This window comes from Podarcis muralis, chromosome 16 (genome assembly GCF_964188315.1).
Source record: "Podarcis muralis chromosome 16, rPodMur119.hap1.1, whole genome shotgun sequence".
Lineage (NCBI taxonomy): Eukaryota > Metazoa > Chordata > Lepidosauria > Squamata > Lacertidae > Podarcis > Podarcis muralis.
This window is the reverse complement of record NC_135670.1, coordinates 154693-223359: the sequence shown is the minus strand read 5'-3', so window position 1 is coordinate 223359 and position 68667 is coordinate 154693. Positions and strand designations below refer to the sequence as shown.

The 68667-nt window shown below is 54.6% G+C and overlaps 2 protein-coding genes across 2 annotated transcripts; one reads left to right on the top strand and one right to left on the bottom strand.

Moving 5' to 3' along the window:
* Positions 1-30514: 30514 nt before the first annotated feature.
* Positions 30515-42756, top strand: CRABP2 (cellular retinoic acid binding protein 2). Its single transcript, XM_028711219.2, has 4 exons — positions 30515-30945; positions 37787-37965; positions 41127-41243; positions 41771-42756. The coding sequence occupies exons 1-4, from the start codon at positions 30522-30524 to the stop codon at positions 41819-41821; spliced, it is 771 nt and encodes a 256-aa protein (XP_028567052.2). The 5' UTR covers positions 30515-30521; the 3' UTR covers positions 41822-42756.
* Positions 42757-47022: 4266 nt separating this feature from the next.
* Positions 47023-64997, bottom strand: LOC114587200 (dnaJ homolog subfamily A member 1-like). The gene is made up of 8 exons (XM_028711213.2): positions 64888-64997; positions 56343-56554; positions 56050-56233; positions 52940-53044; positions 52173-52400; positions 50183-50413; positions 49045-49145; positions 47023-48658 (listed from the first exon to the last, which is right to left on the bottom strand). The coding sequence occupies exons 2-8, from the start codon at positions 56472-56474 to the stop codon at positions 48443-48445; spliced, it is 1197 nt and encodes a 398-aa protein (XP_028567046.2). The 5' UTR covers positions 56475-56554; positions 64888-64997; the 3' UTR covers positions 47023-48442.
* Positions 64998-68667: the final 3670 nt, after the last annotated feature.

The following is a 68667-nucleotide window of genomic DNA, read 5'->3' as shown; positions in this document are numbered from 1 at the left end:
ACCCTCTTCTAAAGTTGGGGGCCATCACTGCCTCCTGTGGCAGGGAGTTCCACAGTTTGTGGGAAGAAGTCCTTTCTTTTCTCTGTCCTGAATCTTCACAAGGTTCAGTGTGAGGAGAGAGGGAGGGAAACCTTTCTCCCTGCATTCTCCATGTCGTCCTTACACGGCCCCATACCGCCTGAAGGATTGCTACACAAAGCATCATTGTTTTATTGAATGTTGGTTCCTTGGTTTTCCGCTTCCTCAGCTCTTGGGAGGCCCTGAGGAGGTTGGGTGGGTGGCAGCCTCTGTGGGACCCTCTCCCTGGACACCCAAGCTCCTGCCATTCCAAGCCCAAGCAACTCCTTATGTATCTCATGCAACAGACCTGCATCTTGAACCATCCAGTCCCAAGGCGCCCCAGGACAGCTAGTGATGCAGGTGGTAGCCATGACAAGAGCCGAGTTGCTTTTGCCTGCATGTCCCTCCACGGCTGGGCCCCTGATCCTTCTGGCCAGAGGAGTGAAAATCTCCCTGGAGAGATTGAACCTGCTCAGCCAGAGGGACCAGCTTCCCTGAAGTGCAGAGGCAAAAGGGAAAGGCTCTTTGCAGGGCCTCTGGCCACCCACCTCCCTGCATTTCCACTCCCCCTTTTATCCAGAACCACAAGGACTAGAAGGCTGCTTTGTTTTTGGCAGAGGAGCTGTCGCCCTGCTCGGCCAGCAGTGGCTGTGGCTCTTGCACCCGGAGGGGTCTGCGTTGTGGCTCTGGCGGTTGGCGCAGACCTGGTGCCTTCTTTGCCACCAGGGGAAGCTGCAGGACCAGCCTTCGTTGCATCGTTCTGCAGGCCAAGCGGGGATCCTCCAAGGCAGGGCTGGTTGCTTGTGGCCTCCACGGGCGAGAAAGGGTGTGTGTGAAAGAGACGCATGCACAGCTTCCAAGTGAGCTTGGAGCTGGGGCCGACTTCAAAACAAAGCCCACCTCTCCATTCAGTTGGGGAAGGGGAGGAATGTGCTGTGGCCCACCAGGGCTGGGAGAGACGAAAGCTTTTAAAGGTGAAATATGGCCTCTGTCTTGGGATTGAGGGTGAGAGCCCAGCCAGCGGGCCTCTTGTGATGGATCTGTCGCTCGGGGCTCCTTCGGATTTGCTCTTTGTGTGGCCTCCAGACCTCCTCTCTCTTTCTTTTTCTTCCTTCCTTTAAAAATGCTTCTCGCCTGTCTTAATGCAAATCAGAGAAGGAGGAGCCAGTTTCTAAGAACATCAGCAGAACCTGGCTGCTGGATCAGGCCAGTGTCAGCATCCTGCCCTCACAGGGGCCAGATGCCCCAAAGAACCTCAGAGTCGAGATAGACTGCCTCTGGATCTGGAGGTTCTCTAGGAACCTGAGAAAAGCCTGCCTGTTGGGTCGGCCGAAAGGCCCATCAGCCCAGCATCCTCCTCTCACAGTGGCCAGCCCGATGCCTGTGGGACTTGAGCGCCAAGGCAACTCTCCCCTCCTGTGGTTTTCAGCAACTTAATTCAGGAACACTGCCGCCTCCCACCGTGCAGGCTCTTCACCTTCGATGGCCCTCTCTGTGAATTCTTCCTAATCCACTTTGGTCCCGAAATGTCAGTTTCCTCATCCTTTTAAATCCGGGGGTGTCTTTTGCTGCTCTTGCCCCCGTGTGGAGTGTTTATACCATCTCGCTATTTATAACTTTGTCATAACATGAAGCTCTCCCCTCTGTTTGCTTTTGCTCGGCTCTCTGCGTTTCGATAATTAAGGAATGGCCGTCGGAGGAATGGGCCCGGGTGTTTTTTCTTCCACTGCCTCCCTTTACACATAAATAACTTGTCAGTTCTGACAGGGCTGCTCTGGCCCAGAGACCCGCCGCAACCCCCACCCTCTCGCTCCCAGGCTCGCCAAGGCGGGCCCAGATTCGGAAGGAGCCCGGGGCAAACTTCGAGAGAGGAGGGTCGAGCAATGCTATCTGTCTGTCTGTCTACCTACCTATCTATCTGGCTTGACCGCACAGGGAAGCCTGTTGTCTTTGTTCACTGGGGGAAAGACCAAAGCTCAGTGGTAGAGCACCTGCTTGGCCTGTAGAAGGTCTCGGGTTCAATCCAGAGCGGGGGAAGAGCCCTGCTATCTGAAGCAGCAAAGAGCCAAGGCCAAGGAGTGTGGACAGTACCAAGCTAGATGGTTTGAGCTGCAGTGAGCAGCTCCCCACTCCTGCCTTTTATTCAGAACCAAGAGGACTAGCACCCTGCTTTATTTTCAGTGGCAGAACATCTGCTTTTCATGCAAAGGGAGGTCGTAGGGTCAGTCCCTGCTGGCACTTCCAGGTAATGGCGGCCACGTCGCCTTTTCTGAACCCCTGGAGAGTCGGCGTGGGCAATGTGCAGGGCCTGGCTCTCCATGGGGCACCTTCCGACATCCCTGCCAGTCTGGATGTGCACGACGGCCCCGGTTTCTCATGCAGGTTCCCATGGTGGGGCCTCATCCCTAAGCTCCTCCACCTGGGGTGGCGACCAAGGGTTGGCCTTCCCGGATTCCAGTGGCCCCCCAGAATGGTCGGGGGCAAGAGGCCAGGGCCTCGCCACAATTCTGGCACCCAAACCTTGTGACACGTCACATGAATTTGGGAGAGATTGGGCTGCAGGCCTCACACCTCTGATGTGTCATTTCCCACACTGCTCCAGGGACGGCATGATGATGATGATGATAATTTATTATTTATACCCCGCCCATCTGGCTGGGCTTCCCCAGCCACTCTGGGCAGCTTCCCACAAAATATTAAAATACCGTAATACATCAAACATTAAAAGCTTCCCTAAACAGGGCTGCCTTCAGAAGTCTGGTAGTAGTTGTTCTCTTTGACATCTGCTGGGAGGGCGTTCCACAGGGCGGGCGCCACCACCGAGAAGACCCTCTGCCTGGTTCCCTGTAGCCTCACTTCTTGCAATGAGGGAACCGCCAGAAGGCCCTCGGATCTGGACCTCAGTGTCCGGGCAGAACGATGGGGGTGGAGACGCTCCTTCAGGTACACTGGACAAGGCCATTTAGGGCTTTCAAGGTCAACACCAACACTTTGAATTGTGCTCGGAAACGTACTGGGAGCCAGTGTAGGTCTTTCAAGACTGGTGTTATGTGGTCTTGGCGGCCACTCCCAGTCACCAGTCTGGCTGCCGCATTCTGGATTAGTTGTAGTTTCCGGGTCACCTTCAAAGGTATGTGACGTGGAGAATCTTGGAGCCTCCGAAGAGCCCTCTGGATCAGGCCAGGGGCCCATGTAGCCCACCTTCCAAGGAGCCAACCCGGTGCCCCCGAGGGAAACCCTGGAGCAGGATCAGAGCCCAAGAGCGACACGCTCCTCCTCTCCTGCAGTTTCCAGCAAGGGGGATGCAGAAGCACCATTGCTGCCTCCAGCCGCTTCTCCGTGGATTTGTTGCAGCGAGGCCCCCCTGCAGTGGAGCCGGACCCTCCTCCCCCAAGGAAGGACAGAGGTTTGGGGCAGGGAGTCCCGTAGGCCACAGCTCCCTGTGACTGGGGGCCTCATTATTTTCTGGTTCTCCTTCCTCTCTGGGCTGTGGGATTTTTGCATTGACAGCAGCAAGGCTGTCCCTTTGCTTTGAAAGCCACATCTGCAGGCTGCAGCCTCTGGCCCTGGGCTTAAGGGCCCCCAATTCTCTCCCTCTCTCTCACGCCCTGGGATGGTTGAGGGGGGGGGGGAGTACTCTTTTTTTTTCTTTTTTTTTTGAAAAAAGAGACATGTTTTAAGAATTTCCTGGCAGGGCTCTTTGCTGACTCAGGGCTTCCTCATCAGCACCTCATTTGTTCCAGAGCAATAATGGGATGACACGGCTGAACCCTGGTACCTAATAAATACGCGGAGCAGGGACTGCTTGGGGGGGATGAGGAAGGGGATGGAGAGACACCCCCCCCCCTTGTGCAGTGTTTGGAGGAAAGGAGAGGGAGGGGAGGTAGGATGGAAGTTTGCAAAATGGTGCACTGCATGGATAAAGAAATGATATCCCGCCCCGCCTTCCATAAGACAAGAACTGGTGTTGGAAGGATTAGGACGAATAAAAGGAAGGACTTCTTCCTGCAGCATGGAGTTAACCTGTGGAACTCCCTGCCACAGGAGTACACCAACTTGGATGGCTTCCAAAGAGCATGAGCTGTGCTGGGAGCTGCAGGTCAGCCTTGCCCAGAGGGGGCCGTGTTGGCTGTAGAGCCACTGTCTGGGGAAGGCCCTGCTTTGCAAACCGAAGGGCCCAGGTGCAGCCCCCGCCAGCAGCCCCTGCAGGTAGGGCTGGGAGAGAGAGCCCAAGAGGGCTGCTGCCAGTCAGCGCAGGCAATACAAAGCTGGGTGGACCAATGATCCGACTCGGTACGAGGCAGCATCCTGGCGCGGAGTCTGGATCAAACAGTCACCAAGAAAAGACCACAAGCCTTGAGAGGAAGGGAAACGCACAACATCTGGAGTTGGTTCTTTTGCTGTGTATCCTTCATTGCAGGAGGTTGGACTAGATCAGGCACCCCCAAACTCGGCCCTCCAGATGTTTTGGGACTACAACTCCCATCATCCCTAGCTAACAGAACTAGTGGTCAGGGATGATGGGAATTGTAGTCCCAAAACCTGGAGGGTCGAGTTTGGGGATGCCTGGACTAGATGACCCTACAGTTTCAGGATAATGATAATACGCTAAGTGATCAAGCCCTCCTGGCAGCAGGGGAAAGGCTGTGAGAAGAGTTGGTTGCCGTTCTGTAGCCCCTTGTTAAGCTTTCTGGTGTGATTCAAAAGGTTTTTTCCTGCCGTCTCCCAAGTCAGCACACAATCCTGCCTTCCCATTAGGGCAAAATGCCATCTTTGCTGAAGCCATTCATTTGAGCTGTTAGGGGTTTAAGAAGAGCGCCATGTCGCCATGCTTAATATTTTTGTGTCTGTCAGCAAGTCCTGCACTAAATCTGTGTGCTGAGCACAGAGCAGCCTGCAAGTTGCCCAGAAATCTGTGCCTGGTGGGTTTAAATGCCCAGGGAAGCTTCTTGCGTTCTGATTTCAAACGTTCCTTCGTAACCTTGAGGACTAGAATCTTACTTGCTTAGGTGGCTCAAGGGAACAGGGCCTGCTTGGCATGCAGAAGGTCCCAGCATCTCCCGGCTGGGCTGGGAATGCTCCCTGCCTGAATCGCTGGAGAGCCCTTGCTGCCAGTCAGTGCGGACAGGGCTGGCCTGGCAGCTGCAGAGGCCGCCTTTCGCCTTCGCTCCCCGTGAGCCTCCCAGGCCCCTTTGCCAAAGGGATCCGTCTCGCCCTCTTTTGTGTGTTCGTTGGGGGCGGTTAAAGGCAAAGAAGAAACGAGAGTAACGACTTCCTCCCTCGTTACTGAAACGGGAAGTCATTAAAACAACTGAAGAAATACTCCAGAGCATAAAAATGATGTATGGGCGTACCATGGCCAGGCACAAATCTCTCTCGTTCTCGCTCTCTCCTGCCTGCACCCCCCCCCCCCGGGCCCAATCCTGCTTTTTGCCATGGCTGCGAATCCAGAGCAAGGCATGCATGGCCCATCCAGGGGACCCTCCTCTTTTCACAGTGACCAAATACCCCAGATAGACTGCCTCTGGACCTGAAGGTTCCACCAGAACAGGAGTGCTTGCTGGATCAGGCCAAAGGGGGCCCTTCGAGTCCTGCATCCTGCTCTTACTACGGCCACCCAGATGCCTCTGTTGGGAAGCCCCCCCCCCAGCCGGATCCGAACCCAAGAGCCACTCTCCCCCCACCGCAGCTTCCAGCACCTGCTCTTCAGAAGCGTTTCCTATCGTCCAATAGCTCCACAAAGTCGGCAAGCCTTGGGTTTGTTAACATTCTGTGGCCTTTAAAATGTTGGGGGGGGGGTATTGGTTTTGCTTTATTAGTTATTTTGTGTTCCCATTTTGCATTTCTGTGTTGTGAACCATTCTGCAATCTTTGAATGAAGGGCAGGATACACATTGAAGAAGTAAATAACACACGTCCTCGTTTGTGCTTGTTCCCCCAGCATCTGATAGGCTGCCCCTGGGGCTGGAGGCTCCACTGAGTGGTCAAGCCCATTTTCCTGCCCACGCCATGTGGAAGGTGGCCAGTGGGGCCTCTCTTGAACACCCCTTCCATTTCCACCCCCGGGAATTGTCTTGAGGGCGCCCGGTGGAGTCTGTGGCAGCCGAGAGCCAGGCAGACTTAGCTCCATGCCCGTTCCTTCCTGGGCTGGGTCAGCAGCAGGTCAGAACCGGCCAGCAGGCAGCTTATCGGCCAGAGGAGCCCCTGGGGAGCTGGCAGGGCTGGGTGCTCAGTGAAGGAAGCTCCCCTCCCCAAGTTGGCTGCTGCCCCACAGGCTGTACTTTGGATGGGCTTGGAAACCCGGGGGGGGGGGACTTTCCTTGGGGGCACCTGGGTGGCACTGTGGGAACAAGAGGCTGGGGTAGATGCCACCCCTTTGGCCTTCTTTATATCTTCTCATAGAACCTCCAGGTCCAGAGGCAGTCTATCTGATTCCTGAGCCACAGGAGGGGAGAGGCGTCGTGCTTGCCGGTTTCGCATTGGGGCATCTGTGAGAACAGGACTGGATGGGTCCCCTTTGGCAAGCTCCCCTGCACCTGAGGTGCTCAGGCCTGCCTGCCTGCCTGTGGGAACTTGCCCCCTTCTGCAAGGACCACACAGAGCACCGTGCCTTGACTCTGCCGGCCAGACGGTGCAAAGGAGGCCCTGTAATTATGCCCCCCCTCTCTCCCCCCTGTTTACAGAGATAAGTGGAAAGAGACTGATGGCGTAAATGAATACCAGCTGCAAACCTCACAGCTCAGCTCTTCCTCTCCCTCCCGTAGCCTCCACCCCACCAACCCCCCCATTTTTGGAAGCCTTCCCCGCTTTCCCCTTATTTATTTGCAGGGCCGGGGGGGGGGGCTCTCACCCCACCCTCCCTCCCTCCCTCCCTGCGGTGGCTGAGACAATAGGCAGGGAAGCCAAGAACAACGGAGGCAGGCGGCATTTTTCACATCTCAATGTTTGCCTGGCTTAGGCTGTCCTGGAAACCTCAGGACTCTCCCTGCGCATCCCATAATATCTCTGCCTGGCTGGAAAGGTGTCCTTGAGCCTCTTGCCTGCTTGGAGGGAAGGCAGCGGTTGTGCATAGAAACCGGGTAATGCTACACAGGTGAACTTTGCATCTGGCCCCACCAGAATTGCCCGGGATGTGGGCTGCATGTGTGAACATGGAGCAAACACGGATTGGTTTATTACAGTTACAAACCACCTGTTCCTCCAAGGAGCTCGGGGGGGGGGGTGAGGTAGGAGACTCTCAGAGAGGCAGCAACCAGCCGCCACACACAGCCAACTTTGTGATTGAGCCACAACACAGCACTATCTTCCAGGCCTGCATACATGCCAGACATTGAAAAAGCGGGGGGGGGGGGGGCGCCTAACAAGGATGCTTTAGCTGTGATCCCTGCGGGTTGGACTAGATGACCCCCCAGGGTTCCTCCCAACTTAGAGTTACCAGACGTCCCCGTTTCCCAGGTACAGTCCCCGGATTTGCAAATAAGTCCCCGGACAAATTCCGTCCCCGGATTTCATCTAATGTCCCCGGGAAACGCAGCAGCAGCGGCAGTCTCAGCAGCCCGGAGCAGGTGGCTCTGGCTGGCTTCAGGAGCTGCTCAGAAGTCCCCGTATGGTGGTGATGCAGGGGCTCTAAGACGCAGCTTCCGGGCTGCCTCCACCTTCCCAGACCCCAGCAACTCAGCTGGGAAGGGAGGCTTCATGTTGCCTATCGGAGCAGCCGCCCAGCTCCTACTTGCGTGCAAGCAGGAGGGAGCAGGGATCTCTTAGTTAGGCAACGGGAAGCCTCCCTCCCCAGCTGATGGATCCCCGCCCCCTCCTGCTTGCACACAAGTAGGAATGGGATTGGGGCTGCTCTGATGGGCAGGGAGGCATCACGCTGCACGAGCCTCAGCCCTCCTTCTCCACCTTCCATGCCTGATGCTTCACCACCACTGAAGGACCAACAACTCAGAGGCTGCCCAGGCTCATGGAGAAAGAGATAGAAGCCGTGGAGGAAGGCGAAACATGGCGGTTGAGGTCAAGGCAGCGGCTGCACCTCTGCCACCACCATCGCTGCAGCGTCAACATCCCTGAGCATGTAGTAATTAATTAAAGTGTCCCCGGATTCGTTGAAAAAAATCTGGTAACCTTATTAAGCTTCTCTGGTGAGTAAGACTGTCTTCCATAAACACTGTGGATAAAAAAAGCTCCAGAGATCCAGCCCTTAGCTGACACTCATGATGCACAGAGTTTCTTTAAAGCCACCAAGACCATCTTCTATGGGCCAATGAATCGTGGCACATGCCTCCCAACCCTGGTTCTATGAGCACACCCCGTTCCTGGCGCTATAGTTTGCAGCGCCCTTAAGCTAGAGTTCCCGGGTTCTTCTTTGGTGCAGGCTTTAATCCTGCTCTAAGCACCTGGGGCAGGTGAGTGCTGAGCCACACTGCATCCAGCCAAGGGAGAGCATTTTTTATTCTTTTTTTTACCGGGGGGGGGGGGGGTGTCTTCCTGTTTGCCTAACGTGAAGCAGGTGCCCTCTGCTCTGGGGGTCTGAAGACGGGCTGCTGGGGGGGGGGGGCGGGACGAGGCTCCGTCCTTTGTGTAACTTAAGACCTTTCTGCCTTGCGAGAGCATCCCGCCTTCCCTGGAAGTACAAAGAGGAGGAATGTCTTGCGAGGAGGAGGAGGCGATGGGGGGAGGACCCCTTTCCTGAGATTTAGGAAGCCATTAAATCTGAAGGGACAAAGGTGGGAGGGGGGGGTCAGCTTTTGTGTCTGGCCCAGATTTGGAGGCAATTAAACCTCAGGCTTTGCGGTCCTGGTTATATAAATGGCCAGTCGTTAAATCTGTGTTTTTTTCTAAATGCCTCTGGAAATTGGAACCAGGAGCCCCTTTCTAATGAGGCTCAGGGATGGGGGGGGGGGGAGGCTGCCCCCCATGACCCTTGCCTTTCTTCTTCTCCAGAATCACCCAGAGCTGGGCGGGGAGGGGGCTTCCATGGGGGACCAAACGTGTGTCCAGGCTCCCAGTCCTCCCATTTTTTAAAAATGACCGTCATGCTTGGAAGAGAACAGTTTAAACTGTGGAACTCCCTTCCCCAGGAACCCCTTTAAGAGAGGAGGAGGGCTTTCCAGGGCTAGCAGCCTCAATGGCTCAGCTCTGCCTCCACAGTCGGAGGCAGCCGTGCTTCTGAATGCTGGAAACCACGGGACGGGAGGTGGCTCTTGGGTTCGAATTCTGCCCTCAGGTTTTCCCTTGGGATCATCGGGTGTGCCACTGTGAGAACAGGAGGCTGGGCCAGGTGGGTCCAGCCAGACTTTCCTCATGTCCTTATGGAACCTCCAGGTCTAGAAGCAGTCTATATCGATTCCTAGGATCTTTGGGGCATTTGGCCCCTGTGAGAAGATGCTGGGTCCCCTTTGGCCAGATCCAGCACAGGGGCTCTTCTTAAGTTTTTTCATGCTTAAGCACCGCCATCTGGGAATACAGGAAGCGGCCTTACAGTGAGCCAGACGATTGGTCCCCCTAGCTCGGTACTGCCTGCACTGACCGGCAGCAACATTGACAGCCATCCCCTGGCTCAGAAGAAGGCAGCTCTCTCCATCCCTGCTTAAACCGCATCTTTTTTCCTTTTAGAACAAGAACCCTGCTTTAGCTTTTGGGGAAGCCCGTATCTCAGCCCAGAAGGCCCTGGACTCGGTCCCCGCTGGCAGCATCTCCAGGCAGGGCTGGGAGAGGCCCTGGGGAGCCGCTGCCGGTTGGTGTCAGCAGCACTGAGCTCTGTGTGGGAATAAGGCAGCTTCTCACGTGGCTCTGCTTTGCTGACTGTGCTGGACGCAGCCCAGCTTGGAGGAGTGGGGAGGCCATTCCCCTGCCCCACTGCTCTGCTCTTGCCCTAGACAGGCCCCCTTCTAGCCCGCCTGCTGTGATCTCTGCCCATCTGCGCCTCATTTCCCTTCCTGGAGCAAAGAGCTCAGAGCAGACCAGCCGCCACTTGGTGGCCATCCAGGAAAACGTGATGCGGCAGCCGAGGGACAGGCTATGGGGCTGCGCAGGCACACCCCTCGCTTCCTGGCCCCCTCTTGGCTGGGACACTTGCCTTGAATGCTGAAGGTCCTGCCCCCGCAGCCAGAACCACGAGGACTCCAGTCTTACTTCAGGGGCAGGGTGTATGTTTTGTATGTAGCAGGTCCCAGGTTCGGATGCTGGCATCTCCAGGTACCGCTGGCAGAGACTCCCCCTCGGAGACGCTGGGGAGTCGCTGCCTGTCCGTGTCCTTATTCCTGAGCTCTGCTTAGGGCAGCCTCCTGCACTCCTCTGCCTCCAGGCAGACTGGGCCAAGCACAGGGAATTCTTGGGTTGCGATTCCTGCATTGCAGGGGGTCGGTCTGGATGACCCTCGGGTCCCTTTCAATTCTTCAAACTTACGATTCTGCCCCAGATGTGGAGCTACGTTATGCTGCCAGCTGTCCGGACTGAGTTCTCATTTTAAAAATAAAATAGAATCCGTTCTTCCTGGCAAGTCTAAGCCAAGTCCAAGGGGCGCATCACAGAGCTTGGCTGTGGCAAACTCCAGGCAGGGCTGCCTTGGGCAACTGGAGGAGTCCTCTTCCTTCCAGGGCTTTACCCTCCTGGCTCTGTTTCTCTCTGCAGCTGCTGGGTTGGCTGCCCAAGGGTCCCATCTGGTCCAGCATCCTCACAGTGGCCCAATGCCCCAAAGGGCCTAGGAATCGAGATAGACTGCCTTTGGAGCTGGAGGCTCCATCAGAACATAAGAAGAGCCCGGCTGCAGCTGGGTCAGGCCAAGGGGGCCACATCTAGCCTGGTGTCCTCTTCTCACAGCAGCTGACCAGATGCCCCAACGGAAAACCAGCCAGCAGGATCCGAAGACGAGAGCCAGCTCCCTTCCTGTGTTTCCAGCAAGTAATACGCAGAAGCCATGGACGGAGAGAATATAGCAGTCATGGCTGCTGGTCAATGGCAGCCCTTTCCTACTCCAGGAATTAGCCCAATCCTCTTTTTAAGCCATGTCTGTGGCCACCCCTGGTGCCTGTGGCAGTGAGTTCCACAGTTTGTGCCACATGAAGGAGGGCTTTAAAAAAGAAAAAATTATCTACCCTGAATCTTCCAGCCTCCTCCTTCCGTGGAAGGTCACAAGTTCTAGCATCAGGAGAGAGGGAGGAAAGAATTATCTGCCCGCTGTCTTCATGACACGCCTGATTTTATAAACTTTTGTGAAGGCCCCCTGTGAGACAGGGAAGATGGAGCAAACTTGTTTTCTGCCCCGGGGGGGAGCGCCCAAATTCATGGATTCAGACGACAAGGAAGGAGATTCCGACTGAACCCTAGGAAGAGCGTTCTGACGGGCAGAGCTGCTCGACTGAGGAAGGGGCTCCCTGGGAAAGGGGCGGCCTCTCCGTCCCGGGAGGTTTTTAAGCAGGTTGGCTGGCCCCCTGTTAGGGGTGATTTAGCTGTTAGCCCTGCATCGCAGGGGGTCAGACTAGATGGTCCCTGGTGGCGCCTTTCAGCTCTACAATTCTAGGATTCCAAGCTACAAAGCCCCAAGTCTGGCTGGAGAGAGGAGGACTGTGAAGTTTCTTTCCCTGGGATTTAATTTGCAGCGCGTGGTGTGAGCCGGTTCACACGGGCGCCCAGCCACCGCAGCCCCTCAGAAAGGGGACCTGGCGTTAACTCGGGGGCACAGAGAGCCCCCCCTCCCCGCCCCTCGCGTCTCCTCCTTCCTTTTCCGAAGCGCAGCTCCGGCTAATTGAAATAATCTGTTGCTGTTGCCGCCTTGTCAGGCAGACCCTGAGAAAAGGGCCTGGAGCTATTTTAATAATCGCATGAAGATGTGAAAGCTCACCCACCTCCGAGGGGCCGGGAGGCGTCCGGCCTCCTCCTTGCGCTGCCCTCCCGTTCCCTTCGGGGTCCCCTCCACCTTTCCCAGGGCGGCTCTTGATCTGATTAGGGCAGATGTTTGCCGGCCAGCAAGACACCCCCCCCCTCCAAGGGTGCAGGAGCCATGGCTCTGCGACGTTAATTAATTTAGTTCTGCCTGCAAAGATATCGGGTTTGTTTGCGCAGACATTGGAAGGTTCCCTGGTCTGGAGTCTCCTGCCGTCTCTGAGCCATTTCGGTCCAGGCAAGGAACAAAGCGTTGCAAACAGGGGGCAACGTGGACCATCCGGCGTCAACTCGGTGCCCTCCGCGTCCCCAAAGCACATCAGGAGAGCCGAACTGCTCAGCCAGGCCAAAAGGGACCTTCTCATCCAGCCCCCTATTCTCATGCCAGGAGGACTCTAGATAGACTGCCTCTGGACCTGGAGGCTTCATAAGAACACCAAGCCAGTGGGAGATCTGCTGCATCAGGCCAAAGGGGGCCCACCTAGTCCATTATATTTTTTTCTGGTCCGCTATGGGTTTGTCTCATTAGGGCAGGGGCTGCAGCTGAGTCCTAGAGCACCTGCTGGGCGTGCAGAAGGTCCCAGGTTCAAGTCCTGGCATCTCCTGGCACGGCAAGCAATATTCCCTGCAGGTCAGTGTGGACAATACTGAACCAGATTGACCAAGTCTCTGGCTTGGGAGAAGGCGCCTCCCCTTGCCGCTGCACTTCGATGGCTGACTTTCCTCTGAACCCGTTTGCCACCGGACATCCTGCGATGCCTGCAAGCCAGCTGTCAGCACTGCAGCTATCCCGCGGACTCAGACAAAGAGCTCCCTGCTGGGGCACCCTCCGCATGCAGCCAGGCGGCACTCCCTCTGCTCACTAGAGAGTGAGAAATCACACCAGCCCTGCTTGCCTGTGGGGCTGAGGGTGCAAGAGCCCAGAAGACGTGGCCTCTGCCCTTCTCAGACATGGCCTCCGCTGTGAGCGAGAGGGCAGGAGGCGGGTTTGCTCCATCTGCAGAGCCGCTCACATGCCCAGATGTGGGCTAGACCAGATGTGCCCAAGCTTCCTCAAAGAACAGCCGATGACTAAGCCCCATTGTAAGGGGTTGGACCAGATGACAAAAGAGGAGCCTCCTGGATGAGGCCAATGGCCCATCTAGTCCAGCCTCCTGTTCCAACAGTGGCCAAATACCCCATAGAACCTAGGAATCCAGATAGACTGCTTCTGGGCCTGGTGGTTCCACCAGGACGTCAGAAAAGCCCCCAAAGGGGCCCATTTAGTCTGGCATCCTGTTCTCACAGTGACCAAGCACCCAGCGGCTCAGTGAGAACAGCAAACAGGATTTGAGCACACAAGAGCCGTCTCCCCTCCTGCAAGTGCTAGTTTGGAGCACTGCTGCCTCCAACTGTGGGCTGCCTGGTCCCAATTCAGAGGTCCTGCGTTCCTGACTCTCTGGGCTGGAAGTGGGAAGGTGCGCAGGAGGAGAATCCAGAAGCAAAGTGCCCATCTGCCCAGACCCAGGTCCCGCCCCCCCCCCAAGCCCAAAGCAGCTGTTTCCGGAGTGGTGGAAAATAGCTGATCTGAACCAGCTTGGGACCAGATGAAATGCCTTTCCCGCTCTCAGCCATGTGCCCTGCGGAAAGACCTCTGCTCTCTCTTTCCATCAGGGCAAGGCTTCGTGGCATCTGAAGATCAGCGCCAGGAATGCTCCGCTCTGGGATCAGGGGGCGGGTGGCTCTCCTAAGGCCCACTGACACTGCCACCACCCCCAAAAAAAACTTCCAGGGGAGTTGAATGAGATGCAGAGCCATGGGGAGGGTGGGAAAATGAGGGAAGAAAGGAAAGAATTTGCAATTTTGCAAAAAGCAACTCTTGGACCCAAACAAAGGAAAGAGAGAATTTTTTCCATATGTGTCTGGATGTTCCCTCCCCTCGTGGTGGGACACCCCCCCCCCTTGTCTCTCTGTCCCATTCTCTGAGCAGGGCAGGAAGAAGGGGGAGAGCCAAGGCAGGCGGGTCAAGAGAGGGACTCTGAGGGCCAAAAGCCAGCCAGCCAGGCCATCTCAACTGGGACTGGGCCAGGAGGAAGTGGCAGCCTCTCCAGAGCCAGGAAAATGGGCACCCGGGGGCATAGAATAGGAGAACTGAAAGGCTCCCCCAAAGGCCATGTAGTCCAGCCCTCTGCAATGCAGGAACCACCACGAAAGAAGCCCTGAGAGGGGGCCACCGGAGTCAGGAAGGAGAGTCCATCACCTCCCAAGGGAGTCCCTTCCGCTGCCACACAACTCTCGGCACCAGAAAGCTCTTCCTGGCGTCTCCTCAGAATCGCCTTTCTGGATGTATGAATGCAATGGTTCAGATCCACCGGCTCCATCTTCCAGAGCAGCAGAAGACAAACCGGCTCCATCTTCCAGAGGCACTTGTTCTGTCCCGTCCCCCCCCCCCCCGGTGAAAAGGCTGGCCCTGCCCCAGGCACAGCCCCACCAAGGCGGAGGGCTCTGTTTTCAAGAACTGGCAGACCCCCTTGTGCAGGAGGTATGCCCCAATGGGGGGCAGTAGTTAGGTCCCCACTGGGACCTGGGGGGTTGAAAGGAATGTGGGTGCTTGGGGGACACGACTGCCCACCTGCGGCCGCTGCCCACCTCTCCTTCTGCACCCATCCTGTCGCAGTGCATTCCTCTGGCTGCATCCCGGCTTAGCGCTGGCCTAATGCAGCCTGCATCTGTTACGGGGGAGCCCGAGGGCAAGGACCCCCCTCCCAGCTTGCCATGCCCAAGAACTGCCATTTAGTGGCATCTTGGCAGTGGAGGGGGAACAGGGCCTCAGGAGCAGAAACTGAGCCCGGCAGCAAGGGGCCACCTAGCCCAACTTCTTGTCCTCACAGGGGCCAAATGCCCCAAAGAACCTAGTAGTCGAGATAGACTGCCTCTGGACCTGGAGGTTCTGCAAGAACGTAAGTGAAGCCTGGGCTGCTGGACCAGACCACCAGCCCATGTCGCCCAGTGTCCTCACTGGCCAAGCAGGGGCCCCTGACGGAAACTTGCCATCAGGACTTGAGCACGACAGCAGCTCTCCCCCCCCCCCCCGGATTCAGGAGCAGCGCTGCCTCCCACCTTTGCAGGTATTTATTAGTTGATTTACTGCCTTTATAGCTCACTTTTCCCTCCAAGGTGGCTGGCACAGTTCTCCCATTTTATCCTCACATCAGCCCTGTGGGGTAGGCCAGGCTGAGTGAAGGAAGTGACTGGTCCAAGGGCCAAGCAGGGATTTGAACCCTGGTCTCTGCACTCTAACCATTAGGCCGCACTGGCCACATGACTCGGCCGCCATGGCTGGAAACCCTTGTGCACAGAATTGGGGGAGCAGAGCCGGCAGCAAAAGCTCTCGGCACGTACAGTGGCCCCCTCGCTCTTCCTTCCCTGTGGATAAAGGTCTTGCCGCCGCCCCCCCCCCCATCTTCCTCCCCCTGTTGCCCCTGCCCTCCTCTCCCATGCCCCCCCCCTTTAACAGTGCCTGCTCCTCCCCCCCCCCCCCCCCAGCCAAGAGACCCTTCAAGGCCAGCTTCCCCAACTGGAATCGATTAGGGTGATGAAGTCAGTTTGTACACACACATAATTGTTTGCACATTGAAGGTCTGGAGCGCTTAATGTGCAGGCTAACACACACACACACACACACACACACACACACACACACACACACAGCAATTTTGGCTGTTCCATGAGGATGGATGCTCTGACACCTCCATGGCAGATTTCAGGAGGAACCTCCTTGAGATCGGGCATGCTGGAAAGTCCCCTGTGTCCTACTTGCCCAGGCGTGTGGGAGGAGGGCAGGGCAGGGCCCTCTGCACATGCTCTGGGGTGCTGCTTCTTGTGACTCCATGAGCCCTGCCTGCCGTGGATGAAAAGGCCTGGCTGCAGCTGGATCCGGCCAAGGCCAGTCCAGCCTCCTGTCCTCACAGTGGACGAATACCCTAAGAATGTAGGAATCGAGGTAGACTGCCTCTGGCTCTGGAGGCTCCATAAGAACAGAAGAGCCTGGCTGCAGCTGGATCTGGCCAGAGGGAGCCTATCCAGCCCTGCATCCTCTTCTCGCAATGCCCAGCCAGATGCCCCAAAGGGAGGACCACAAGCAGAGCTCCCAGGGCATTATCGCTCTCCCCTCCTGTGGTCTCCTGCCACTGGTGTTATTCAGAGGCAATTGCTGTCTCTGATGGTGGAGGCAGGATGCAGCCCTTGTGGCTAATGGGCCCAGACAGCCTTCTCCTTCCCCGCGAATTTGCCTAAGCCCCTTCAAAGCCACCCAAGTGGTGGTCCTTCTGCCTCTTGTGGGAGCAGAGTCCGGAGTTCAGCTCTGCACCGAGTGAAGAAGGACTTCTCAGTAATTGCTGGGACCGCACTGGTGAGGGCAAGTGGAGCCTGGTGCGCGCTCTCTCTCTTTCTCTCTGTTTGTCTCCCTCTCTGTCTCCTTCTCTCTCTCTCCCTCTCTCCCCCCAACCACCCATCTCTGGGTTTTCTTCCTGAGCTGTCAGCTTCCATTAATTAAAAGGAGAGAGTTTTCTGCAGCTGTTGCGGGACGGAGGAATCCCTGGCGCAGGAAGCGTGCTGGAGCGTGCAGCTGTCGGAGAGTGACGGGGAAGGGAGCCACCTGGTCACAGCGACTGCAGGATTGGGGCCAAGGGAGGCTGAGGCAGCTGAGGGCAGGGTCAGGCCCCAGGGTCCAGAGGAGCCCACCCGCCTCTTCTGCTTAGGAAGAGGCTGCATGAGAGAAGTTTACAAAATGATGTGCGTCAAGGAGAAAGCGGACGGAAAAAAGCTTTCCTCCCTCTCCCCTAAGAACTCCTTGGCACCAATGAAGCTGAAAGTTGGAAGATTCAGGACAGAAAGTCCTTCTTCATGAAATGCAAGTTAAACTGGGGAACTCCCTGCCACAGGAGGCGGTGGTGCCCACCAACCTGGATGGCTTTAAAGGAGGGTGGGGCAATTTCATGGAGGAGGAGAGGGCCATGGGGGGGGCGCATCTAGCCAGGATGGCAATGCTCTGCCCTCTAGAGTGGGCTGGACTAGATGACCCACAGGGTCCCTTCCACGGTGTCAAATCTCTGCTTTGGCCATGGAGATCCCTGAGGGTGGCCTTGGGCCTGTCGCTCCCTCTCAGCCTCGCAGGGTTGTGGTGAGGCTGATATGGAGAGGCAGAGCCCCAGTCAGGCCACACTGAGCTGGTGGATCATACATATAATATTTTGCGGCAGGCGAAGACTACTTCTTGCATGGAAAGCCCAAACTCCCTGCAAGCAGAAATCTAGCACATAAAAGAGAAATTGCTGCACTCCTTGGTGTCCTATCTCTTTTGCCTTTTGGAGCTCCCATAAAGTTTTTGCAGTGTTTTATAGTAATATTTATAGGAGGTTGCATCCAGTGGTGGCATAGCGGTCCGGGGGTCAGGCCAGGACCTGGGGAGTTCACAGGGGATGCCAGTAATATGAGCTCCCCCCCCACCGCCACACGTGACCCCTCCCCGCCTGCCCCCTGCCCCCCCCCCCCCCCCGCAGACATCCATCCATCCTCTGCTTTCTGCAGCTATGAGTGAGCAGGCAGTGCTGTAGGTAAGGTCATGTCAGCACCGTTCTAGTATAAATCCCTTTCCTCGGGGAATCAGGATTTGAGTGTGTGTGTGTGTGTGTGTGTGTGTGTGTGTAAAATCTCCACTCCAGGCCAAAAAAGAACCGACTTCCAAATATCTCAGCCCAGAAAGCCTGGGGAGAGGGGATTGCAGAGCTGAGCAGAGGGGAGGGGAGAAGGAATAAATGTGGAAAGAGAAATTAACCTTTAGTCCCTCCCAAAGCATTATTAAAAACTGCAAAGGCCTGCAAGAAGCAGCCTGGAGTTGAAGGAATTCTTCAGAGTCGACAAATAATGGCTTTTATTGTCATTATTAAAGGCGCTCCCAGACTCTGGGGCTCCAGCAGACGTAAATGGTGACGGTCCCACCCCCACCCCAAAGCTCCTCCTGGATTTCTTTATCATTTTTTATCTTTGTGCCCCCCCTTAAATTAAACCCCATAAATAGTTATTAGGTAGTGTGAAGATGCAAACTCCAGATCTGCAGAAGGCCCTTCTTTCTGCCCATGGATCGTGAGATGGTCTGAGCAATGCTTTGGGGGGCTCACGGGTCCCATAGTGGCCAGCCTCTAGGGTGGTGGATCTCAGTGCCCCCCCCCAAGGCCAGCATGCTCAAAAGGCAGAGCACCTGCCTTGCATGCAGAAGGCCCCCAGTTCAGTCCTCCAGCCAGGGAACATCTCAGGAAAGTGTCGTCTGGTGCATGCCCCACAGGGAATGTGCTCTCTCTCTCTCTCTCTCTCTCTCTCTCTCTCTCTCTCTCTCTCTCTCCCTCTTTCTCTCTGAGACCTGGAGAGCCCCTGCCAGTCAGTGTTGAGAAAATGGAGCTAAACGGACTGGCGAGACTGGCTTTTGTTTGTTTTGTGACATTTCTACATCATTTGATCATTTGAAAAGAGCAACTCAAAGCAGTTTGCAGGGGAAACAAGAAAATAAGGGGGAAATTGCAATACTTTAAAATGCACAAAAAGTTAAGATACCAAACACTAAAATGCAAATCGATTTTCTATGCATCTGGATAGGCCTGTCTTAACAATGTTTTGAGTGAAGATGCTGCCACACTAAATGACTGGCTTCTTGCAAATGCAGAAGGAGTCTTACATGGCACCTGCAGGAGTGATGGAAGCTGTCAGGTGGGGCAAGGTGAGTAGAAGGCCTATGATCAGCGGTGCCCAAACTTTTTTCAAAGAGGGCCAGATTTGATGCAGTGAACATGCGTGGGGGCCGACCAAAGTTGTTGACCTTTCTTTAGGATTGAAATTGTTGAGCTTTTTAAAGGATTTTACCCCAGGAGATAGACTGCCACAGGGGCCGGATTAAGCCCCCGAAACGGACTTTGGACATGCCTGGCCTGGCCTATGTTCTTGGGGAAAGGAAGTAAATGTAAGGTTTGGAGGAGATCTGGATTTAGACTGTTGCTTGGACTTGGGGTCTTGTTCCAGTGGGATGACTCTCTTTCCCGAATGCCCTTTGTTATGGCTTCCACAGCCAAGGGGGTTCCTCCACTCCTGGCTGGGTATTCCACTCGTAGGAAAAGAGGCCTGTAATTTATCTTGCAGGTAGGCCAGGAAATCTCCAGACTCCGGGAGGATTGAGGTCTGTCTAGACCCGGGATTTAAGGTGTGCTGTTGAAGGTGCCATGCCAAGTCTCAGCAGAGTCGCCCTCTTTAATGCAAGCTCAGCTCCTGGAGCCAAAGAGGAAGAGCCCCCAAGCAAGGAGGGGAAGAATGGGGCACAGAGAGGAGTGCAGGGGACCCTGGGGCTCAAGGCTGGATGGCGCTCTGGAGGCCAGAGCAGGGAAATCCCAGTGAGGATCCCACAGGAGGAGGAAAGGAGGAGCCAGAGGGCTGCAGCAGCTCCCCCAAGTGCACTGGGGTTACTTGGACAGCACTTGAGTCTCATGAAGTGCATTGCATGATTTAAGGAGGTAAGGGAAAGGAGTATATTGTCTCCCTGCTTATTTAACTTATATGCAGAATTCATCATGCGAAAGGCTGGGCTAGATGAATCCCTAGCCGGAATTAAGATTGCCAGAAGAAATATCAACAACCTCAGATATGCAGATGACCCAACTTTGGTGGCAGAAAGTGAGGAGGAATTAAAGAACTCTTAATGAGGGTGAAAGATGAGAGCACAAAATATGGTCTGAAGCTCAACATCAAAAAAACGAAGATCGTGGCCACTGGTCCCATCACCTCCTGGCAAATAGAAGGGAAAGAAATGGAGGCAGTGAGAGATTTTACTTTCTTGGGCTCCATGATCACTGCAGATGGTGACAGCAGCCACAAAATTAAAAGACGCCTGCTCCTTGGGAGAAAGGCGATGGCAAACCTAGACAGCATCTTAAAAAGCAGAGACATCACCTTGCCAACAAAGGTCCATATAGTAAAAGCTATGGTTTTCCCAGTCGTGATGTATGGAAGTGAGAGCTGGACCATCAAGAAGGCTGCTCGCTGAAGAATGGATGCTTTTGAATTCTGGTGCTGGAGGAGACTCTTGAGAGTCCCATGGACTGCAAGAAGATCAAACCTCTCCATTCTGAAGGAAATCAGCCCTGAGTGCTCACTGGAAGGACTGATCCTGAAGCTGAGGCTCCAAGACTTTGGCCACCTCATGAGAAGAGAAGACTCCCTGGAGAAGACCCTGATGTTGGGAAGGATGGAGGGCGCAAGGAGAAGGGGACGACAAAGGACGAGATGGTGGGACAGTGTTCTCAAAGCCACCAGCATGAGGGAGGCAGTGGAAGACAGGAGGGCCTGGCGTGCTCTGGTCCAGGGGGTCATGAAGAGGCAGACATGACTAAACAACAACAAGGAGGAATGCTCCATTGGAGGTTTTTTAACTGATGTTGGATGGACACCTGTCAGGGATGCTTTAATTGATTCCTTCATTGCAGGGATTGGACTAGATGATCCCTGAGGTCATTTTCAACTCTGCAATTTTCCAGTTTTATGCAAGGCAGCCACAGAGAGGGAGAAGGGTGTCTTTGAAAGAAGTGGGTGGAGTCCTCGCAAGGAGTGTTGTTTATTGGGGAGACAGGGGGTTCAGCTGCTCTGCGCAGGCCAGAGGGGGATTGTCAGGAGACTTCTGCCTGCTCCCGGCTCAGCCGCTCTCGTGGGGGGGGGGGGGAGGTGGCGGCTAAACATTTGAATCCTGGTGTCCATGTGAGCTACATTGAGCTGAAAACACCCACTTGGGGGTCTCAAATGACACCCCAGCAAATGGAGGGAGACTTTTGTGAGATAAGTCTTGTAAGCGATGCTTCTCGGATGGAAGCAGTATTTGTTCTGGTGTGCAGTGGTGTGTGTGTGTGTGTGTGTGTGTGTAGAAGAATTGTGTGTCCGTCTCTCCCCCCCCCCCCCAGCCCTTTGCAAATCTTTGGTGACAGCTCTGCTCTCAAGGCTTAGGAGGAACACAGAGAATCCGCATCCAGGCCCAGAGGTGTCTGCTGGGCCCCCTTCTCACCCCACACCCTCATTCCTGGGGGATTAGGCACAGTTTGCAGGGTTGGGGGGGGGGGAGATCCTGTGTCACAAAATTGCCCAAACATGCATGAAGAAGGTCGGGGGGGGGGGCGGGGAGAGAGAGAGAGAGAGAGAGAGAGAAGGGGATTATTCTTGGAACTGGCAGAGGTTTGGGGGGGGGAGACAGGTGACACCTCCTTGCCCCTCACAAAACACCAGGACTGGAAAGTCTAGATTCTCTGGAGAGAGAAAAAAGAGGATGCCCCCCCCACATCCCCCCATTTGCCTTTTTCTCTGATTAGCCACTAGTTGGGGGGGGGGAGGCTACCTCAAGGCCTGGCGAGGGACCATTCAGCCACGGTTGCCCCCTGCCCCCCCCATCTTGGAGCAAAGCCCAAAAGAGCAGCAAGACTTGATCCTGCTCTGAATAGGGCCCTCACCCCCCCCCCAATTTGCCTTCTTTCCCTTTTAATTCTAACATAAGCAGTTAATCGTCTTACCTCGTCCCAAATCCAGAGCCAAAGTAAACTTTGCACAACAGAATAAAATTCTCTCCCTCTCTCCTATTTCCCCGTGAATGTCAGATATCGCAGGCAGGCGGCAAGCCGTCTTGGCGGAGAGGAGGCTGCGCTGCTCACCCTTCGGCTGGCATCTCCTGGCACCCGCTGGGCACCAAGTCATTTGGGCTCTGAAACAAAGACGGGAAGCAGCGGATCAGTTGCCTCAGTTGTCCATCTGTCCTTCCTTGCAAAATTGACGAGGACAAAGGACTTTGCTGGCTGGTGCAGTCAATTCCACTGCTCTCTTGAGTCTTCCAGGAGCTTAGTGGGGGGGGGGGGGATGATTCCACTGATAGGAATCAGAAAAACAGGGTCCTATAACAAAGCTTCCTCTTCCTCCTGATAGGAAGCTCTCCTAGAATCCTAGGCTTGGAAGGGGACCCCAAGGCTCATCTAGTCCACCCCCCTGCAATGCAGGAATCTCAGCCACAGAATCCCTCACGGATGACCACCTGATTCCTGCTTAAAAACCTCCTTCCACTGCTGAACAGATCTTACCATCAGAAATTAATTCCTAACCCCTTTCTTGTTATTTGAATCCAACAGTTTGGTTCCTCCTCTCTGGAGCAGCAGAAAGCAGGCTGGCTCCAAATCCCATGATGCAGCCCTTCAGATATTTGAAGACGGCTCTCATGTCCCCTCTCCATCCTCTTGGTTGTTCTCCTCTATGCAACTTCCAGTTTGTCTTATGCAGAGTCTGACCACTGGTTCATCCAGCTTAGTATTGTCTGCACTGACTGGCAGCAGCAGGGGATCTCCAGGCTTTCAGACAAGCTGAGGATCCGACAAATCCGTGGAGGAGGAGAGGGCGATCAATGGTGACTTGCCAGGATGCCTGCGCTTTGTCCCCACAGGCATCCATGCTTCCAAACGCCAGTTTGTTGGAAACCGCAGGAAGAGAGAGTTGCTCTTGCACTCAGGTCCAGCTTGTGGGTTGGTCCTGATCCCCTGGCCCAAAGGAGGGCTCCTGGGAGCGGTTGGGTGCAAGGATACCAAAGAAGGGTGTCCAAAACTCCAGAGGGATCAGTTCTAGTGCCTTAATAAAATAAAGGCATGGTCTTGCATCAAATCAGCCGGCCAGGTCTCCCGGCCTTTAGAGACACAGGATGGACAACACAGCAAAGAGGCGGCATGTCTGCACCCAAGCAAACTTGCCTACGTCTTTAGACACCAAGCAGTATCTGGCACTTTGGCCAGGACTTCCCATCGCCTTCACCTGCCCAGATGAGGGCAAAGGGCAAGCAGCCAAATCTTACAGATTGCTCCCCTTTCTGGGCTCAGAGCACCGCAAGCCCCACCAGAGCCAGCCCATTAGCTTACCGGTATATCACAGCAAATGAATCTAAACATATATGAGTGCATTGCTACAAAAACTACCTATTAATTGTGGGGTTATCTTGATGGCTAGGATGGCATTTGCAGAGTTTCCGGAACAGTTTGCCTTTGGTTGAACGAGGGTCTCCCACAGGGAACAGGATGCTGCAGCAGATAGACCACTGATCCAACTGCAGCCCCTTCTGGTGTCCTTGTGGACCCTCCAGGTCAAAAGGCAGTCCTCCTGGATTCCCGTGTTCTCAGGGGTATTTGGCCACTGGGAGAGCAGGATGCGGGACTAGAGCTCTACAGTTGTATGCTTCTGTGAGCTTGCCAGCAGATGGCTCCGTTCCTGAGCTCCTGGGTGGCTTCCTTCCTCTGCTTTCCTGCCCCAGCCCTGGCCCTGCCCCAGGGCACCACTGCGGTGATGCCAGCCTCCTCTCTCTCTGCCAGCCGCTGCCAAGACGAGACTCCTTCCAAGAGCCTCTTCTCCCGCTTGAGTCTCCCTTTTCCAGCCTGACAGGCCCAGCCGGCCCAGCAGAGGGCAACTCCCAGCACAGCTGGATCTGTCTCGCTCCATCTCCCTGGGGCCTCCCAGAGTCAGCTGTGTTGGGCCCAGGAGGTGCCAGGCAGGGACCCCACAGTGAGGGCCGGGGCAGCAGGGGCAGGGGCAGGTATGGCTGGTTTGGCTGGCATCCCGGCAAGCAAGGGGCCTCGTCTGTCACACCCTCCTCTGTCCTCCAGGCTGTCAACATTTCGCAGGAGGGATTTCAGGGCAATTGTCGGTTTGTGCAATAAAAGTGGATTACAACCTCCGTGGTGCAAGAAATCCACCTTTGAAAACAAACAGGCTTTTGTGGTTAGCGGAGGGACGGGGGAGGTGCACTGAAAGGCGTGGGGTGAAGAATCACCTTAGCAGGAAGGCGGGTCAGCATCCTGCAAGCAACTCAGAACAAACGCTTGGTGAAGATCAGATCCAGCCTGACCTCCCTGTAAGCTTTGTACAACAAATGCAATGCAGGGGGTTGGACTAGATGACCCTTGGTGTCCCACCCTCCTTTACAATTCAGTGATTCTGCAGAAGAGGAATAAACAGGCTGCCTGGAGGAGCCCAGAGTCTTCCTCTGCAGCCCTGGGGACCTCAGACCCTCCAACTGTTCCTATTTTCCAAAGACAGTCCTGGATTTACAGAAGCCATCCCGGTTTCTGATTTGATCCCGGAATGTCCTGCTTTTCCTTAGGATGTCCCTGTTTCCATTGGAGAAATGTTGGAGGGTCTGGAGTTATGCGACCCCCGAGCCAAGGAAATAAGTAACCAGACAAGCTTCGGAAGGCATCTGAAGGCAGCCCTGCATAGGGATGTTTGAATGTTTAATGGCTGACATATATGTTGTTGTTATTGTTGAATAGGACGTCCCTATTTTCACCAGAGGAATGTTGGAGGGTATGGGGAATGCCCACAGAGGGGTGAAAAATGTGTGGAGGAGAGGATTGCCAGGGTGGTGCAATCTCTTGAGGAAGATTCCTGCATTGTAAGGTAAAGCTAAAGGGACCCCTGACCATTAGGTCCAGTCGCGGCCGACTCTGGGGTTGTGGCTCTCATCTCGCTTTATTGGCCGAGGGAGCCGGCGTATAGTTTCCGGGTCATGTGGCCAGCAGGACTAAGCCGCTTCTGGCGAACCAGAGCAGCGCACGGAAACGCCGTTTACCTTCCCACCGGAGCGGTACCTAGTTATCTACTTGTGCTTTGATGGGCTTTCGGACTGCTAGGTTGGCAGGAGCTGGGATGGAGCAACGGGAGCTCACCCCATCACGGAGATTCAAACCGCCGACCTTCTGATCACCAAGTCCTAGGCTCTGTGGTTTAACCCACAGCGCCACCCACTTCCCATACTCCTGCATTGTAGGAGGTTTAATTAATTAATTTGATTCTGCAGCCTCTTCTTAGCTATTAAGTTCTTTAGAGAGCCAGAGGATGGGTCCAGCCAGCTCAGTACCAACTGCACTGACTGGCAGTGTCTCCCTGGGGATTTTCCCCAGCTCTGCTTGGAGATGTCCAGGGTTAAAATGGGGGCATTTTGCATGCCAAGCTGAGCTCCGGCCCTCCCCCTTGAAGTAAAGTAAGAAGAGTCCAGTCCTCGTGGTTCTGATTAAAGACCTGGTTTCAGGAGGAATGCGGGAAGCTTCTTGAATCAGAGTCAGACCACGGATCCATCTATCTTCCCTGCTCTTCCCCACCAGCACTGGCAGCAGTGGGACCGCAGGGATCCAGGGCATTAATCCCAGGTCTCTCTGCAGAAGCTGAAATATCCTTTTTAATATGCTGCTTCTCTGTCAACTTAATGTAGCAACATCGTCATGGACAGCGCACGCTCTGTTGGCCTTGTTTAGCTGTTTGATTGCTTTCCTAACTGTGCACAACTCTTCGAAATTCAGTTTTAATAGCAATTTGAAAGGAGGCAGTGAGGAAGTTGCTGGATTCATCACAGGTCTGCTTCAGGGTGACCGTGAAGCAAAACGAAAAATAGAGGGAGAGAAAAGAAGAAACTGGAGGGAGGACAAAGAATTGCAAAAACAAAACCGCCCTTCCTGGCAGTCTGTCATCTGTCAGGGATTCTTGAGTTGTGGTACATGTATTGCAGAGGGCTGGACTAGATGGCATTTGGGTGTCCCTTCCAACTCTACAATCCTAAGATTATTAAGAGGAAGCAAGGTGTGTGTGCGTGTCATGGATCTCTGGGTGCCAGATGAATCTCGGGTTGCACCCGGGGCCACAGGGGCAGCTGTGATCTGATGGCTCCCTCCCTCCCTGTGTCGCCTGCGCTGGGCTGTGGAAGCTCTGAGGTCCTTGCAGATTCTTGTGCCCTTTGCAGGCTGCTCCTCCATCTGCTTTTGTGGAGATGATCCCCCATGACTCCGGAGAAAGCAGCAACATCCCTGCCAGCATGACTCAGACACCCTTGTGGTCAGCCCTGCATTCTCTCCTCTCTAGATTATTCCGATTATTATTATTATTATTAACTCCTTCAGGCTCCGCCATCCCCCTGGGAAAGTCGGAGAGAGAAAACGGCTTATCTCCCCGCCTGGCCCAAAGCGGGATTATCAAATCCACCAGACAGACAAACTTTTCTTACAGCAGCTCACCTGGTGATCTACTTGGGCATGTGGAAACAGGCTGCCCTCTGGGAGGAAGCTGAACAGCCCAGGCAGGCAGCCAGGCTGAGAGACGAGGAGGAGGAGGAGGAGGAACCTGGCTGCTTCGAAGGTTTCCTAAAGGGCAGGGGAGTTAAAATCAAAGCCACCGGCCTTGTCGAAGTCTCCTTCTCCTCCTGTGGCCCCGGCTGGCTCCTGCTGCCTCCCTTCTCGAGCGGCAAGGGGCCCTGGCACGGAGGAGGCGGGTAGAGAAGAGTTTCCCCTCCCTTCTGCATGCATAACTTGATTTGCATCCCGCCTGCCATAATTCAGCCCATGCTCAAGGCTGCTTACATGCATAATAAAGGTAGTCATAAACAATAAACGAAACATCAAACGTGCTCAATTAAATAACAATTTCCACATAAATCATCATAAGACCTAAGATAAAGATACAAGGATTGAGATTGATAATGGCAACGTGTCTGTTCAGCAGCCTCAGCATTTGCAGCTGGAGTCAGTCCGGGCCCCGTCCTCCCAAGCCAGCTGGGAAAAGGCCTGCAAGGCAGGGAGAGGGTCTTCCAAACTCCACGATGGCCAAGATGGTCACTAGGACTGGTGGACGTCCACTGGCGCCGAAGGTTGGCCCATTCAGGGTGGATAAAAGGAAATCCTTCTTCATGCAGCGCATCCTTAACCTGTGGAACTCCCTCCCACTGGAGGCAGTGAGGGCCACCAACTTGGGTGACTGTGAAGAGGGCTGGACAAATTCATGGAGGCGAAGGATGTCAGAGGCAGCAATAGATCTGAATGCCAGTTGCTGAAACACGCAGGAGGGGAGAGTTGCTCTTGTGCTTGAATCCTGCTTGCAGGTTTCCATGAGCATTTGGTCCCCTTTGGCCTGATCCAGCAGCCGGGTTCTGCTTATGTCCTGGTGGAACCTCCAGGTCCAGAGGCATCTATCTCAATCCTAGATTCTTAGGTGCATTTAACCGCTGTGAGATGAGGCTGCTGGGCTCGATGGGCTCCCTTTGGCCTGATCCAGCAGCAGCCAGACTCTTCTCAGTGCGGGAGAAGCACCCTTTCAGGGCTTGATGAGGTTCTTCCTGGCAGCACAAAGTGTTTCCATTGTGCTGGAAAATTGCCTTGGGACTCAGTATCCAGAACTGGTGTGTGCTAAACTTTGGGACTTGGCAGTGTAAGGGAGAAACTGACACACTCCCCTTAAGGCAGCAAGGAAACCCGGTCGTGGCAAACTCCTTGTCAGCAACTTGGAGTGAAGGTATCTCTTTTATTAATTATGAAGATGATGAGACACGCATAGCAACCAGGTGTGCCCACGTAGGGGACCTATAAAAGTTTCCTTCAAAGACATCACAACATTCGCCTAGAGTTGGGGGGCCATGACTTTAAAGAGAAAGTGTCTAGATGAGGGGAAGGAATAGTCCCGCTCTGTTCTGCCTTGGTCAGACCCCAGCTGAAATCCCGGGTCCAGTTCTGGGCACCCCAGTGGAAGAAGGGCATGGGAGCTGGAAGGAGGGAGGGAGGCTGAGAGGATCAAGGGTCTGGAAGGCAAGAGTTGCGAGGAGCCGTTGTGGGTGTTTAGCCTGGAGAAGAGAAGTGACAGGATAGCCGTTTTCAAATATCTCAAGGGCTGCCCCAAGGAAGATGGGAGAAGATTCTTTTCTGCTGCTCCAGGGGAGACGACCCAAACCAATGGAATCAAATGACCGGCAGCAAGAATATTATTGGCACAAAAATGGAAGCAAGAAGAATTACCGAAGAAAGAAGAATGGTGGATGAAATTGATGGACTATGCAGAACTGGATAAATTAACAGGAAGGATTCGAAACCTGCGGGACCAGAGATTCTTAGAAGACTGGAGTAAATATATGAACTATTTGAAAAGTAATTGTAATGAACAGATTATGCTAGTAGGATTGCAAGAGGTTTTGTAAGGAGGACTATTTGAAATATTGCAAGAAAGACTATGAGGAGAACTATTAATTAAGGAAGGATAATAGCGAAATCAAGAAATGCAGAATAAGTGATAAAGAATGGAAAATCATCAGAAGTGTTGACGGAAGTTTAAAATATTGTATAAGAAGTTATGTTATAAGATTGTTGGAAACGATATGTTTAAAAAAAAGCTAATAAAAATGTTTGTGTGTGTGTGTGTGTGTGTGTGTGTGTGTGGAATCAAATGACAAGGAAGGAGATTCCAACCAAACATCAGGAAGAACTTTCTGGGGGTCGGAGCAGTTCGAAGGGGGAATCCATTATGCATTTCTTCAGAAGGTGGAGGACTCTCCCTCCCTGGAGGTTTTTAAGCAGGGGTTGGGGGGCCATCTGTCCTGGGTTATCTGGTTGAGATTCCTGCAATTGCAGGGGTTGGACTCAGTGACCCTCGGTGTCTCTTCCAACTCTGCAATTCTCTTATTCTAAAGGACTGAGCTACCTAAATGGCAGAGGCCCCAAAGAGAAAGCCGTTCCTCCTCACCTGTCCCAGAAATTCTGTATCATGCTGCATGGGCAATGTGTTTGGTTCCATCAATGCTGTATATGTCATTTTGGAAGATTATGTCTTGCTTTTCTTATGATAAAAGTTATTTTAAAAAGGGGGGGGGGGAGGCCTGATTTCACACAGGTCTCATATCCACCCTGTGACTTCCTCAGATTTTTAATCCCAGGTGTGCCCAGACCTGAAGCTGAAATAATTCCCATTCCTCATAAAGTGGAAATGTCCCAATCCTAAAGAGAAGCCCCTCCCACCATTGTGTCTGGGAGTTAGCACAGAGTTCCTGGGCCTCAGGCACGAGTCCAGGAGTCAACCCTTCCGCAACCTGAATTTTGTAGTCTCAGCAAGTCTGCTTTCTGATTCATTGCTTGGGTTAATTTGACTTCCCTTAATGTAATGTTCAACGTTCGTTAATTGCTTTAAATTTGGGGCAGGGGCACTTTGCTGAATGAGCAACAGTTAGATTAATTGTTGCATCTAAATTAATTCCTCACTCCTGGCACAGAAATCTTTTTTTTTTCATGGGTATGTAGTTTGCATGTGTGTGTAATCGATAGATGGCACAGCTTTGGGGGAAGCGACACACCATCACCTCCACTGAACATTCGGGATTTCAAGATCTATCAACGGAAAGGGGGGGGAGTATGAAAACCAGTTTTCTTTCTTTCCCCCATTAATTCCCCGTTTCCCATTGGAAGGACCCTCCACAGGTTGCGCAAATATGTGGATTGATGCCAGATGTTTGCACTTTTATCATGTGCAAAGCAACAGAGAAGATTTCTGCTTTTTCTGAAATGGGGAGGGGGAGCTGGCCCTTATAGATTTTGATTTTAATTGCTCTTGCACATATATTCTACCGTTCTCGCCCAGAAGTCCATGGTTTCCTGCCTCCTCATTTAACTCATCGCAACAACCCTGTGAGGTAAGTTAGACCGAGAGGCAGGGACCGTGGGGCTCAAGGTCACACCAAGTGGAGATTTGAACCCACATCTCCCAGGTCCTAGTCTGAGCCTCTAGCCAGTGCCCCACCCTGGGTCTCCCTGCAGATGGGCTTCCTGAAGAGGAAGGGCATCTGAGCCTAAATCTGATCTGCATATCCCAGAGCAGCCGACAAATGTGGTTGATAAGAAAGTTGCTGCCCTATGGATTTACATTCTAAGAAGACATGGCAGAAAAGGAAAAGGGATTTGGAGGGAGGAGGAAAAGGAAACTCGGGCACTATTTATTCGCTTTCTTTGGCTGCGTACGCACCATACAGTTAAAGCACAGTCCCCCACCCAGCAAAGAATCACAGGGACTGTAGTTTAATCCATAAAGAGATACGATTTCAGCACCTTGATCTGTGATCCCTGCATTTCGGGGGGGACTAGATGACTCACGAGGTCCCTTCCACTCCTACAATTCTATGGCGCCCCCGGAGGACCTGCTCCAGATTTGCAGCCACATGGACCCCCGCCCCTTTGTCCTGGCTTCATTCCGTGGTCTTCCCCTCTCCACCCACGAGACCAGCAGGGGCTAACGCCAACCGGGCCATGGTCGTAGAATCGTAGAACTGCAGAGTTGGCACTTGGCAGGGACCCCCAAGGGCCATCTAGTCCAACCCCTTGCCGTGCAGAAATCGCGGCCATCTTCCTTTCCCAGAAACAGGCCCCGTCAAAACAGATGACTTAGACGCTATTTGTTCTGGAAGCCGATGCGGAGGGTGTGGGAGCGCAGAGAGTTCGCTAAAGTTCAGAAGGCGGAGGCAGGAGGCTAGTCCTGGTCCAGCCTCGCCCTCCAGCTTCCTAGGGAGAGAACTCGCAGGCAGCCAGGTGGCAGCCCAGCAGCCCCGGCCGAAGAGAAGGGGGAAGCCGGGCTTCGGGGAGGGCTGCTCCCCTCCTGCTCTGGGGCAGGGTCAGTCAGCGGGACCCAGGTGGGTCTGGGAAGGGGCGGGGCAGTCGAGGGGGTGGGATCATGTTGCCGCGGCTCCCCCTCCCCTAGGCATGGTTGGGGCAGAGAGGGAGGGACCAGGCAGAGCAGAGCAGAGGGAGAAAAGGCTCCGAAGGGGAAGCGAGAGAGACCCAGCAGCACAGGACCCCCGTCGCTCTCTTTCATTCGCACCATCCCTTCATCCCTCCATCCTTTCTCTGCGGGAGCAAAACTCCGCGCGGGAGGGCCTCGATCCGCAGGAGAGGCGACGCAGCAGCAGCAGCAGCAGCAGCGCCCTTGCTTTTGGCTCCGGAGGCTGCTCGCTTCCTCCGAGGGAGCCGAGAGTCCCACCTGCGCGCCGCGCCTCCGTCTCCGCCTGCCGGCCGGGCTCCCGCCGCCGCCGCCGCCGGACCAACGCCCGCCCCAAAATGCCCAACTTCTCCGGCAACTGGAAGATGAAGAGCTCGGAGAACTTCGAGGAGCTGCTGAAGGCTCTGGGTGAGTCTGGCGCCCGAGGAGGAGGAGGCTTATTTCTGGGAAGGGCTGAGTCCAGCGCCTAAGAAATAGCCCATGACGCAGCGCTGCGAAAGCGGCACTATTTCCCCTCTATATTTAGACCCCTGTCTGGATGCGTCCCGTCCCCCCCCCCCCCGGCAGGGGCGCGCGCGGAGGCCACCCTGGGAGGAGGGCTCCCCCTCCTTTAACAGAGTGGGGCTTTCCGGATGGCTCCAATATTTGGATCCGGGCATATGTGGAGTGGGAGCCGCCTTCTGGATTCCTGCATCTCAGCGGGCTGGACTAGATGACCCTAGGAGGTCCCTTCCAGCTCTGCAACCTTAAAACCTGCTGTTTTTCGATAACCTGGGGGGCGGGAACATAAGCTGGAGAGATAGGAGAGGTCTGGCGCACCCGTGGCTCCTGCTTTCTGAAGGATGTGGGGCTGTTTGGGGTGGGGCGCCTGAGGTTCCCAATGTGCAGCCTTGGAGAATATTATTGGGGTGGGGAAGAGAAGGGGGTGCAGTTGGGAGCCTTAATTTGCATGCAGGGGGAGAACCTGCAGACCCGCGTCTTCCCATTTCGGAGTTTCAGCGTGTTCACGCGTGTTTAGAAGAACGCACCCGCCTCCGCCTCCGTGTCCCGCGCCGTCACCCCAGAAGCAAAGTTTGCGACTGGAGCGATCGCCCTGCGGGGGCGTCTGGGGTTCCGCTTCTTGTGGGAGGAGAAGCCACCGGCTTTTGTAACGTGTGAACAGCTGTAAGGACCACCCTGCTGGGTCAGGCGGCTCCTCTCCTGCCAGCCTAGGCGGATGGAGCCGGGAGCGCTGGTGGGCTTCGACCCAGTGGAATTGAACCCCACTTAGCCTGATGGGACTTGAACCCCACTTAGGGGGGGGCGTGGCGGGAGGCAGGAGGTCCCCTCCTCGACTGTGTCTCTCACAGTAACGGCAACCCCGCTTTATCCTCACGACAGCCCAGCGAGGGAGGGAAGCGCGGCTGAGAATTTGCATTGCCACTCCGGAGGAGTTTGCCATTTGGGGACCCATGAGACACCAGGCTAGAAAGCGCACCCCCGCCCCTCTGGGCAATTCTATTAGAGAAAGGGGCTTTTTTAGCGCCGCTGCCCCCCTCCCACTGTGTAACCATGGTAGGTCTTTCCTTTTCGACAGTGGCTCTGCAGGAGACCCATATATTACCCTTTTGTATAGAGAATTGAGGGGAGCGGCATCCATCCACTGCCATTAGTCTTGATAGCTCTGGTGGAGCCCCCAGGGTCAGGAGCAGTCTACCTCAGACTGCTAATCCAAAGCAGCAGGCAGGGCAAGCAGGATGCTGGGCTAAATGAGCCCCCCCCACTCCTTTTTAGCACGGCTCCTCCCTGCCCCCACCATCTCAGCACTTGTTTAAGTTTTGCAGCAGGAATTTCACAATCCATGTTTGTTTGTTCTTAAGGCTGAACAGCCATTTGTTTTATTTAAAAATGAGATTTTAATTTGGTGGGTTCAGGCGAACTGACCGTCTGGGCCTTTCCTGGGATTCCACCCCTGCCCCCCCCCCCAATAAAATCCTCATAATCCCCTTTTGCCTGTCCTCTGACGTGGCCGGCTGAGTCACCTCCTGGGTGCCTCTGGAAGGGTTTGGAAGCCACATCCAGAACCAGGAGGGAAACTCCGGACTCAGAGGGGGAAAATGCCAGATCCCTGGAAGCGGTTGTGTGTGCAAAGGGCTCCGCCCTTTTGGCATTGCCTGAGAGCCATCTGGGTCTTCTGGGCGCCTCGTGGCAGGATTGCAACCTTGCAGAATTGTGAAGGATCCACAGTGGGGCAGGGCAGTTCTGGCCAATGCACCTTCTCCTGGGTGGCTCCCCCCTGCCCCCCACCCCCACAAAAGGCACGTTGTATCCCCTTTAGAGTGCAGCTCCTGAAAACAAAAAGGTTGCTGTGAGCATAAGAGCAGCTTGCCGGATCAGGCCCCTGCTCCCTCTAGCCCAGATTGCTGCCCTCACAGGGGCTGAAAAGTTGCCTGTGGGAAATCAGCAAGTAGTTCCTTCCAACTGGGATTATTCAGAAGCATTGCAGAACACAGCCATCCTATGGAGAGGGCAAGGAGCTGCTTTTGGCCGGTTGAGGAGGTTGGAGTCTCTACACCTCAGCAGGAGCTTGAGCTGCACCCCCAAATCCCTCGGGGGAACACATAGGTCCCTGGAAGCCAGCGCTCTGAAGCCGGAAGCAAGGAAGCCAAGATCATCATGAGAAAGAATTCCTAGTTCTGTCCCAGTGAGTTGGAGATTCAGAAATCCGCTTTGTCTCTGCAGGAGAAACAGACAAAGGAGAGGGATCTCCTCCCAGGATGGGATCAGGAGGTTGGCAGCCCCAGGTGTATCTCTCTAGTGTTTGAGGACAGGTCAGAAAGATGTTCTCAGAAGCTTGGAGGTTCTTCTCTCTCTCTCTCTCTCTCCCCATCTCCTTTGCAGGGGGTGGGCTGGATGACCCTTGGGGGTCCCTTCCAGCTCCATAATTCTATGATTCTTTCTCCCCATGGCTTAGTGTAAGACAGGGGTAGGCAAACTAAGGCCCAGGGGCTGGATCTGACCCAATCGCCTTTTCAGTCCAGCCCGCAGACAGTCTGGTAATCAGCGTGTTTTTACATGAGTAGAATGTGTCTTTTATTTAAAATGCATCTCTGGGTTATTTGTGGGGCATAGGAATTCGTTCATTTCCCCCCAAAAAATATAGTCCGGCCCCCCCACAAGGTCTGAGGGACAGGCGACCAGCCCCCTGCTGAAAAAGGTTGCTGACCCCTCGTGTAAGCTGAGCTGCACCCCAGCATTTCCAACAGAAGGAGGTCCCGGGTGCAACTTTCGCTGGCAGCATCTCCAGGTAGGGCTGGGAACCTGCCTAAGAACCTGCAGAGAAGGCACTGCTGCCAGTCTGTGCAGGCAATAGCAGCCTAGATGGCGTGACTTCAATATAGCTTCTTATGCCCCCATTTAAAATGGACCATAATGATCTGGAACCATAAGAACAAGGACCTTCATTCCTTAGTGGCAGGGCACCCGCTTTCTTTGCAGGCGGCCCCGGGTTCAACCTCAGAAAGGCCTGGGGAGAATAAACTCTTCCCGAAACCCTGGACACCCGCTGCTGCCAGCCAGTGTAGACAGTGGTGAGCTGGATGGGCTGATTTCGTAGGACTCTGTTTCCTTTGCTCCTGCGACTGGACCGGTCTGCTCCCGAGGAGTTGGTGGAGGGCCTCATCCAGGCCACGTGCCAGGAGTGGCCCGTGCTCTGAGCTGGCCCCGGGGCAGGCCGCTCTTGCATCCCGCCTGCGATGGAGGCCTGCGCACTGCAGGGTTCCCTGGCCTTTGGCTCTGGGTGCCGCAATGACAAATTCCTCCTGAAATAACCTCTCCCCAGCCCAGCGGAGAAGGAGGAGCGGGGCAGGCTTGGCCTCCCCTCCTGCCGCTCTCCTAATAATAATGCCCGATGGGGGCCAGGCCTGACGAAGGGGCCGCGACTGCTGACCCCTGGCGCTCCCTGCCATCTGCCGGGCAGGAGGTTGCGCACACCGCTGGGGGTGGGGAGGTGGCGACAGGCGAGTCGGAGGTGTGTTTGTCTTTTGAAGCAGCCCCCTGGGATCCAGCCCAGGGAGGCAGCTTAAGGAGGGGGGGCTGGAGGAGCTCCTACCTGGCCCCCAACTCCACAGGGCAGCAGATCCAAGGCCTTCCCTGCCCCCTCCCCTTCTGCCTCTCTGCAACCTTCTCCCAGCTGAGCCAAGGCAGCCCGGCTGGGAACAGGGAAGGGCTCTCCTGACGCAGCGGTGGGGTGGCTGCTTGGCATGCAGAAGGTCCCGGGTTCAAGCCCCTCCATTTTCTACCCCTGCCCAAGACCCTGGAGAGTTGCTGCCAGTCACGGGGTGGAGGGGAGGCACAGGCTGCGGTGGGGCTGCTCAGCTGTGCTTCTGGGAGCTCTGGGTAGCAATACACAGAATCATAGAAGGGTTGAGTTGGAAGGGACCCCATGGGGTCATCCAGTCCAGCCCCCTGCAATGCAGGAGTCGCAGCTGAAGCATCCCTGACAGATGGCCAGCCCACCTCGGCTTAGAAGCCTAGCTTTGGTCCACGAGGCCTAGAAACCTTTAGAAACGAGAGCCTGTGTCTTCGTGTGCCAACAACTGACCTGAATTGCATCTACAGTGTGGGCTTCAATCTTGGCAGGCGTGAATGAGTGAAAAGTTTAAATCTTTCCATCTCGCTCTGGCTGATGCCATCCTACCTCTCTTGGAAAATCCCTCCGGCTGCATTAGCGGCAGAGATTCCCTTTCCGCCCCCAGCCTCTTTCTCCGGGAACAATAGAGAGAGAGAGAGAATGGATCTGCCTCGCTCGCTCCTTTCCGAACTCCAGAGACCACCTTGAGGCCCCGTAACTGAAACCCGCTTGGCATGCAATGCTCTGAGCAGGACTTGGGGGGAGGACGAGGCCCTCAAAATCGAGGGGAAGAAAGTGGGGCAACACCTCTCCCCACCCCCCACCCCGCGAGGGAGGCGAATTCCAATCCACCAATTTATTAGTATTTTTCATTCTTTCGTTTTCTCGCCAGGAAAACCTCCTTTCCCTCCCCTCCGATCTCCCTGCGCTGGTCACAGCAAATACTTTCCAGGTTAGGGGGCTTGTGCAACATACTTTGGGATAATTATCACATGCTTATATTTCACTCCTCAGCCCGCCCGCCCCCGCCCCCGCCCCCCTTTCCCCCATATCTGAATTATTCGGGCAAAAAGGCTCAGATGTTGGGGAGGGGGAAGCGGGAATCAGCCGGCGTGGGGAGGGGGCTGGAAGGAGGAGGGAGACCTTGGCTGCCAAAGCATTGTTAAATCTCACTCTCTTTTTCCCCACGGAGTGATGGGGCTCTCCACCTCGGAGCTGCGTTTTATGGGCATTTTAGCAGCGCAAAGAGGGGGGCTGCTCTCTCTCTCTTTCTCACTGCTTGGAGAGGGCCATAGAATTGTAGAGCTGGGACCCCAGGGGGTCATCCAGTCCAACCCCCTGAAATGCAAGAATCCCAACTAAAGCATCCCTGGCGGGTGGGCCGTCCTCTAACCTCATTCATATGAGGGTCACGGAGAGGCCGGGCTCCAGGTCCTTCAAAACTGGTTTTTATTGGAGCAGGGCAAAGATTTCTCTTCCCTACCAACCTCACCAGTTGCACAACGGCCTGCCAGTGGCTGCAAGAGCACAAGAGCCCAGCTGCTTTATCAGGAGAAAGGGGGCCCATCTATTCTTGCCTCCTCTTCTCACAGTGGCCAAGCAGGTGCCTCTCCTGGGAAACCCGCATGCAGGATTCGAGGACAAGAAGCCTGGCTAGTAGCTGTCCATTGCCTTATTCTCCTCAGATTTGTCTAACCGTCCCAGTTGGTGCCCATCTATGCCTCCTGCGGGAGGGAGTTCCATAGATCAACTCTGCAATGTGTGACAAAGAGCTTTCTTTTCTGTGTCTGGTGCCTCCCAACATTCAGCATCACTGCATGTTCGCCCCTTCTAGCAAGAGGAGAGAGGGCGGAAAACTTTTATCCCTCGGCTCTCTCCGTGAGAAAACTTTCCTCTCTGCACTCCAGGCCTGGCAACCCCACATGCCAATTTATTTTCCTTTTAAAAAAAATCCTTTCTAACACCAGGCAGTCTCTCTCTCCCCCTCTCTCTTCATGAGGGCCTTACCCTTGCCACTCCCCTAATAAAATTACAATCTCTGTTCACATCTTGTAATCAGTCTTCGAAAAGGGAAATTTGGCACCGCCTGGACCCTGGAGCGCCTCTGGGCTGTGCAATAATATTTCCCTTTGCAATAATTGTTCCCAGAGGCAGGCAGGGAGATGGCTCCCCTTTCTCTCTCTCTCCCTGAAAGGGTGAGTTTTCCTACAGCTGCGCCACCTCTGCAGGCAGAACCAGGAAAACAAAGGACTGACTTTGGCTCATTTTTTTCCAAGAGGCTGAATTTGACAATCGCAGCAAAACTCTGAATGACCCATTAATTCAGACAAGCGCCCTCCTCTGCCAGTTTCCCACCAAGTGCAGGTGCGGTCCTGTGGGTGGTGTAGCCCCATGGGGTTTCAGTGGGGCTACGCCAGTGTAAGCCGATGGAGCCTCTTTTTCTCACGGTGCTTACGCTGCTGAGCCGTCTCCTTCCTCGCCCGTCTGTTGCACAATTGCACACTTGTGCAAGGCTGTTGTGTCAACGCTGCCTCTGCATGCGTCTCTCTCTCTCTCTCTCTCTCTCTGGAAAGCTGTTGCGATGAGACATGGCTGTGGGTGCAAGACTGACTTCCTAGTGACTCAGTCTGACCCAGGAAGATCACGGAAGAAGCAGGCGCACCCAAAATACCCTAAACATCAGCTGAGTCTGCCTTCCCCAGAGATGGCCAAATTGTGGGGCTGCCTGTCTACCTCCTTCTGATTCTGCACCCACAAGGCCCTGAGTGCTGCTCTTTCCCACAGCCCCCCAAGGAGGGGCTCCCCCCTGAAATTCAACAGGGAGAAAGGAAGAACGGAAAGCAAGGGGGTGGATGAAGTCCCTTTCCGTCCATGCTGTTGAGTTTCCAACTCTCCTGTCTTGCGTGCTCCCCCCCCCCCCCCCGGCTTGATCCAGCTGCAGGGCTCTTCTGACGTTCTTGTGGAACCTCCAAGTGCAGAGGCAGTCTATCTGAGTTCCTAGGTTCCTAGGGGCATTTGGCCGCTGGTGAGAAGAGCAGGCTGGGCCAGGTGGGCCCCCTTTGGCCTGATCCACCTGTCAGGCTATGTTCTGCCTCCACCCGCCTTCTCCTCACTCCCTGTTGCCTTGTCTCGTTCCAGGCGTCAATGTCATGCTCCGCAAGATCGCTGTGGCTGCTGCCTCCAAGCCGGCCGTGGAGATCAAGCAGGACGGGGAGTCCTTCTACATCAAGACCTCGACCACCGTCCGCACCACCGAGATCAGCTTCAAGATTGGGGAGGAGTTTGAGGAGCAGACTGTGGACGGGAGACCCTGCAAGGTGAGTGGCAGGGAGGGGGGTCCAGGGGGGTCCAGGGGGGCCTAGTGATCCTGCGCTCCAGGCCTGCAAGCCACCCTCTGTCGCCCAAGGGAGAAACAGAACTTAAGACAGAGATCGCAAGGGGGGGGGGGGAGGTGATGCATCAATTCTCTTCCTTGGTGGGCCAAAACTGGGCTGGATCTGCTTCTCTCCAGCTCCTTTGCTTGACGTCGGCCTTTGGGCCTCAGCAGCCGATATCAGAAGTGCAGGAAGCTCCCTTTGGCCTCGTCACTTTGGGTGCATTTAGCTCAGTGTTGTCTACACTGGCCGGCAGCAGCTGTCCAGGGTTTGAGGAAGAGGCTTTCCCCCCAAACCTCCCTGGAGATGGAACCTGGGACCTGGCGCGTGCAAAGCAGGGACTCTCCAAATGAGCTACAGTGTGTTTACAAATAAAACCAGATTCCAGTCCTCCTGGTTCAGGATGGATTAAATTTGGGGCCATAAGGATAACTTTCTGAGGGTATGAGCTGTTTGACACGGGAACAGACTCCATGGGAGGTGGTGGGCTCTCCATCCTTGAAGGTTTTTAAGTTGGGTGCCACCTGTCAGCGATTCTTCTTGAAGCTGGGATCTTCTGCCAGCAAAGTCGGGTCTCTCTCCCTGAGCTGTAACCCTCCTCCTTTGCCTCTTGGATGCCCAAATCCCCATCCTGCCCTCTCTTGGGTGGATCCTGGCTTTGCAAGGGGGGTCCTTTGGGGCTCCCCTAACTCCCGTGTCCAATATTTCTCAGCAAGCCTTTTCTTCCCAGCTGGGCTTTGGCCTGGGAATGGAAGGAGGAGGGCCCTGAAGTTTGCTGCACAAAGCAAGGGGGAGGCGCCCCCCAGCCCCCTCCCCCAGTTGCTGCATTTCCCCCATGGGGGTCCGGTAGGGTCCTTTGTGGTCCTGTCCTCTGGCCCCTTTGAGCAATGCCCTTGGAGGCTGCTTCAGCAAGGGAGCTCCTTAGGGATCCTTACGGGAGGAACTGAAAGCAAAACTGTCAGCATCGTAATGCCATTGTACAAATGTCCGACCACATTTGGAAAGCTGTACTGCTCACCTCAAAAAGGATATTGCACAACTGGAAAAGGTTCAGAAAAGAGCAAGCGAAACGATCGAGGAGATGGAGAGCCTCCCCTGTGAAGGAAGGCTGCAGCGTTTGGGACTTTCTAGTTTGGAGAACCTTTTTAGTTTGGTGAAAAGGTGTGAGAGGCAGCAAGATAGAAATTTATAACATTATGTCTGGCATGGAGAAAGGGAGAGAGAGGAATTTTTTTCCCACTCTCTCCCTAAGACCCTGGCCCATGTGCCCCCCCTCTCCTTTGGGAAGGAGCCTCTGCAGATGTTAGCCACAATCCACACCCACCCCATCATTCCTTACGAAATACTACAAAGAATCACAGAATGGCAGGGCTAAGTATCGGCTGAAGCTTCCCTGGCAGAGGGCTGGCTGACCTCTGCTTCAAAGTCTCCAGCGAAGGAGAGACCACCACCTTCCCAGGCAGACCACCCCACAGTCAAGCAGCTCTTACCCTGAAAAGTTCTCCCTGCTCTTTAGCTGGAATTGCCCTTCTTGCTATTTGAAGCCACGGGTTCGAGTCCTCCCTTCTGGAGCAGCAGAAAACAAACATCACAGCCTTTTATATATTTGAAGGTGGCCGTGAGATCCCCTCTTCCTCTCCTGTTTGTCACGCCAGGCACTCCAAACTCCCTCAACTGTTAGGCACATTGATGCATTTCTTCCCAGTGTGGTGTAGTGGTTCAGAGCGGTGGACTCGTAATCTGGTGAACCAGGTCTGATTCCCCGCTCCTCCACCTGCAGCTGCTGGGTGACCTTGGGCCACTCACACTTCTCTGAAGTCTCTCAGCCTCACTCACCTCACAGAGTGTTTGTTGTGGGGGGAGGAAGGGAAAGGAGAATGTGAGCCGCTTTGAGACTCCTTAAAAGGTAAAGGGACCCCTGACCATGAGGTCCAGTCGTGGCCGACTCTGGGGTTGCGGCGCTCATCTCGCTTTACTGGCCGAGGGAGCCGGCGTACAGCTCCGAGTCATGTGGCCAGCAGGACTAAGCCGCTTCTGGTGAAGCAGAGCAGCGCACGGAAACGCCGTTTACCTTCCCGCCGGAGAGGTACCTATTTATCTACTTGCACTTTGACGTGCTTTTGAACTGCTAGGTTGGCAGGAGCAGGGACTGAGCAACGGGAGCTCACCCCGTCATGGATTCAAACCGCCAACCTTAAGGGAGTGAAAGGCAGGATATCAAGTCCAAACTCTTCTTCCCGCAAACCAGCTTGGGTCTGAGCAGCCTTGCTGGGCTCTGAGCTGGCCAGGTCTCCTTTGCACTTCTGGCCCAGTTGCCTTGGAGAAAACTTGTTTTCTGCTGCTCTGCTGGACTGGACCTGAAGCAACAGATTCAAATGGCAAGAAAGGAGATTCTGACTAAAACCTGGGAAGAGCTGTCTGGTGGGAAGATCCATTTGGCAGCGGAATGGATACGACCTCGGAAGGTGGCGGACTCTCCTTTGTCTGAGGTTTTTAAGCAGATGTTGGGTGGCTCATGTGCTTGAGCTGAGATTCCTGCATTGCAGGGGTTGGCTAGATGACCCCTGGGAGTCTCTCCCAACTCTACAATTCCGTGATTTCTCTAACCAGTATGTCGTGTTCTCCTTGGCAACAGCTCTTACATGCACCTCTCCATTTATTTTTTTGCAAGAGGGAAGGAGGACGATATTCTGACCTCTGAGCAATTGCATCTTGAGCCTCCGCTCATTTTCATCAGGGCTCCCAAGGCAGCAGGTCGGCTCCCCTTTATCGATAATAAATGCTGAGGACCATGACGGAGATGATTTAGATCCCCAAAGGACTTGGGGGGGGGGCTGCCAGCTCCCTTTTTCCACCAGCTGCCCCCCTTCCCCTTCCTGGCCAGCCCTTTGGAGATGATGGATGGAGCTGTCAGCCTAAATTGGGTGGGGGGAGCCAGTTGCCCTCGTCCAGCTCCGGCTGCCTGCCGAGTGACAAATGAGCGCCTTTTGGGGGCAGAGGTGGGGGTTTTGATGGGGAGGGGGTCAGCCCTTTGTCGGCTGCTGGCAGGCTCCACATCTCACTGGCTAGGGGGCTCTTCCTCCTCCCCTTTGTTCTCTCCACAGAGTTTGGCCAAGTGGGAAAGCAACAACAAGATGGTCTGTGAGCAGCGATTGCTGAAAGGCGACGGCCCCAAGACAGGCTGGTCCAGGGAGATGACCAACGATGGGGAGCTCATTCTGGTAAGGGAGCCTCCCTCCCACCCCATCCCTGTCCCACCCCCAGGTCCACACACACACACACACACCCTTGCAGTTTAGGACACTTGAGCAGGGACACAGGAAAGTGCTTGGCTCCATTTTCTTGACACTTCCTGGCAAGGTTTATTTGGAGATGCTGTCGGTGAGGATGGAGCCAGGGGCCTTCTGCATGCCAGGCAGGGGCTCTGTCACTGGGCTAGACCCCCTTGTGCCTCCTTTGACTTAGAAATTAGGAAATGAGGAACGAGGCCCCTGCAAGTCTTCCTCAGTCCAGGAATTTGGTTTCCAGAACTGAGAACCAGGTGTGCTGCCTCTCCCCCCCCCCACCCAGAGTGAGGCACACAGTCTGTTTCAGGTGGGGTCAGGATGGGGCGGAACACCTTTCCCCTGTTTTGCCATCTCCCCGCCAACACCTTCAGGAGGACTGTTGGCAGGATACACGCCCCCCCCTTCTCTCTGGTGTGCCCGTTTTTCCTCTCTTTGATTTCCTTTTTCTTTGTTTTTTCCAGACCATGATGGCCGACGATGTCGTCTGCACAAGGATTTACGTCCGGGAGTGAGCGAGGCCTGCTTGTGGGGTGGCGGTTGGATTTGGGGAGGCAGGGGCAGCAGGGTCCAATGGGCAGGGATCTTCCACTCTGGGTCACGGCAGCCCCACCCCCCATGCCTGCTCTCCCCATCACCCTTTCGCTCTCTGCCCATGCTCAGAGGGCGCTACATGCAGAAAGACTTAAGCAGAGCAGCTGGCTCTTCATCACATTCCCTCCGGCCTGAGAGGGGGCGGATAAAGCAGGCTCTGTCCTTGTGATGCCCCCCCCCCCGCCCCATCAGAGCAGCCTTTCCCCCCTTCTTCCAGTCTCCTCTGGGGTCCAGCCTCCCTTTTGTCTGCTAAGGGTCCATGACCCCCACCCCTTCCACCCTGCCGCCCTCGGGATTGCAGACAGAGAATCCCCTTGTTTCAGAATCCGGTTGTGGGATTTGGGATCAGGCTGGGGGGAGGTGTGTGCGTGCCAGAGTCCCCCTAGCACTGACCTCTCTTTTCCTCCCTCCTGGGGGCACAACCCAGTCTCCCCTCCACCCCTGCACCTCCCAAGGAAACCCCTGCCTTGCTGGGGGCTGGACTGGATGACCCTGGGAGCCCCTTCCAACTCTGCTCTGCAAGGCTGCCACTTTCCTGGGCCCCCTGAGGCAACCCCTGGATTCTGACCCCCCTCTTGCTCAGCACCTCGGGAAAGGGAACTGAAACCAAACAGGCTGTCCAGGTTTCCATCTCATTTCATGCTGAGCATCTTGACGGCCAGGCCTGCTCTCTGGGCCACCGGATCTCGTTAGCGTCAAAGGTGTAATTTAGCTGAGTGTCACCCACCAAACTGAGGTGCCTTCTTGCCTCTGGACCTTCCGTGTTAATTGCTAGGATTTTTAAGAAGTATTTATTTGCTACCCTTGTACTAACAAAAGAAGAAGAAAAAGGATCTAACCACTTCCTCCCCCCCCCCCCAAAACAACCCCACCCCACCCACCCCCTCCCTGTGTGAGCACCGGGTCTCCTGTTCAAAAGCCACCTCTTGGATGTTTGCCTTCCTTCCTAATAAATGTCTCATTAAAAAAGTGTCTACATTTTTGTCTGCCTTGCCCTTTTTTCTTCCTTCTTCCTTCTGCTTCCAAAGATACCTGCCCCCACACGAAAAAGGCCATGCACATAAACGGTTCAGTTGCACCCTCAAAATCCAGGAACCTCTGGCATGTTTCACTCAGAAAGTGTTGGGAAGAGAGACCCTCGTTTTTGAAACAAATCTGCTGGTGGTGTTTCTGAGCCCTGCATGTTCTCCAGGGGCTACTAGCCAAGGTGTCTGTGTTCTGCCCAAACTATGGGAGGCAGTGATGCTTCTGAATCCCAGACTGGGAGAGGAGTGTTGCTGCTGCTGCTGCTGGGATCAGAGTCCGCTTGTGGTGTCTGGTTGCTCACTGTGAAAAGAGAGAGGCGGCTGGACCTGCTGGTCCCCTTTGGCCTGGTTCTTCTGGTGCTCTTGTGGAGCCTCCAGGTCCAGAGGCAGTCTATCCTAGGTATATGTGAACATTGAGAGAAGAGGAGACTGGACTAGAGGGGCCCCTTTGGCCTAATCCAGCAGAGGGACTCCTCTTATGTGATTTATTTTTTTTATCTCTGGTCTGCCATAGACACACATCCCCATTCTCAGGGTTAAGTGACCCAAAACAAACAACCTCACCCCAAAATAATCAAGCCTTTTGTCAATCAACTTAAAAACAATTTCCTGCTTAACCGGCTTGGATTCTTTGCTTCTACCTAGGAATTTTCCGGGATTTACCTGTGCATTGAAACACTGGGAAGTAAAATATGTCAGACAGGTTAATTTCAGGCAGCAGATTCCCTTTCTGTGTCTGTGCAAGAGAATATTCCGCTTTCTCCTCCCCCCCCCCGTCCCCCATGACTGTTTGCAGAGGTGCAAGGGGGGGGGGGTGCTGCTTGCCTGCCTGCCTGCTCTTTCTCTGGGTACATTTCCCCCTGAAAAAGTGGTTTGGGCTCCGGGGGCACCCAGAGGCCACTCTGGCAGCTGAGAATAGGGAGATGGATGGGCCGCTAGCTTTGCTTAATGCGAGGTCAGGGCAGGGAGGGGGGGGGCTCCTGACACACACACAGCCAGAGCCGCCCCCCCCCCCAGCAAGGAATGGGTTGGATCCTCTTTTGATGGGGAGACCTTCCCTCCCCAGCACGTGAAGAAAGGCTCCAGCGGACGAGACCGGGAGCGGGTCCCACCGTCAAGAAGGCGGCTTCCTACTGCTTAAAAGCAGGCAGGGCGACCCGAGAAGAATCCTGGGAGTTGTAGTTCGTTCAGAGTGCTGTTGAGAAGCCTTAGGAGAGCCCTGTCCCTCCTGCCACTACAATTCCCAGAGCAGCTTATAAACCAGACCCTCTTCCGAGGGAGCGCTCGGCATTGTAGCTCAGTCTTGCGCAATGGGGGAATCTCAACTTAAGCGCCCCGAACTACAGTTCCCCAAAATCGGGGGGGGGGGGGGCAGAGGAGCCATGCCTGCTGAAAGTGGGACCAGAGCGCTTTAAAGGGATGGCGCAGACGGGGCGCAGGAGAAAACGGTTCCCAACCCGCCCCCGTCCAAATAATCATTCTCTTTTCCTGTCTCCTTTGAGCAAGTCCAGGCCGGCAGAGAAAGCGAGGGTCTCGGCAAGCCCCCCCCCTCCCCGGGGGCCCTTCAAAGAGCGACCTCCCTCAGCCCCTCTTTTGTCTCTCCCCCCCCGCCCCATTCAGGCGCCCGGGCAGGTCAGAGGCCACCGAAGAGGGTCGCCCGGGCTCTGAATACCCAGCTCGTCCCCTCCTCGCCCCTGACTCGGGGGCTGCGAGGCAGAGCAGCTGCGACCCCCGGCCGCCCCCCACTTCTGAAAGAGATGGATGGCCTGTCAGGGAGGGAAGCGGCAAGAGGCATTCAGGTGTGCCCCCCCAAATTAAGGGGGCTGCCTTTGTTCTTCCGAGGTCCCTGCCTGAAACCTTTCCATGCCCCCCAAATACATTGTCGGGGGAGGGGGCAAAAGGAGTGTCGGAGGGGCATGAAAGAGGCATGTTGCTGCTTTCCTTTGCGCAGGCACACCGATCTTCCGCCTGTCCGGGGTCTCCAACGTGGTGCCCGCGGGATCGTGGGCTCCCTGGAGGCACGTAGTCGGGCCCTCGCGAGGCTGCCCGAATGAGGAGACCGCAGCGCCCTCTTCCCAAGCGGCCCCGATGCGAAATGACAGCCGCCCGCGGAAGCCACGACGGCCCGGGGAAGCTGGCCAGCGGCTGAGCAGCCTGAAGTTCCCCCGGGGCAGCTGCGGATCTCCCCCCTCTCCCCACCCCGATGCCCCTGCCCTCTGCAGCCCCAGGCCGGGGGTCCCCGCTCCCGCGCTTCTCGGAACAGGGCTGCTGGCCCAGGCTCGTCCCGGGTTACCTGCGGGGGGCGCCTCCGCTTGTTAACCCCCCTCCTCCCCCGGCTGCTGGTTGCCATCACTTGGCAAGGATCACAGAACCGACCCCCCCCGCCCCCCCCGCGCGTAGCAGCAGCAGCAGCAGCAGCAAAGAGTCCTGTGGCACCTTGAAGGCGACGCCGTTTATTGTGAAAGGAGCTGCCCTGGCCTCAAAGTCTCTCTCCCTGGGAGTTCAAGGAAGACATTGGGATCCGGGGGTCATCTAGCTCAACCCCCTGCAATGCAACCTTCTTCGTCACCGGCGGAGGAGGGGGAGAACAGGTGAGAAGGAAAGGAAACGGGGGGAAACAGAACAAAAAAGTGGCCGTTGCCTTAGTAGCAGCGACAATTTACTGGGGGGTGGCGTGCAGAGTCCAGTGGTGGTGGATAACACAGAATTCTTGGCATTGGTAAGCCCATTCACGCACACGGCAGGATCTATATCTATCTGTCTGTCTGTCTGTCTGTCTGTCTGTCTATCTATCTATCTATCTTCCTGCAATTCAAGGGCAGCTCCTGTCCTCAGCTCCGAGGGCGTGACGGGCCCGCTGCCGTTTCTGCTGCAAGGGGGCGCTAACTCCTCTCCATCTGGTACCCCAATTCGCCTCTGCGCATGCAAAGAGTGCCTGGCCAGCAAGCGGCGCTCTGGCGAAACCGTAGGCCAGCCGACATGTTTCGGAACATGCGCCCCACGGCGCCGGGTCTGCTGCTGGGTATTTAGACCCGGGATAGCTGTAAGCTGTTGGAGGAAGAGTTAAACCCCGCTTGCTCCTGCCTCGGGGCTCAGACCAGAAACAACTGCCTTCCACCTCGCCCCGCCCCCCCAGTGCAAATGGGCTCCTTCCTGCTACCCGCCAGCCAGAGAATTAGCAGCTCAGGCAGTTCCCAAGAAAGGGCCCCCCTCTCCGCTTTGCCCCTCTCTGCCCGCCCAACCCATGTGCTAGAATGCGAGCCAGGATCTTTGCTGAGCCAACACTGCCCTCTGGAGGCCACGGCTGGCACTGCAGGGCCATCACAGGCAGGGTGGCAGGCAGGCTGGGGTCGCTGGGCTTCTCTGGGGTCCCCTCTCCCCCTGCAAATACCCATCTGCCTTTGGGCTGCCCTGTTTTTCTGAGCAGGAGTGTGGCTCCATTTTCCGAGGCTGGCCTGTGTCCCCAGAGATGTCGGGTTCCTTGCCCTTTGAGGCCTCTCTCTGCTCCCGAGAAGTCCTACAGCACTTGAGACCTCACTGCTACTGCATGGGGCAAGCCCCCACCCCAAGGATTAGGGGGCTGGGCAAGCCATGCCTCTGGCCATATTGCTTCTCCTGGAATCTGCTGCCACACAGAAGCATAAGAACGTGAGATCCCTGCGGGATCTAGTCCAGGATCCTCAAACTCTGCAAGCAGGATCCGTGCCCGATGTCCCTTTCTCCTCCAGAGGTTTCCAGCAACTGGAGTTCTTGAGAAGCTTCGCTGCCTCCAGCTCTGACGGCAGAGCACAGCCAGGAGCCCTTTTTCAATTAACGTGCTTAAAAATAACACCGAATGAGTGGTGGGAGGTCCGAGAGTTAGGAGAACCAAGGCGGGAGAGAAGAATCACAGAATTGTAGAGCTGGAGGGAACCCCAAGGGTCATCCAGTCCAACCCTCTTCAATGCAGGAGGAGGGAGAACATAAAGCTTTTCATCCCCTGCTGGCAAAAACTGTCCCTTCGGAGCTGCTCTGTCCCAGTTTTGGGGGGTGGGATCCCCTGCCCAGCTGGGCCAAACCAGGCTTTCTGAAACTCTCCTCACTCACCACACTGTGAATATCCACCTTGGCTCTTTATTCTACGACAGGACACAGAAAGAAAGACTGAGATACAGACCTAACTTGTTTTCAGGTAGTTCCGATTTCCTGATGAGCTGCTTGCCTACAGATTTAGACCCTCAGCACCCAACCTACGCTCTATCGTTCACCATTCAGCGAGATATTCCAGAAGCCCTGCATGATCCCCACCCCCAGCCTCTTACAAACATGGGGGCACAGACCCCCACATCCGCCTTTCCCCTCACATACATACAGCCTAATCCTTCCGCAGACTTCCCATGAGCCTTTTCTCCCCAGCCTCAGTTGCCCGCCTGTAAAATGGAGTCTCTTGCAAGGATGAGCGGCCATCGTGAGACCTTTCGGGTGCTTGAAATTACACGTTATTCGGAGTAAGGAAACCCACAAAATTATCCCACGGGGAATAGTCGTTTCTCCCCAAAAGGGGGGTCTGCTCCAGCCAGTCCAGGAGCCGGAGTGGGGGGCAAGGTTTGGGGGCTGGAGCAGCCTCAGTAAGGAGTCCCAGCCCAGGGGGATGTGGGGCTCGGCCACTGCCAAACTGACCCTCACCTGCTTCTGTTGGGTGACTGGGCAGGGAGGTGCCAACCCTCTGCAGGACGGCAGCAGGTGGAAGGAGGAGGGCATGACTGTTTGGGGGGCCCAGAAGTGGCCAGAGTGGGACCCCACCACCTTCAGGGAAGCCCAGCCCTGCGATGAAAACAGGAACGCCAAACCCCCAGAGAAGGGTGCAAACGGTGTCTCCAAACAGGTTCAGAAAGCAAAGGAGACTGGGTGTGGTTTGGCCCCAATCTCTTCCCAGAGTCACCCACAAGGCCTGCTGCCCCCCCCCCTCTGCAGACGCCCCTCATTCTACACACCAAGGCCCAGCACCAAAAGAAACCTGCCAAGGAGGCAAACGGATGCAGAATCAGGAGTGAGGGCAGCCCATCCTTCCCTCTGGGATTCTGAATTCCAGGTGCCCTGGAAGGGAGGGAGTTATGCGGCCGCACCAACTGGGGGGAAACAGGAGATATTTCTGGCCTCCTAGCCCAGCATCCCAGGAAAGACCCCCACCCCCAGGCTACTCTACCACCCCACACCCCCAAGGGGCTCCTGGAGCGCTCTGGGGCTCACCAACCGCTTTGAAAAACTGTCCAGACTTTGCCCCTTCCGGAACAGGGGAAACAAGGCAACGGGGTCAGGAATGATGGCGAAGTCCATGGCGCCGGGGGCCAGGGAGGGGCCCTTTGCCAGGAGGGGTCCCCAGGCCCCTCCTCAACTCAGGCTGAAGGCACATCCAGCAGGGAAAGGGAGGGCAGGAGTGGGGCTGGCCTGTCCCTGGCCGGCAGGCGCTGTGACGGGGGCTCCTCCAGGCCTCTCGCCAGCCCCCCCCCAAGGCCCCGCGGGGCTCAGTCTGCGGTGCTACGACGTGTGGCACTGGACGTTGTGGCGCATGGGGTCCTCAAAGTCGTCCTCGTGGTGGAAGCCCCTCTCCTGGAAGTGGGGCTGGGTGAAGAGCTCCCGCAGCTCCACCTCCTCGGTGTCTTCTGTGGCCATCACCTCTTCGCGGGGAGGGAAGAAGGACTGCAGCTGGCGCAGCTGGTGAGGGGGCAGCCAGCCGGGGTCCGGGAACTTCACCTGGCAAGAGAGGGGGAATCACGGGACTGCAGAGCTGGAAGGGACCCCAAGGGGTGCAGGAATCGCAGCCAAGGCATCCCTGACAGACCTCTGCTTAAAAACCTCCAGCGAAAGGGGGCCCACCTCCTTTCCAGGGAATCCCCCCCCCCCCAGTCTTTCCCTCCGAAAGCTCTTCCTTAGAAAAGATGGAATGATAAACTGGGAAGGAGCATGAGACTCTGCATTGCAAAGGGGCTGGAATAGATCCATCCCAACTACAATTCTATGAAGCATAGCCGGTGACTGGTTTGCAGCAAGCCCCCCCCCCCCCAGCTCCCTGTCCCTCTCTCTCTGGATTAAGCCTGAATGCCCCCCCCTCCCGGCTTGCTCCCTGGCGTCCCCAGTACCTGGAACTGAATGATCAGCTTCCCCTTCTGCGTTGGATTTCGGTAGATGGGCATCCCTTCGTTGGGGATGCACTTGGCCTCCCCAGGCTTGATGATGGTTCCTGAGGGGCAGAGAGAGGGCAGAGTTGGGGAAAGGGCAGGAATGGGCCGCCAAAATGACCAAGGGGGTGGAGAGGCTCCCCCAAGCAGAAAGTCTGCTGCCCCAGGGGCTTCCTCATTCACAGGAAATAGGTGGAAATGTTTTCAGCGAGGTCCGTTATCAATTGTCTGTCGAGAGAGGGAGCTTTAACTGTGAGAGTAGCAGCTGTTGTGTCATGCTGCTCTGTGCCTCAGAATCAGTCTGTCAATGTTAGTCACATTCACACACACACACAAAATTCATGTAAATATGTTTCAGCATACCAAGTAAAAGTCATGTTATTTTTAAACTCTATCTTGCGCAGTCTTTTCTAGGAGACACAAAGAGAACTAATAAAAAGGGTCAAAGGACCTGGGGCAACTTCTGCACTACTCTGACAAGTATAATTACTACACTTCACGTGACTCTGGAACTCCCTGCCACAGGAGGCAGCAACGGCCACCAACCTGGATGGCTTTAAAAGAGGATGGGAGAAATTCACAGAGGAGGGAGGAGAGGGCCCCTGATGGCTCCTAGCGAGGAGTCAGAGGCAGCCCTGCTTCTGGAAAGCTGTTGCTGGAAATGGCAGGAGGGGAGACAGAGCCCTTGTGCCCAGGTCCTGCTCCAGGCCTTTCCCATAAGGGGCATCTGGTCAGCTACTGTGCAAACAGGATGCTGGACCAGGTGGGGCGGATCCAGCAGGCTCCTCCTCCTCCTCCTCCTCCTTTCTGATGTTCCCAGGCCTGGAGGAAGAGCCGGACGCCAACTTCTCCACCTCTCAGAGCATCACTTGGGCACATGCAAAGGGCCAGGGCAGGAAAGTCCACAGACTTGGCAGGCAGATGCCAAACACCTCCCCCCCTAAAGCCTGGCAGCCCTTTGGTGACTCAGAAGCCCCCTCCTAGCATTTCAGGCCCTGCTTAAAGCAAAGGGCCGTTTCTCCATTTCACTCTCATGGGCAAACGTGGCTCCTTCTCCCCCCCCCCCAGGCCCGGATCCCCTCTCCCCGCCTGCGCTCACCTGGCCGCGAGGAGACCAGCAGCTTCCTGTTGTCCAGGGTGTGGATGATCTGCCGGCAGCCGCACAGGGCGTCCACCAGGCTCACCTCCCTCTTGATGATGAGGTCGCTGCCCTGGCGCTGGAAGATGGGGTGCGTCTTCTGGTCCAGGACGATGACCACGTCGCCAGGCTCAAAGCCGGGCATCTGGTCGCCTTCCTGGTGGAAGGTGATCTTCTGCCGGTCGGCCATCCCTGCAGGAGGGAGGAGAGAGCTGCACGGAGGCCAGAAAACCACCGCTGACCCGGCTGCCTTCTATCTCTCAGTCTCCTTCTGCGCTGGCTTGTTGGGCTCTCAGCAGTCACAAAGCAGACACTTGAAACGATTAGGACATTTTGCCTGCTTTTACACTGTACTGTGAACCTGGTGCAGAATTCAGCGGCCAGGTCGCTCAGGGAGGCAAGGCGGTTTGAGCATATAATGCCAATCCTGGCCCGGCTGCACTAGCTGCCAATTAGCTTCCAGGCCCAATTCAAAGGGCTGGTTTTGACCTATAAAGCCTTAAATGGCTCAGGACTGCAATACCTCAGGGATCGCCTCTTCCCACATGAAACAGCCTGGACCCTTCTCTGTGTGCCTCCTCCATGAGAAGTCCGGAGGGCGGCAAAACGAGAACAGGGCCTTTTCTGCAGTGGCTCCCTGTTTGTGGGATGCTCTCCCCAGGGAGGCTCCCCATGCGACTTCCTTATAAACCTTTAGGCGCCAGGCGAAAACGTTCCTCTTCAACTAGGTCCTCGGCCAATTAAACCATCTACGGCCTTTTGAAAGTGTTGGCAGGAAGTTATTCTTTAATTATTATGTTATGCATTTTGTGTTTCTATGCTGTAAACCGCCTTATGATCTCTGGGTGAAGGTATGCCAGGCTTATAAAAAAAAATCAATAAATAATTGGGGCTTGGGCTTGCAATTTATCAAGGCCGTGAGCCTTGGGAAATTGAGATGCGCAGGGCATCTCATAAAACAGGCCCCTTCCCATAAATGAAAACGACAACTGCAGCTTCCCCGTTCAAGTGTGCTTTTGAGGCCGCTCTCTGAGCAGCATTTCAGGGCTGGGTGACAAGTCAGTCTTCCATTTCTCAGAGCTGGTGTTATGCCAGGTGTGGGTGTGACCACATGGAGACTCTTCATCCCAGGCAGAGGCAACCAGGCTTCTGCAGGGCTTGGGAGGGACTGATTCAGCCGGCCACCCGCCCCCACCGGGGAGCCAAGCCTACACAAAAATCCAGCCTAATCCTTCCATGAGCTCTTAGGTTCTTCCCTCCCCACCCGCTAATTCTGCCTGACAAAGAGTTCTGGAGAACCAAATTCAATTAAAACATCATTAAAAAAAACAAAAAACTTCAGAAGCTTGCTGCAGTTTTGTGACGTTTTGGTTGGTGAAGCCATTTTGAGATAAAAAGTGGTGGCCCAGTGACTTGAGGTCAGACCAGGACCTGGGAGAGATCAGGGTTCGAATCCCGACCCGGCCACAAAGCTTCCACTGGCTGCCTTTGGGCCAGTCACCCGCTCTCAGCCTAGCCTGCCTTGCAGGGCTGTTGTGGGGGTTAAGTGAGGAGAGGGAGACCTGTGTCTGCCACCTGGAGCTCCTTGGAGGAAAGGTGTGATAGAAACCCAACAAACAAAGTTTGGGAGGCCTCGTTTTTCTGATGGGCCAAATGTGGCTCCGTTTTCTGCTAAAAAAAGGGGGGGGGAAAGTGGGTTTTTCTTGTAAGCAAATCTCTTTAGACCCTATTAATTCTGCTCCCTTTCCATCCCGGCAGACGATGCACCGGACACAATCCCAAACGGTGCAGGCCAGCTTCTCCCTTCCTGGCATCAAGAGAGATACATCCAAACCCCAAGGAACAAGCTGACCCCCCAATTTGCCCCTCGGTGCCACTGCTGGGCGGACAGGCTCTCCCCCTGCCTTGCTCCTGCCAGCCCTGCAGAGAGGACCTTGCGGGGCTCGCTCACCTTTGTCCAGGTGGACGTTGAGGATCTTCTTTTCTCGGATGACCTTCCTGCCGTTGCAGGCCAGGCAGCGGTCCAGCGCCCTCAGCCACTCCCCCTGGCCCTTGCACTGCGAGCACATCGTCTGGATGTGGTGGACCATGTTGGGCCCCAGCTGGTGGACGATGACCTCCACGCCAGAGCCGTGGCACTTGGGGCACCGCGTGTCCAGCCCTTCCCGGCTTCCACGGCCTGGGAAGGAAACAGAAACGGCTTGGCGGGAGGCCGTTGGCGTGGGAGGAAACCGTCCCTGATCTGACAGTCTCAAGAACATCAGGAGAGCCCCACAGCTGGATCAGACCCAAGGGGCCCCTTCTAGTCCAGCCTCTTCTTCTCAGCAGCCAAATGCCCCTAAGAAGCTAGGAATCCAGATAGACTGCCTCTGGACCTGGAGGCTCTACAAAACTCTAAGAAGAGCCTGGCTGCCGGATGAAGTCAAGGGGGACCCAACTAACCCAACATCCCGTCCCCCCCAGGGGCCCTAATGGGAAACTCCTCAGCAGGACGCGAGCACAAGAGCAACTCTCCCTTCCTGCGGTTCCCAGCCCCTGGGATTCAGAATCATTGCTGTCTCTGACTAGCAGCCCTTGAAGCCCTCTCCTCTTCCATGAATTTCTCTTCTAATCCTCTTTTAAAGCCGTCCACGTTGACGATCCTCACCGCCCCCTGCGGAAGGGAGTTCCATCACCCAAAGGAGCCCCCGCCACACACTCCTGCCCCTCCTCACTCACCGTTGCAGCTCTTGCAGATGACGGACTTCTGCAGGGAGAGTTTCCGCGTGGCGCCATTGTACAGGTCCTCCAAGGTCACTGACAGCTGGTGGACGGCCGTCTTCCCTGAAACAAGGAGGCCACAGCATCAGAAACCTCTTGCTGTTCACCAAGGAGCTACCGTTTGTTTATTTGGGGGCCTTTTGCGTCCTGCTCTTCATCCCGTAAGGCTCCCAGAGCGGCTGACATATGAGCAAAGCAAGACCATTCCTCCTTGCAGGCTTACAGTCTTGTTTGGAAAGAAAACCCAGCACGACACACAAGGGAAAAGGCACAGGGAGGGATGAGGAAAACTCAAAACCCAGGCACCAATTTCTAAACGGTTGTTCCTAGAATGAAAGTTGAGTTAATTTTATTCTGTTTCAGTATTTTAACTTTTGTCTGTGTTAAAGTAGGGTGGTAGTTTTTTTCCTTGATTTTACTGTCTTAAGTCACTTAACAATCAAACAGTGTGTAAATTTTATGAAATAAAGTAAATAAACCTTAGAATCACTGACAGGTGGCCCCCTAACCTCTGCTTTAAAACCTGCAAGGTAGAAGAGTCCACCACCTTCTGAGAAAGTCCTTTCTACTGGGGAACGGCTTGCACTCTCAGAAAGCTCTTCCTGGTGATTAAGTCGGAATCTCTTTTCTTGCCATTTGAATCCACTGCTTTGGGTCCTACCCTCTAGGGAATTTCCACCAGGATTGATTGATTTATTGGCATGTTTGACCCACTTTTTGCTCCCAGGAGCTCCAGGTGGCTTGCATACTTTTATTGTAATGATCCGTATGTTTTAATAGATCAGGTATTTTATTTCTATGTCTCAACGTTTAATTGGTTTTTTTATTATTATTGCTTCCCACCCCTCAATGCTTTTAGCTGTTTCTATTTTAGCTGTAAGCAGCCTTGAGTCACCCTCAGTGGGATATAAATAAATATTATAACAATATGGCTCTGCCCCATCTCATTTAATCCCCACAGCAACAACCCTGTGAGGGAGGCCAGGGCTGAGAGGCGGGGACTATCCCAAGGTCACACCCAGCGAGAGCTTCATGGGGAGGATTTGAACCCAGGTCCCACCCAGGCCGAAGTCTGACACTCTCAGGAAGTCTGGCTCTCACAGAGGGGCCTGTACGGATCAGCAGAGGGGCCTATGCGATATCACCCCCTCTTTGCCCATCCAGCGCCCCCACCTGCAGGCTGCTGAGAAGTCCCCAGGGCCACATGGCATCACTCCTGAAGCTGCAATTCTCCCTGTCGGCAGGAAGGCAGCATTTCTGAGAGGGTTACTCAGGGCAATTAGGCAGCCGGCAAAGCCTTCTCAGAGATCTAAAGGGAACAGGATGCAATTACTGGGAGCTTGGATGGGGGGGGGGAGGAGTCACACCCTTCACCCTGGAAGGAAGAGGAGGACCAGAAGGGCAGCCTGGGCCAGTCTGAAGGGGGCACCAGCACAGCCCCCCACCCTCCGGGTTACATCCAGCCACCAAGTCCTACTCAGAGGAGACCCACTGAAATCAATGGACTGGTGCTTATCCTCATTATGACTACTGTGGAGAGAAGCGAAACTGGCTCCCTCTTTGTTATCCAGCCGCCAGAGGCTGAGACCTTCCTGTCCAGACAGGCCTTTGGGGCAGGCGATGCAGATCCGCTGGGCAAATCGCTGCAGCTTAATGACGGGTTCTATCTGTGTTCTAACTATTGCTTGCTTTTATTACTCTGTATTCTAGAATGATGTTGTTAAATGTCAGAAGCCGCCTTGAATCCCAGGCAGAATAGGAGTACATTTAGTAATAATATAAAGGTGTTTCTAAACGTCTTTTCAGATCTTTCAGAGCCTCTCTCCAGCAGCATACGCCGTGTGGGTATTTAGCTGTGATCATAGCTGTCAACTTTTCCCTTTTCTTGTGAGGAATCCTATTTGGAATAAGGGAATTTCCCTTAAGAAAGAGAAACGTTGACAGCTATGGTTGTGATTCCTGCACTGCAAGGGCTTGGGCTGGGTGGCTGATTCTACGCACCATGCAAAAACATCCATCCATTACAACAACAACAACTCAATCCAAAACAAGCTCAGCGACACAACCCTCCTTGCTCTGTGATGGCAGGGGTCCAACTCAGTTGCACCCTTGGAATCAACGGGCCTCAGTGAGCCTATCCGTGACAATGGAGCTCAGGAAGGCCAGACCAGATCATCGGCTCTCAGGGATTTGTTTGGGCCAGGGATGGGGATCTGTGGAACTCCAAGACGCTGTTGGAGCCCAACTGCCACCAGCCCAAGCAGCTAGCGGGGCCCACGGGGAGGCATGCATCTATTTCACAAAATTTGCACACAAAGAAAAGCCTCAGGAGGTTTACGAAGAAAGGAATAAAATTTATCAGCAAAAACAACCATTTGAAACATTTAAAACTAAAATCAGGAATAAACTAAAAACAAGCATACACCAACGTTCTACATGTCTGGATACAGGTTTGTCTAAACAAATGTGGTTTTTTTGGCAGCTGCCATAAAAAGCACATTGACGATGCCAGCCTGACGTCAAGAGGCAGGGAGTTCCACAGAGCAGGGGCTGCCACACTAAAATATTGATGTGGAACAGGTCAGTGGTGAAGGGGTGGGAAGCGTGCCTTTGGGGATCCCCACACCTGTCTTAAGAAAGATTCCCCTCCCTCCGAGCTACCAAGCAGCCAAGTTTCAGGGTGATGCTGCCATCTCTCGGGGGGGGGGGGGCGTTCCCACACCCCACTTCTCCCTTATGGCCCGTGAACCACAAACCGCCTTCCCAAACGGAAAGTGGCCACAAGATTCATTTCTGTTTTTCCATTTTCACGATTCATTCTATACAACCGTCTCAAGGTGACACCAAAGATTATTCAAAATGCTTAAAAACAGCAAATAAATTTAGGACTCAAAGAAGGTGTCTGGGTGAGAGCTTCCTGAGCAGGAAAGTGGAAGATTCAATAAATAAATGACAATGGAGCCTGACTCTGCTCCTCCAAGCACAGCCTTCTCAGCAGGAGCCTGTCTACCAGAGGAAGCAAAGCCCCCCCCCCCCGGCCAGCCCCCCCTCCCCTTGCCCCCAAGTACCTCTCCTCTCCACGCGGGGACCGTGGGTGCGGGGCCCGCCTCCGAAAAACAGGTCAAAGATGTCCATGGGGGGCCCGAAGCCGCCCCTGCCGCCTTCCTTCATGGCCCGCTCCCCCCCGCGGTCGTACATCGACCTCTTGTGGGGGTCCGACAGCACCTCGTAGGCCTGGGAAATCTGCTTGAACTGGGGAGGGAGAGAAGGTGTCGAGTCAGAGGACGGGAGAGCCGGAAGGGACCCCCAAGGGTCATGTAGTCCAACCCGCCCAGCCCAGCCCCCCCCCCCCGGCACCTACCCTGTCCCCCTCACTGGGGTTCTTGTCTGGGTGGTACCTCAGCGCCAGGCGCCGGTAAGCGCGCTTGATCTCCTCCATCGTGGCGCAGGGCTTGACCCCCAGCACATCGTAGTACCCGGTTTCCTTCACCATCTTCCTTGAGGCGGCTCAGCGTCGCGCAGTGTCAAGTCCCCCCCGGCCTCACCTGTCCAAGCCCAGAGAGAGCCCTTGCCCTAGAGAGAGGACCTGGGGGTCATTCAGGAAAACAGAAGCAGCTCTTCTGAAAGCCCCAGGATGCCAAGAGATCCGAGAGGGGAAAGGACAGTAAAAGGAGAAGTGGCCCCTTTGATGGCTGGGCTGGCTCCCAGAGAGTCTCGCTGGCCTTCTTCCCCCAAGCAGACACCTGTCAGGCAGGTGGGGCTGCCAGTGCCCTGCTGCTGCGGCTTCCCAATTAAGAGTGCCTCCTCCTCCTCCTCTCTCTCTTCCCTGTGCGGACGGACCGGTTGGAGGAAGCAGGAGGGCGTGGCGGGGCTGAGTGCGTCAGATCCCAAAGGTGCTGATTACCTGGCCCGCCTCACAGGGCGAGCGTGAATGCCTCCTGAGCCCCGGAGGGCGTGGGACGGGAGCTGCAGCAGCAGCAGCACCAAAAAAAAGCCCGGACCAAGCAAGATTCCCCTGCCCTACTTTCCTCTCCGTCCGCTGCGCAACCCAGCACACCAAGCCCTCCTTTAAGGCCTTAATTGCCACTTGCTAACGAAGCAGCCTGGCCCCGCCCGCCTGCGGCACACTTTGGCCAGGGCCGCCTGTCACTCTCTTCCCCTGGAAATAAAGTAAGATTCTAGTCCTCAACTGGGAACAAGAGCATCTTCCTCAGACCGATTGGTCCATCTAGGAACAGAGGATGCTGCCTTCGACTGGATCAGACCACTGGCCCATCCAGATCAGCAGGGTGGATCTGATTTAAATCAAATCGCTTAAAATCACGATGGGCCTGCCCCAAAGGGCCACGCTCCAGCCCTTGGAAGCACACGCAGGCAGAGGACTGTAGTTCATGTGGGCTGCTGGAGGGCCAAGGGGCTGCCCCCTCTTCTCTGCCCAAAGCTCCTCCAAACAGCTGGAGGAGGGTCGTCTCTGGGTGCCCTGCTTCCCTCAGCTCTTTTGGCAGCACCGAGTCAGCAGAAAAACTCCCTTGCGAAGGCCTTGCCCAAGAGGAGCCAAGCGGCCACAGGTTGCAAAAGGAGAAGAGCCTCATTCTGCAAAGCCCTCTGGCAAACTTGGGTGCCGCCCCCTCCAGGGGGTGCTGGACTCCCAGCAGACAGGCTCAGCCGTGACAGTGTCGTCCCCACAAGTCCTGGAGGGCCACTGATGCTGTCCAGCCCTGAAGGAAGCATAAAGCTGTAGAGCTGGGAGGCACCCAAGGGTCATCTAGTCCAACCCCCGCTGCACTGCAGGAACCGCAGCTAAAGAATCCCTGATTAATCTCGATTTTAAAAGCCTCCAAAAGGAGTAGGCTGTTCCACTGTTGAAGGAACGCTATACGTCAACTCAGCTGACGGAAGAAGGGGCTGGATATCATCCAACACGGAGGAAGCTGCCTTCTGTCACCCAGTCAGAGCACTGGTCCATTCAGCCAAGTAATGTCTGCCCTGGCTGGCAGCAGCTCTCCAGGGCTTCAGGCTCAGGGGCTACTAGCCACAATGGCTATGGTCTGCCTCCATTGTCGGAGGCAGCAAGGCTTCTGAGCACCAGTTGCTGGAAACCACAACCAAGGAGAGGGGTCTCGAATCCTGCTTGTGGAACTGCTCAGCCACTGTGAGAACAGGATGCTGGAATAGATGGGAGGTGGCCTGATCCAGGAGGTTCTTCTTGGGTTCCTAGGGTACTCAGATGCTGAGCCCCTCTTGCCCTTTTGCATGTAGAAGACGGAAGCGGTTTTTGTGCCAAGCAACAGGGGCTGCTTAGTATGGTCCTGCCGGAGGGCAGATACCTGGGCAAGTCACTTGGGGCCCCGCTGTAAGTCGGGGGGCCCTCTTGGCCATTCGGTCAGCTGCAGAAGTGGAGGGAATGATGGTCGGGGGCCTTCTCTGTCGCTGCCCCTAAGCGGTGAACCTCTCACCCCACAGAGCTGCGTCTGGCACCACCCTGAGTCAGGTCCCGCCAGGGGTGGCAGACACGCCTCTGCACCTGCCCTGGGACAGCACTTCTGTGTGGGGCTCAGCCCTCCCGCTTTGCTGTTTCTGCTCAGAGTCCTTGCATTTCTTTCCACGAACTGCCCTACCTCTCTTGTTTTTAGTGGAATGATTATGTCACTGCAACCCGTCCTGGGACCTTACAGAGAAGGGCGGGTAAGAAATCTCTTAAATAAATAGGTGAACAGGGCTGCAAGCCCATTCACTTATCCTGGCCTGCCTGGGTGAGGTTTGGGGAAGGAGCACCACAGCTCAATGGGCAGAGCCGGCATCTCTGAGTAGGGCTGGGAGCGTCCTGCTTCCGAAACTCTGAAGAACCACTGCGGCCGGCCAGTGTAAGATGATTTGGTCAAAGGGAGCTTCCTGAGATTCCAGGTGAGCAAATGCAGGGGTTGGACTAGAAGACCCCATGGGACCCCTTCCAACGCTACAAGCCTATGATCCTATGAATGGGAGGGCTGCCAGGAGTCCACATGGCAAAAAAAGCCAAGCCGCATCCCAGACGGGGAGTCTTGGGGAGGGAGCCTGGGAAAAACTCTTCTTCCCAGGACGACTTCCCAGATTACCCTGAACAAGCAAGAAACCAAGAACTCAGAGAGCCACTTCTGAGGCGCACAGAGGCCACACTGGCCTTTGATCTCCCAGGCAAAGCTGGGTGTGCAGGGCTGCCCCACCTGGCTGGCCTGAGGCTCCTGTTCAAGGGCAGAAAAGCTCCTCCGTGGGCAAAAAATGCTGCCCCACACTGGAAGCAGCGCACAGGGGAGTCGGCAAGGAAAAGCTTTGGGATGGCAGATTTCAGGGTCTGATCCTGCCCCACAACAAAGGCAACGCAAATGCAAGACAGGGATTTGTTTGTTCCTTAAAGCTTTTCAACTTCAGCACTTTAAAGCCTTGTTCCTGAAAGCCTTTCAAGCAAACGCAACACCCTGTCCGACTTCCACGCTCCACTCGTGAATGAGCCAAAACAAATCCGACAGGACAGACGACATGCTGCAAGTTTATAAGATTATGCACGGCATGAAGAAAGCAGAGAGAGAAAAGCAGGCAGAGGCAAACTCAGCCCTGTGCCTGGAGAAAAGGTTTTCTCCCTCTCACGACACCAGAAGTGGTGGGCACCCAGAGAAGCTGAATGTTGGAGGATAAAGGACAGAGAAAAAGGAGGACTTCTTCATGCAGCACAGAATTCAACTGTGGAACTCCCTCCTGCAGAAGGCAGCCAGGGCCACCAACTGGGAAGACTGGAGGAGAGGGCTATGGAGGGCTGCTAGTCCCCATGGCCGTGCTCTGCCTCCAGAGCGGAGAGGCAGCCATGCTCCTGGATCCCAGGTGCTGGGAGAGTTGCTCTTGCGCTTGCACCCTGCTTGCAGGTGTCCCATAAGGGGCACCTGGTCGGCCACCGTAGAGAACAGGAGGCTGGACTAGAGGCCTCCCCCCCTTTGGCCTGATCCAGCAGCAGCCAGGCTCTTACATTCAAAGGAATTCTCCGCATGTTCAGCGCCTGGTTCAAAGCAGGCCTCGAAGGAAACGTGGGAGGAGCTCTCCTGGCCTTGACGGCACAGCTTTGCACTCTCGGCCAAAAGAGGCCAGGCTATCTCACTCTGGGGAAACCCAAGGACTGGGCAGGAGAGCTGGGCATCCGCTCCACCCTCCAGTTGGGAGAAAAGGTCGCAGGCAGCCAGGCAGCTTCAGTCCCAAACAGCATCTCCATGGAGGGCTGGATCCTGGTCTGAAACCCTGGAGAGCCGCTGCTGCCAGTCAGGGCAGGCAATCCTGAGCTAGAAGGGCCAACGGCCTGGCTCAATATGAGGCTGCCTCCTATGTCCCCATCCATCCGAGGACATACAAAGCTGCTCTTGGTATCGTCTACCCGGACTGGCAGCAGCTCTCCAGGGTTTCAGACCAGGAATCAGCCCTGCCTGGAGATGCTGCTGGGGGCTGACCCCGGGACCTTCTGCACGCCAAGCAGGTGCCCTACCACTCAGCCAGCATTAGAAACTCAAACATATAATTTAATCGCCAAATGGCACCTTAAACCTGGGTTACGGTCGCCAGAATGGAATGTCTCGGTGCCTTTTTTCAAGAAAATTTATTGTTGTTGTTATTTCTATACCGCTTTATATTTTGAAGAACAAATCTCAAAGCAGTTTAAGGTAAAGGTAAAGGTAAAGGTACCCCTGCCCGTACGGGCCAGTCTTGACAGACTCTAGGGTTGTGCGCCCATCTCACACAAGAGGCCGGGGGCCAGCGCTGTCCGGAGACACTTCCGGGTCACGTGGCCAGCGTGACATCGCTGCTCTGGCAAGCCAGAGCCGCACACGGAAACACCGTTTACCTTCCCGCTAGTAAGCGGTCCCTATTTATCTACTTGCACCCGGGAGTGCTTTCGAACTGCTAGGTTGGCAGGCGCTGGGACCGAGCAACGGGAGCTCACCCCGCCGCAGGGATTCAAACCGCCGACCTTCTGATCGGCAAGCCCTAGGCGCTGAGGCTTTTACCCACAGCGCCACCCGCGTCCCCTCAAAGCAGTTTACAGCACATTAAAACATCAAATAAAGCAATCCAGAATAAAGACAAATTCCACCTTCAAGGAAAGTATTTCAGATCCTTCTCTAAGTGACATTTTGCTTTCCCCAGTCGCCAGCCTGGCATCCAGAGATCTCCACGTGGTCACCACGGGACCCGTGACAAAATGCACCTGGCTAATTTCTAACACTGCACTCAGCTAGAGTCCTCCCCCTTAAAATAAAGCAAGATTCCAGTCCTTGTGGTTCTGAATAAATGGTTGATTTAAATAGGAACGCACTGCCTCATGTTCAGCAGAGCAGGAGCCTCTCAGCGGCTGGGAGCAGAAACAGCTTTCTAGGGGCAGGTCTGTGGAGCTGCCCCAGCCCAGAGTGGCTTCTACTCCTCTCCTTCCCTCCTTGGCCTACCCCGGCCGGCATCCAGCCAAACAGGTTCTCTGGGCGCTTGCAGCTGCACCCAGAAAGAGCCCAGGCGCCACCACAGGCTCCCACAAGCGTGACCAGCACGGCACGCGGAGACTGTGGCTGCGGTGTGAGCGCCTGAGGTGCCAGCAGCACCTCCCTGCATCCCTGGAACAAGCTCTGGGCACGGCTGCGCGATGGAGGCCCAGGCAGGGGCGCCTGTGGTTGCTTTTCATTGCACAACTGCTTGCTGGGTGGCCCCTTGCCAGATGATTCCTGCATTGGGTTGGACTAGATGACTCTGAAGGTCCCTTCTGACTCTTCTACAATTCTAGGAAATGTGCCTTGGGTTGCCCTATTTGGTAAAGGAGCAGGGTGCAATAGATTTCCTCAGAAGTTCAATCAGCTGCTGCAATCCGTTGCAGTCAGCTTCAGTTCTTGCTCAAGTCGAGACAGACTGAGCAAGCAGGAGAGCAAGACTCGCAGGACAATCCTCCCCCTCCCAGCCAGGCTGCATCCTGTTTGCTCAGTCAGCACCCTAAAGCAACAGCATCAGGGCCAGCAAGTAACACCTCAGCTGCACCCCAACAAATAAGGAAGCTGACTTACACTGAGTCAGACCGCTGGTTCACCCAGACCAGGACTGTCTACACTAGCTGGCAGCAGTGGCTCTTTCCAAGGCTGCTTTCAGAGCCCCACCTGGAGACGCCAGCAGGAACTGAACCCCAGACTCTCAGATGCTCTGCCACAAAGCTGCGTCCCTTCCTCAAATACTGCATCTGCACAGAGGCTGGGCCAAGTTTACAGAGGACAAGAGCACTCAAAGAGCCTGCTGGATCAGGCCAATGACCCATTTAGTCCAGCCTCCTGTTCTCACAGTGGCCAAATAGTCCACAAAGAATCTAGGAACCAAGATAGACTGCCTCTGGAACTGGAGGCTCCGTAAGGACATAAGGAGAGTCTGGCTGCTGGTTCAGGCCAAAGGGAGGGGGCTAACCAGAGTGGCCAACCAGATGCTTATTGTGGGAACCCCACAAGTGGGTCGTTCCCCGCCCCCACTCCTGCAGTTCCCAGCAGCTCTTATTCAGGAGGCAGAGCACAGCCATCACGGCTCGTAGCCATAAATACCCGCTCTCATGAATTCGTATAATTCTCCTTCAAAGCCATCCAAGTTGGTAGTCCTCACTGCCACCTGCAGGAGCCAGTTCCATAGTTTAACTACATGCTGTGTGAATAAGGGCTTCCTTCCATCTGTCCTGAATCTTCCACCATGCAGCTTCCTGGGATGTCCACCAGCTGTGTGGGAAACTGGCAGGCAGGATCCGACCACAAGAGCCCGCTTCCCTCCTGTGGTTTCCAGCAATTGGGATTCAGAAGCATTGCTCCCAACTGACTTTGGATCAGTGTGTGTCTTTTTTGGCCCGCCATGGAGAGGGTCAAGGCTGAAAAGGAACCTGAATCATCCTTGGAAAACTGGTGTAAAAAGAGTGACAGTGTGTTGTTGCAGGAATTTATGTATAGGTTCGGGGGGAGGGGGTTGCCCCTCCAGCAGATATCCTGCACATGCAGCCCACTACCAAAACCAGCACCATCACTTTTGTGACTTGTCCCCACAAAACACTTCATCACAGTTTCTTCCTATCTAGTCAAAGGGCCTTTGCTGCACGATACCAAATGTAAGAATTCACTGATCAATGTGTCTCTGTACTGGCTCACTGGGAAAACTTCAGAAATTCCTATAGACCTGTGAGCTCAGCTCCTCAGCAGCCCCTCTGCCTGAGTGAGAATCCCTTGCATCCTGATACCTGAGTGCCAGACAGGTAGCCATTCCAGAAATACCAAACCCAGATGAAGGCAAAAGGGTGGGATTAACTTGGCTGGGAAACAGGGAAATGTAAAGATCTCTTTTGTTCCACTTGATGGGTGTTTGGTGGAGGGCAAGGGGGACCATGGGGCAGAGTCCAGGATGCTCAGATTACTGCCACCAGACCTCCCCTTTCGTGATGTAACCAAGATGTATGAGTGATGTAGTTTGGGGGGGTGTAACATGGGGATGAGCAGCTAATAAAAGTTTGGGTTCTCTTTTGTTGGGGGCTTCCTGTCTTGACAGTCTTGACAGTCCTGTCTTGACAGTCTTCAATCAAGACCAAGCTGACTGGCTGCTGTTTTGCTCTGGTATTCCTGGCTGGTGTCCTTGTTTTCTGTCCAAGGGAGCCCTCAGATTTCTCCGTTAACCATGTTAAGGTTACTTCAGCAACAGAGTCATAGAATTGGAAGGGAAGCCAAGGGTCATCTAGTCCAAGCCCAAGAAAGATGCATGGAGGAACAACACAATTAAATGAGACAGGAAGTTGTACGCTGCCCACGGGCAGAGCCTATTTTGCTTCAGCTTTATCTGCAACAAGTCATTTTAAAAATATGCTGCTGAAACATCATGGCTGGTTGCCCTATAGTGAGAATACTCCCCCAGGAAGGACCCAGGCTGCAATCCTGCGCGCCCTGAGCTGGGAGCAAGTCCCCCTGAGGTCAGCTGGGCTCCCTTCCAGAGGCACGTGAGGAGGAGTTTGGGAGAGGAAAGGAAGACTCTTATCAGCCAGGGACAACAACAGGATGTCTTGTTTGCTTTCTCTGTGTGTGACCTTCTCTCTCCAACTAGGACTCCTCAAAAGTAGCCAAAGTTGCAGCGGAAATCAAGGCAAGGTTTTTGCAGCTCCAGCTTAAAGACTGAACAAAGTTTATTATGGCATTTACAGGAGATTTCCTGGGCCCTAGTTTCTCATCAGGTGATAAAGGAAGTTTATTCAACGCCTCTAATGAAGAAGGAAAAAACCACACGAGTGGGAGCCTCCAAGGGGCCACCACCAGAAGAGCCTCGCCTGGGTTTTTGCCCCCTAAATCCTCAACCTCCCCCAGTGAAATATTTAAAAGCGGCTTATACAGTAAGAAATTAAGAATTAAAAAGGCACAACAAATAACACAATAACGAAGGCAAAAAAAACCCCATAGCTAAAAAAGAAAAACAGAAACAAAAAAACCCCTTTCTTTAAAAATACATTTTTTTAAATACATTATTATTTAGGTAAGTCCAACCAGATCCTTAGACTCTGTATTAATATGTTGACTTTCCGTATGTTTTAAAGTACCATCGTATATTTTTCTTGATTTATTTATATTTCTGTAATCCGATTTGAGGGCTGTTGTTTTGCACTCTAGCGGTGTGTACATTTTATGAAATAAAGAAACACAATAAATAGAGACGTCAATACAGCCAGCCAGGGCCTGAGAAGGGAGATTTTCACAGCAGCGGCTGTGGGTGAGGGCAGGAGGGGAACCCAGGCGTCCGAGGAGGCCCCCCCCCCCGCCACCAGAGGACCCAGGCGTCCGGGGAAGGAGGGGGCGTGGCGAGGGAGAAGAGGGGAAAGGACCCAGGCGTCCGAGGAGCGCCTCACTCACCCTCCGCCGCTCCGACCGCTTCCTTCCTCGAGAGGAACTCTCTGGAAGCGCCGCCCCGCCCCGCTCGGCGCCCATTGGCCGGCGCATGCAGCCACGGCTCCGCCCTCCCGAGGAAGCCCCGCCCCTCCCTCTGAGAAACTCGGCGGGCTTTGGTTGTTTTCCTTCCCTCGCGCCCGGAGAGGCCACGCCTCCGAGCCCCGCGATTGGGCGGCGGCGAGAGCGGCCGGGCCTCCTCTGCGGCTCTGGATTGGCTGCGCTCCACGCTCGTCCGCCGCACGGCGGCCACTGAACGGGCGACCTTCGCTTTGAGCGAGAAGAGCGGGAACTTGTCGCCGTCAGGGAGGCGGCGGTTGAGCGCCGAAACTCCCGCCTTTTTCTCCCGCGCCTGCGCCTCAGCCTCAGGCGGCGCCGAGGCCTACACGGCGGGGCTGTCGTGAGAAGCGCGGCCGAACCGGGAGGAAGTCTAGCTTGGACTGGATCCAACAATTCAGGGAGACGTGCGCCCTCCAATTCCGCCACCCAGAAGCTAGATATATATATGTACAGTGGTACCTCAGGTTACAGACGCTTCAGGTTACAGACTCCGCTAACGCAGAAATAGTGCTTCAGGTTAAGAACTTTGCTTCAGGATGAGAACAGAAATCACTCAACGGCAGCAGGAAGGCCCCATTAGCTAAAGTGGTGCTTCAGGTTAAGAACAGTTTCAGGTTAAGTACGGACCTCCGGAAAGAATTGAGTACTTAACCCGAGGTGCCACTGTATACACCTATATTGTATTTATTCATATTATTATTGTTTTGGTAAATATTTCCTTTTGGGAAGGGACCCTGGGGGTCATCCAGTCCAACCCCCTGCAATGTGGGAATCTCAAGGAGTGCCTTCGTGGCATTTTATAATGTGCGTGAAGCAGAGAGAGGGGCTATCCCAGCGGGGGGCCACAATGAAAAAGAAAACAGGCGGGTGGAAGTCCACAAGTCCTGGGTGGGCCCAGAATCCCATCCCCGCAGCAGCAGGCGGGGCCAAGGCGAGACAAGCTCTGGGTCCTCTCTCCCTCCCGAAAGCGGCCTCTCTGCAGGCCAGGCCAGGCAGCCAGAGCCATGGTGGGTCTCCTTTGGGGGGCTGCCCAGGGCAATGTACTGCAACGGCTGCAGGGAAATGTGGGGCTCCTCCATCTGGGAAAGGAGCCCCTCTGGGAGAAGGAAAACTCCCACCCTAAACCTCTGCTCAGTCGTGAGGAAGCCTTTGGGAACAAACACGGAGGAAAAATCCAGGCCTTCCGGTGCTTTTTTTCTGGGGCTCCTTGAGGGTATGCAGTACCGGCACCTTTTCCAGATGTTCAAAGGGTGGCACTTACGGTAACAACTTCATGGTGAGTACCAGCCCCTTTTTTTCTTTTAAAAAAGTATGATTGTCTTCCATGAACACGGTTTTAACAGTGTGCCTGTGGAGGCCAATTCTGGATCCACACAATGTCCTTCCACAGTGGGGACAGAGGTTTCTGATCAGGAGTTGATCATGGTGAGGGTTTGCCAGGTGTGCCTTCCTCTTAACACGTTTCTCCCTTTTCTTCCTGAGTTTGAGCATCTTCAAAGGCATGACACCTTTGGTAAAGGCTGTTCTCAGGGTGATCACAGGCCAATGTTTCCCACTTGTCAATGTTTATACTACTTTTTTTAGATTTGCCTTGAGAGAGTCTTTAAACCTCTTTTGTTGACCACCAGCATTATGCTTTCCGTTTTTAAGTTTGGAATAGAGTAGTTGCTTTGGACCCCTTAATGGATCACTGCCTGGCCATGGTGAAGGGGCTTGAATAACTCAGAGAAGCTATGAGCTATGCCGTGCAGGGCCACCCAAGATGGACAGGTCATAGTGGAGAGTTTTGACCAAACGTGATCCACCTGGAGCAGGAACCGGCAAGCCACTCCAGTATACCTGCCAAGAAAACTCCATGGACAAAGACAACAGGCATATAAAAGTTATGACACTGGAATATGAGCCCCTCAGGTCGGAAGGCGTCCAACATGCTACTGAGGAAGAGCGGAGGACAAGTACAAGTAGATTCAGAGCTGATGAAGCGGCTGGGCCAAAGCCGAAAGGATGCTCAGTTGCGGATATCCCTGGAAGCGAAAGGAAAGTCCAATGCTGTAAAGAAAAATATTGCATAGGAACCTGTAATGTAAGAACCATGAACCTTGGTAAGTTGGATGTGGTCAAAAATGAGATGGCAAGAATAAATATTGACATCCTGGGCATCAGTGAACTAAAATGGACAGGGATGGGCGAATTCAGTTCGGATGACCATCATATCTACTACTGTGGGCAAGAATCCCATAAAAGAAATGGAGTGGCCCTCATAGTCAACAAAAGAGTGGCGAAAGCTGTACTCTGGGATGCAATCTCAAAAATGATAGAATGATCTCGATAAGAATCCAAAGCAGACCTTTTAACATCACAGTAATTCAAGTTTATGCACCAACCACTGGTGCTGAAGAAACTGAAATTGACCAATTCTATTAAGACTTACAACACCTTATAGAAATGACACCAAAGAAGGATGTTCTCATTATAGGGGATTGGAATGCTAAAGTAGGGAGTCAAGAGATAAAAGAAACAACTGGCAAGTTTGGCCTTGGAGTTCAAAACAAAGCAGGGCAAAGGCTAATAGAGTTCTGTCAAGAGAACAAGCTGGTCATCACAAACACTCTTTTCCAACAACACAAGAGACGACTCTACACATGGACATCACCAGATGGGCAGCATCGAAATCAGATTGATTATATTCTCTGCAGCCAAAGATGGAGAAGCTCTATACAGTCAGCAAAAACAAGACCTGGAACTGACTGTGGCTCAGATCATCAGCTTCTTATAGCAAAATTCAAGCTTAAACTGAAGAAAGTAGGAAAAACCACTGGGCCGGTAAGATACAATCCCTTATGAATACACAGTGGAAGTGAGGAACAGGTTTAAGGATTTAGATTTGGTGGACAGAGTGCCTCAAGAACTATGGATGGAGGCTCGTAACATTATACAGGAGGCAGCAACTAAAACCATCCCAATGAAAACGAAATGCAAGAAAGCAAAGTGGCTGTCCAATGAGGCCTTACAAATAGCGGGGGAGAGAAGGCAAGCAAAATGCGAGGGAGATAGTGAAAGATACAGGAAATTGAATGCAGATTTCCAAAAAATAGCAAGGAGAGACAAGAAGGCCTTCTTAAACGAGCAATGCAAAGAAATAGAGGAAAACTATAGAATGGGAAAAACCAGAGATCTGTTCAAGAAAATTGGAGATATGAAAGGAACATTTCGTACAAAGTTTTCCATAATAAAAGACAAAAGTGGAAAGGACCTAACAGAAGCAGAAGACATCAAGAAGAGGTGGCAAGAATACACAGAGGAACTATACCAGAAAGAAATGGATGTCTCGTATACCCCAGGCAGTGTGGTTGCTGACCTTGAGCCAGACATCCTGGAGAGTGAAGTCAAATGGGCCTTAGAAAGCACTGCTAATAACAAGGCCAGTGGAAGTGATGGTATTCCAGCTGAACTATTTAAAATTTTAAAAGATGATGCTGTTAAGGTGCTACACTCAATATGCCAGCAAATTTGGAAAACTCAGCAGTGGCCAGAGGATTGGAGAAGATCAGTCTACATCCCAATCCCAAAGAAGGGCAGTGCCAAAGAATGCTAAAACTACCGCACAATTGCACTCATTTCATACGCTAGCAAGGTTATGCTTAAAATTCTACAAGGCAGGCTTAAGCAGTATGTGGACCGAGAACT

Coding starts and splice junctions, on each gene's coding strand:
- CRABP2 (XM_028711219.2), top strand. CDS start 30,522: ATGGTTGGGGCAGAGAGGGAGGGACCAGGCAGAGCAGAGCAGAGGGAG. Junction 37,966..41,126: donor TGGACGGGAGACCCTGCAAG/GTGAGTGGCAGG, acceptor TTCTCTCCACAG/AGTTTGGCCAAGTGGGAAAG. Junction 41,244..41,770: donor ACGATGGGGAGCTCATTCTG/GTAAGGGAGCCT, acceptor TGTTTTTTCCAG/ACCATGATGGCCGACGATGT.
- LOC114587200 (XM_028711213.2), bottom strand. CDS start 56,474: ATGGTGAAGGAAACCGGGTACTACGATGTGCTGGGGGTCAAGCCCTGC. Junction 53,045..56,049: donor TCCCCGCGTGGAGAGGAGAG/GTACTTGGGGGC, acceptor TCCTTGTTTCAG/GGAAGACGGCCGTCCACCAG. Junction 52,401..52,939: donor CATCTGCAAGAGCTGCAACG/GTGAGTGAGGAG, acceptor TTTCCTTCCCAG/GCCGTGGAAGCCGGGAAGGG.